The following is a 72,089-nucleotide window of genomic DNA, read 5'->3' on the forward strand; positions in this document are numbered from 1 at the left end:
GGGAAAAGTCAAATGATCGTCTCAATAGATGATGAAAAAGCATTTGACAAAATTCAGCATCCTTTTTTGATAAAAACACTTCAAAATGTAGGAATTGAAGGAAACTTCCTCAGTATGATAAAGGGCATATATGAAAAACCCACAGTCACCATGGTACTCAATGGTGAGAGAGTGAAAGCCTTCCCTCTAAGATCAGGGACAAGACAAGGATGCCTGCTGTCACCACTGTTCTTCAACATTGTGCTAGAAGTGCTAGCCAGAGCAATCTGACAAGACAAAGAAATAAAAGACATCCAAATCAGAAAAGAAGAAGTAAAACTGTCATTATTTGCAGATGATATGATCTTATGTCTGGAAAACCATGAGAAATCTATGACACAGCTACTTGAGCTAATAAATTTAGCAAAGTAGTAGGATACAAGATTAATGCACATAAGTCAGTAATGTTCCTATGTGCTAGAAATACCCTAACTGAAGAGGCACTGAAGAAAAAGATACCATTCTCAATAGCAACTAAAAAATCAAGTATCTAGCAGTAAACTTAACCAAGGATGTAAAAGACCTATAGATAGAAAACTACATAACTTTTCTAAAATAAATAGAAGGGAACCTAAAAAGGCATAAAAATATTCCATGTTCATGAATAGAAAAGCTAAATGTCATTTAGATGTCAATTCTACCCAAACTCATCTACAGATTCAGCGCAATTCCTATAGAAATTCCAACAATGTACTTGGCAGAATTGGAAAAGCTAGTTATCAAATTTATTTGGAAGGGTAAGATGCCTCAAATTGCTAAAAACATTCTAAACAAGGAAAACAAAGCAGGAGGACTTACACTCCCTGACTTTGAAGCTTATTATAAAACCACAGTAGTCAAAACAGCATAGTATGGCACAAAGATAGACATATTGATCAATGGAATTGAACTGAGAATTTGGAAATAGATCCCCAGATCTATGGTCAATTGGTCTTTGATAAGTCCCTCAAAACAACTGAATTGGGACATAACAGTTTTATTTAACAAATGGGGCTTGGAAAATTGGATATCCATATTCAGAAGAATGAAAGAGGACCCCTACCTCATACCCTACACAAAAATTAACTCAAAATGAATTCAGGACCTCAATATAAGAGACAGTACCATAAAACTCCTAGAAGATAATGTAGGGAAATGTTTTCAAGACCTTGTATTAGGAGTTCATGTCTTAGCCCTTACACCTAAAGCACAAGCAACAAAAGAAAAAATAGATGAATGGGAACTCCTCTAACTTAAAGCCTTCGTACTAGAAGGAATTTGTTAAAAATTTGAAGAGGGAGCCACCTCAATGGGAAAAAATATTTAAAAACCATGTATCTGACAAAAGACTAATATCTTGCATTCATAAAGAAATCCTACAACTCAATGACAATAGTACAGACAGCCTAGTTACAAAATGGGCAAGAGATATGAAAAGACAATTCTCTGAAGAGGAAATGCAAGTAGCCAAAAAACACATGAAAAAATGTTCAGCTTCATTAGCTATTAGGGAGATTCAATGAGATATCATCTCACACTAATTAGAATGGCTGCCATTAAACAGGTAACTACAAATGCTGGAGAGGATGTGGAGAAATTGGAACTCTTATTCATTGTTGTTGGGACTATATAATGGAAGACAGTCTGGCAGCTCCTTAGAAAACTAGATATGGAGTTACCCTCCAGTCCAGCAATCATATTTCTCATTATACACCCAGAATATCTGAAAGCAGTGACACAAACAGATGCCTGCATGCCAATGTTCAACAAACAGATACCCACATGCCAATGTTCATAGCAGCAATATTAACAATTATCAAGAGATGAAAACAACTCAAATGTCCTTCAATAGATGAGTGGATAAACAAAATGTGGTATATAAACATGATTGAATACTACATGGCAGTAATAAGGAACAATGTTGTGAAACATATGACAACATGGATGAACCTTAAAGACATAATGCTGAATAAAATAAGCCAGGGACAAAACGAGAAATATTGTATGTTACCACTAATGTGAACACTGTGAAAAGTGTAAAATAAATGGTTTATGTTGTAGAATTTAGAGGACCTAGTGATAGCAAATAGTGAAGGGGGAATGATTATCTAAGAACAGATAAGTTATGGAGGGTAAATTTAATGTTATGGGAGTGTTCAGGAATGACTATGGTTTGTTAATTTCTGTGGGGTACAGTAGGAACAACTTCACAGAAATGTAGTTAGTTTGGGTTATTTGTTTTCTTATTCTTATGTTTGGTTGTAGCTGTTTATTTTCTTGGAGTAGGGTAGGAACATGTTGGAAGCAATGTAGTTACTTTAGGTTAATTGTTTTTTCTTCTTATTCATTTGTTTTGGTTTTGTTTGAACTGTATTTTTTTGTTGTTTTTTTAATTTTTTGATAAAGTTAGAAAAACAGTAAATGAGTGTGAAAAAAGTAAATGAACAATGATGGGAGGAGAGGAATGGAATGTTTTGGGTGTTCATTTTTATTCTAATTTTTATTTTATTTTTTGGAGCAACAAAAATGTTTAAAGATTGATTGTGGTGATCAATGCTCAACTATGAACAACTGATTGTACACTTTGAAGGATTGTATGTTATATGAATATATCTCAATAAAATTGCCTCCAATATATTTGTGAATTTTCCAGCACTCCACCTGTTTTGATTTCATTCCATTATGATCTGAGAAAGTGTTTTGTATAATTTCAGACTTTTTTAATTAATTGAGATCTGCTTTGTGACCCAATATGTGGTCTTTCCTGGTGAATGATTCATAAGCACTTGCAAAGAATGTAAATCCTGTATTGTAGGGTACAATGTTCTGTAAATGTTTGTTAAGTCTAGATCATTTATCATGCTTTCAAGGTGTCTGTTTCCCTATTGGTCCTCCACCTAGATGTTCTATCCATTGATGAGACTGGTGTATTGAAGTCTCCAACTATTATTGTAGGGGTGTCTATTTCCCCTTCAGTGATGCCAGTGTTTGCTTCATTTATTTTGGGGCTATTTTGGGGCTATTTCATTATCTTGGGGCACTCTAGCTAGATGCATAAATATTTATGATTGTTATTTTTTCTTGATGATTGTCCCTTTTATTAATACATAGTGTCCTTCTTTGTCTCATTTTACTGTTCTACATTTAAAGTCTAAGTTGTCTAAAATAAGTATAGATACCCCCACTTTTTCTGATTATTGTTGGCATGGAATAGATTTTTCCAACATTTCATTTTCAATCTATTTTTGTCCCTGGGTCTGAAATGAGTCTCTTGCAGACAGCATATAGTTGAATCCTGTTTTTTATTTTTAAATCCATTCTGCCAGTCTGTGTCTTTTTATTGGGGAGTTTAATGCATTAATATTTAATGTTATTACTGTAAAGGCAGTACTTTCTTCAACCATTTTGTCCTTTGTATTTTATATGTCATATCTTATTTTTTCTTTTTACCCTTTTGGTTACCCTTACTGATAATCTTCCTTTCTACACTCTCCTCCAAACCACTTACTCCTGTCTTTTCCTATCTGCCTATAGCACTCCCTTTCATATTTCTTGTAGAGCATGTCTCTTGTTCATGAACTCTTTCTGTGTTTATCTGTAAATATTTTAAATTCCCCCTCATTTTTGAAGGAGAGTTTTGTCAGATATAGAATTCTTGGCTGGCAGTTTTTCTCTTTTGGTATCTTAAATGTATCATACCCTGCCTTCTCACCTCCGTGGTTCTGCTGAGAAATCCACACTTAATCTTATTGAGCTTCCCTTATATGCGATGGATGACTTTTCACTTGCTACTTTCAGAATGCTCTCTTTGTCTTTGGCATTTCAGTAGTTGTCTTTGGCATTTCAGTAGTTGGTCTATTTAGATCTATTATGTTTGGGTTACATTGCGATTCTTGGATTTGTAATTTGATGTCTTTCACAAGAGTTGGGAGATTTTTGGTGTTTGTTTCCTTCATTATTCTTTCTTCCCTTTTATCCTTTGCTTCTCCTTCTGGGATACCCATAACACATATATTAGTGACCTTCATGTTGTTGTTCAATTCTCTAAGGCCCTGCTCAAATTTTTATATTCTTTTCCTTATTTGTTATTTTGTGGGTAAGATTTCAGATGTCTTGTCCTCTGTTTCACTAATTCTTTCTTCCACCTCTCCAAATCTGCTGTTGTATGTCTCCAGTGTATTTTCATCACTTATATTGTGCCTTTAATTTCAAGAAGTTCTGTTTTTTGTTTGTTTCTTTGTTTATTTTTCTTGTTTGTTTTTTGTTTTTTGTTTTTGCAAGCTTCCAAGTACTTCTTTATGGTCACCCAGAGTCTTCTTAATACCCTTCATCTCTTTTGTCACATTTTCCTTCAACTCACTGATTTTTAAAGTTTGTTTGAATATCCTTAGTTAGCTGTTTCAACTCCTGTATCTTGTTGGAACTTTTAGTTTGTTCCTTTGACTGGGCCATATCTTTGTCATTCAAAGACTGACTTATGATTTTTTGCAGGCATCTAGGCATCTGACTTTCTTGATTAGTTTATTCTGAAGGTTTTTTTCTCTCTTATGTAGTGTTTTCTTCTTGATTTGCTTTGTGCTCTGTTTTTTGACATTTGATTCAACTTATTCTAGACCTCTAGTACAGCTTCTGTTTAGCTGATCAGAATTTTTTTGGCTCTTATTTTTCTGATTCTTTCCCTGCATAGATGGAATGATTTTTGAAATTGCCCTTTTTTGTGCTATTGTTTCAGCCCAAGGAAAAATCTTTCTCTTCCCTCTTCCTCCTCAGGGAACATTGATCTGCTAGGTTATTGTTTTGGTTTGGTTTTTGCCTCTATATATTTTTTAACACTTGTTTTGTTACTTCTAGAAACTTTTACCTGGAGGACTGTTTCTCAAAGGAGGGTACCCAGAGAGGAACTACCCCAGTCAGTATTTTACCAGAAAAACTATACAAAACTACACCATGAAGGGGGCATTACGCAGTATCAAGTCTCTCTGGGGATGAGACCAGCAGGCTCATTCTGTGTTTTCCTGTCTTGCCCACCAGATGGTGCTCTTCAGCTCACTGGTCTCCACAGGCCTAGTGTGTTGCTGTGCCTTTAATTATCAGCTGGTCCTGCCCTTTCTGGGGCATGCAGGAGAAAGCTATTTGAAGCTGTTGCTGTTTTCCCAGCCCTTGGGGTCTGAGTTCCGTAAATAACAGCCATAGCCTGTGCTGGGCCTTTCTCCCCTCTTTTCTTTGAGGAGGAGCTGCTCTTCAGCCCCCTGTCCCCTGAAGTCTGGAAAAGTTACAATGACTCTCAAACAGTGTCACTTCTGCCCCTGCCAGAGAGTGTTTTAGACTATGCTGGGCTCTGCTTTTTTGTAGGTTGAAATTGTTGCTTATATCCCAGCCCCTAGGAACTAAATTCTCCAAATGACAGACACCATTTGCACTGGGCCCTGTCCTGCCCCCCATTCTTGAGGAAGAGCCACCCTTTTGGGAACTATCTCCACCACCTGATTAGTTACTTTGTCTCTCTGTCCACCTTGCTTCTGCCTCTGCATGGAGCAGAGCTGAAAACAGAGACTGCTGGCTGCTTTCTTTAATTGGCTGCTTAAAAAGAGTAGCTGTTCTCAAATCTGGACTCCAGCCCCCCAGGTTCACCAATCAACAGCCAGAATAGGTGCCTAGCTCTATGTGCCCCTCTACTTGGGGCATAGCCCTATTTCCAGCACTCTAGCTCAGCCAACTCCAGAAGCCTCTGTTTTTTTCCATAAGCCCTGCTTCCTCCTTACTGGGAATGGGGTTAAAACAGAACTGGTTTCTTTCTTAATTTCATTGTAAATTTATCTGTGCTCAGAGCTGGTATTCAGCAGTCTGAATTCATTAATCAAATTCACAATTGGTGCCTGGTTGAGCTCCCCTTCCTTGCTACTAAGAGAAAGGGCTTCTGTTTCCCACCAGGGACTGACTCTGAGTCAGCCTGCCAGTGTGGGGAGGGGCACCAGCATCCACAGCATGGAAGGATTTACTTATAGTTCTTTGTTGTGATTTATCAGTCTCACATTTCCACTAGTTCCTGTCTAGTGTACGATGTGTGTCTGGAATCCAAAGTTCCCCAAACAGTTGTTTCAGGTAGTTGCTGGCTATTTACTAGCTGCCCTTGAGGATAGACTAAACCTTACAACTCACTAAGCAGCTATCTTCCTTGACAAGTTAGTTTTAAAACTGTTTAAAAATGAAAGGGCTCAAAACATCCTAGACCTTCCTAAAAATAATTTGTCCTACCAAATATCAACACTTATTATTGTTCTCAAAAGGTTAAACATAGAATTACCATATGACCCAGCAATTCCACTTATAGGTATATACCCCAAAGAATTGAAAACAGGAACTCAAACAGATTCTTGTACACAATGTTCATAGCAGCATTATTCACAATAGACAATAGGTGGAAACAACCCAAGTGTCCATTAACAGATGAACAGATAAACAAATTGTGGTAAATATATAAAATGGAATATTTTTCATCCATATAAATGGATGAAGTTCTGATACATGCTACAACATGGGTGAACCTTGAAATTCTTTATTGACTAAAATACACCAGACACAAAAGGAAAAATATTGTATGATTCCAGTTACATGCAATATCTAGATTAAGCAAATTCTTAGACACATAAAGTAGATTACAGGTTACAAGAGGCAATGGAGAGAGGGGAATGAGTAGTTTTTGCTTAATAGGTACAGGGTTTCTGTTTGTGGTCATGAAAATGACTTGATAATGGTTGGCAATAGTAGTATAACATTGTAAATGCAATCGATGCCACTGAATGGTACACTTAAAAATGGTTAAAATGGGAAATATTGTTATCTATATAATACCATGATAAAAATATATAAATATATAAATACAAAGTAATTAACAGTGTAGGATTGGTCCAGAAAAAGACCAATGCATATACAAAAGTTTGATCTATTACATAAGTGGCATTGTACATCAATGAATAAAAGAAGGACTATTCAATAAATGATGCTGAAACATCTGAGTATCCATATGAGAAAAAAATGAAATTGAATCATGTCCTCCACAATGCCCAACAGTCAATTTCAGGTGGAACAAAAACTTAAATCAGAAAGTTTTTCTTTAAATTTTTAGAACACGATTTTGGTTAATATCTTTCTGACACCAACTTACAAAAGGTATTTTTTAAACAATTCAGAGAAGGCTTTTGTTAGTACAAAAGTAGAAATTGTGAAACTATTGACTACATTGAAGATAAAAGTTTTTAACACTGCATAAAGTAAAAGACAAGCCACAAGCTAGAGAAGATATTTGCAATAAAATTGACAAAGGGTTAATATCCAAAATATATGCAAAACTCTATTTCTTTCAATCCAAACAACTCAACAGAATAAAGGGCTAAAAGTAGGCATTTCACAGAAAAGTTAGCACATATGACAAGAAACATATGAAAATGTGTTCAGCCTCATTAGCAATAATGAAATTATGTACTCCAGATTTATAAAACATTAAGTAGTTTTGGCAGTACCATGTGTTGACAAGGACATGGAGCAACAGAATCTCTTACACATGGCTGGCAGCAGTGAACATTGGTACAATTGCTTTCAAAACATTTTGGCATTTTTTTTTGTAAAGTTGAATATTTCCATAACCTTCAACACAGCAAATCTGCCCCTAGGTATATATCCCAGGAAAAGTTTCCCACATGCACAGGAATGCTCACAACAGAATTCTTGTTCATAGGAAAAAATATAGAAACAACTAAGATGCACAGACATGTGAATAAGAAAATATATTACAACATATTCTCCCAATAGAATAGTGTGACTTGAAACATAATGTTGAGTGAAAAAGAAAAGTCCAGAAGAATATATATGTCTGATGCCATTTTCATAAAATAAGAAACAAGCAAAACTAAACAATATATTGTTTATTTGTATGTAGATACAAATTTATCAGGAATGTTTTAATTCTTGGGTTGGGTAACAAGTTCATGAATTACCATTCAATTATTATGGGTTCCAGCATATGTATGTTATATATCATATATTCTTTTGTATGTATCAAATATTGTAAAGGAAAATAAACAAAAATTGTTTTCATGAAAGGAATCAGCCCTGAGGAGCCATCTCACCTTTGGCCTACCTTCTTTTCTGCCTTCACTGTGGGTACTTTCACCCTCCAAAAAAGATTTCCTAGCAAGTTCCCCAATATCAAAACCTCAAAACCACAACCACCTGTGTCGGTCCCCTACCCAAGCACAGCAGAAAATGTAACTTTATAGTAAAAATAGCATTATGTTTATGTTTCTAATTGAAATGACCTCCAGGGAAACTTAGTACTGGAGGGTGAATGACAGTTGAAAAAATAAAGTTTATTACCAAATGGAGTTTAAAGAAAGGGTAAGAGTAAGCAGCTGAGAATCCAGTCAATGAACTACATCTATTAGTAAGTTCCAGAATACTGTAGACATTCAAGTGAGGTTTCTCAGGGCAGAGGTGTACTGGGAAACAGAATTAAATGTTCTTCATTTGAGAGTCTTTCCTCTTGTGATAATTATGTAAAATCCCATTAATCTCTAGAATGCATATGAAGCATTTCCTTCCTTATACAATCCCCCAAAAATTATTCTAAAGAAAGATAAATAGAAATAGGAAAAATAAGAAGAAAATCCTGATTTATTTTATAGTCTATATGCCTGATGCAAGAGGGAATCTTAGGATGGCTGAGCTGGAGGTCCTTAAGGATGTATTTGTGGACATCAGGAAATGGAAGCACAGAGAACTCCATGGGAGGGAGGCATGGCCCTGCCCCCAGGATCTGGTTTCCTGACTCCCCATCCAGTGGGATTTCCACTGGATCCCTCATCCTCTTCTCCCAGAGCCAAGTTACAATGCTCACAGCTCCTCCTATAGGGCTTTCCCAGACTTCCTACTCAGAACTGAAACGCAGATGGATTTTTATCTCCTGCAGTGCATGGTCAACTCCCTCCATTCCCAGTTTGCCCTTTTCTCCTCCTTGGGATCAAACAGGAGGAAGAAACACTGCCAGACAAAGAATGCCAGTAATCCCACATCCTATAACAGTCCCCAGAGGTGGGCAACCTCCTGCAAACAGGAGTCACAGGGAAGAATAGGATTCTTGAGGAATCCAGCAGAATTTCCAGATGCCAGGGTGTCTCGCTATTACACACAATTGCTGAGTACCTAAACTTTGAACCTTAACTACAATAGTAAAATTTCCCTAACAAGTACAGATAACACACGTTTATGTGCATACACCCATGGGTCCACACACAGGCTCTTTTACACCTGTCTTCACCCTCATCAACAGATCTGCATTCATGCATGCATGTGCAAAACATCACACCACCATTACTTCTGTTTAAAATACTGTACGAGGACAGTAGTAGAAAGAGAACCATACTAGCCATCAGAAGTCCATGTCAGTGACTTTATGTAAGTAATTTTGATTATCTCACTCTCCATTTATCTTTAGAACTGAATGACCATACCTGTCCCCACATTCTTATGAAGAGTTTTATAAGGAGTTAATTTACTCAACACAGATTAAGCTGATGTAGGAAAACTTCTGAGAAAAATGCTGTGATTTCAAGGGACCAATTGCTATTTTATTGTTCTTGTTCTCATAGCCAAGAACAACATTTGCATTTGTGTCTGTTACATGTAGATGGAACCAAACAGCTTTCTCATCACCACCCTCACCCATCTCTGCTCATAGTCCTCCTGACAAATGCACCACCTCATGAGTTTTTTGTACAGATGAAAGAAGTTGGTAAAATTAAAACACTTACAACAGTGTCTGGTTTATTGGAAGAATTCAGTAGGAGTCATCTTTTGGCACACAGTAAAATATAAGCACAATGAGAGCAAAGATTTTTGTCTGTTTTGGGTTTTTTTTTCCTAACTTACCTTCAACCCCAGGAACAGTAACTGCTAAATGCTCAATGAACATTTATGGAGTGAATGAATGAATCTTATAGTCAACCAGGGCTTTGGGAGAAACTGCAGAGACAGAAGAGGGAATAGGAAGAGAAAAAGGAACAGAAGACATTTAAGAAAACCAGAGGTAGCAGCTGCTACTGAAAAACAAACATTGATATAAGACTTTATATATTCTGATAGGTCCTCACACAGCCTTTTGAACAAATATTGTTACTGTCTCCACTTGTAAATGTGGAAATTGAAGCCCAGTGAGGTGAAATATCCCATGAATGGTAAAGCCAGATGTTTAACCCAGTTCTTCTAATTCCATCCTGCACAAACCTGGCTCCCTCCAACAGCTAAACAGAGGAAAGCAAATGGGGGTGAAATGTGGTCCCTGCCCTGCTGGAGAGAGAGGAATTGACACTGCTGGAAGATAGCCGACAACTTGCTCTCCTGGGCTCTGCCCCTCATCAGGGAAGGTCACCATCAATCCTTAGTGCTTCAAGAGAGTCTGGTCAGTTCTGCTCAGCATCCACTCACTAGCTCTTTGCTGAGGGTCCTGAGGTGGGAGAACACCTGAGAGCAGACTTAGGACACCTGGGTTCCAGTCCCCACCCTGGTTGGAACTCACTGTGTGACTTTGGGTGAATTGCTTAGCCTCTTCACATTTATTTACTCATCTGCCTTCTGGGAGCATGAAGTGAAGGGATATGACCTAAATTGCTTTCAATATCATTTCAAAGAAGGAATTTCATCAAGCTCCATGTTGGTCACCATAAAAATATCCTCTCATTTAATCTAGTGAATTATCCATTGCATGGAAGAGACACCTGAACTCCAAAGAGATTCCCTCATTCACATGTTCTCACAGGTCTCCTGAAAGAGAGAGCAAGTGTGACAGATGTTGAATGTCACTCTAAGAGCCTCCCTGACTATAATCTCTTTAAGGACAAATATTACATCTTACTTTTATTTATATTCCCAGGACCACATGTACTACAAAACTCAAGACATTTTAATGAATAAAGGATTGAATGAACATGTGGGATGGTTATTAGAAAAGAGTTGGAGGACAGTTTTCATTATACACAACAAACTGGAGACATAAAACCTACCAGATGCTAAAAGATGGAAAGTCTCACAGGTTCCTGGCTCAACTGAGACTCCCTGCAGTATCATTTCTCCTCTGAGTGCCTCCTGACCCTGAACAGTCTCCTCATGGCATTTTTCACCTAACTGTTCCTCAGCATGTAGATCAGAGGGCTCAGCAAGGGCAGCATCACAATGTTGAAGAGGATGACAAGTTTGTCAGCAGCCAGGGTGGTGGAGGGATGGATATACAGATATACATGAACATGGGAGGCACAAGGACCAAAAAGACAGTGCTGATGTGTGAGCCACATGTAGACAGAGCCTTGCACCAGCCCTCAGATGACTGGCTTCTCAGGTTCAGTAGGATGACCATGTAGGAGATGATGAGGATGAGGAAGGAGACCAAAGAGATCATGCCACTGTTGGCCACCACAATGAGTCCCACCACACAGATGTCCACAGAGGCCAGCTTCAGCAGGGGGTGGATGTCACAGAAGAAGCTGTCCATCTCATTGGGCCGACAAAAGGGCAGCTGGACCATAAAGAGTGTCTGCAGGATGGAATGCAGGAACCCAGCCACCCAGGAAGCTTCCACCAGTAGAGCACATTTCCACCGATCCATGATGGTTGCATAGTGCAGGGGACTGCAGATGGCCACATAGTGATCATAGGCCATGGCATGAGGAGGAAGATCTCTGTGCCACCAAAGAAGTGTGCAAAAAAGAGCTGGGCCATGCAGCCATTGAATGAGATGGTCTTTTTCTCCACCAAAGTGTCAGCGATCATCTTGGGTGTGGTAGCAGATGGATAGCCCACATCTGCAAAAGACAGATGGCTGAGGAAGAAATACATGGGTGCACTCAGGGTCTTGCTGGCATTGATGGTGAAGATGACCAGAAGTTTCCCCAGGACAGTGAGCACATGGAAGAGGGAAAAGAGCACAAAGCATGCATTCTGCATCTCCTGGCTCCAGAAAACGTCAAACAAAACAAACTCAGTTACGTTGTTCTTGGTGCCCATGGATTCTCTGCCTGGAATACTAAGGAAGTGGTTGGCTCTGCAAGAATGCACATTATATGATATAAAAAAGATCCCCAAATCCAGGGAGTCAAACACACTGTACTCAGGTCCCAGCTGTGCCATATATTAACTGTGAACTTTGACAAATCAATGAACTTTTCAGGATTTCAGTTTCTAAATTAAAAAATGAACTTTAACTTCCTCTGTGTTCCCATCACACCTGGTATACCAGGTACATTTCATCATGATGCTTATGACATTGTTCTGTAATTATTTACATGTCTACTCTCCCCACTATGCTGTGGTTGCTTGAAGGCAGGGCCCCTGATTTCTAGTGCTGAGCTAATGCTAGTTCAATGTCTGGTACACAGTATGCATTCAGTAAACATTTGTAGGATAAAGAATGAATGAAAACCTGTCCTGTCTACCTCAACATGTTCAAAACTGAACTTCAGTCTTCCTCCAAAACATATTCTTCTGGCAGGCTTCTATATCAGCTGACGGCATCTCTGACCTTAGGTTGCTCAGCCTAAAAATCTTGGAGTCATCCTTCATTCCTTTCTTGCACATCTCTTTCTTGCATATCTAATCCACTATGTAATCCTTTTGCCTTTATCTTCAAAATGGATCCAGAACCTAAACTATTGCTCACCCCTCCACAGCTACCACCTGAGTCACAGTCACCTCTCACTTGCTTCCTAACTACTCTCCCTAATTCACCTTTACTACATACCCCACCCTCAGTCTCTTCTCATCACAGCAGCCAGAGTGCTCTTTCCAAGCTCCTCAAGAGTTCCCCAATCCATTCAGTGTGAAAATCAGAGTCCTCACCATGACATCTGGGCCCCACATTATCTGGTCCCCATTGACTCTCTAACCTCATCTTTTCCCATCCCCCCTCCCTTGTTTACTGTGTCACAAGCATGCTGGCCCTTTGAATATTCATCAAACACCTGAAGCACCCCGTAATGTTCATCTTTGCACCCCTTGTTCCTTCTACCTGAAATATTCTTCCCCTGGATATCTATTGGTTAATTCCCTCACCTCCCTAAAATTTTGTGCAAATATCATTTCCTCAATGAGTCTATTTTGACTACCCTATTTAAAACTGCAAACTCTCAGCACACCCTCAGTGCCCCTTACCCTGCTCTGGTTTCTCTCCTTTCCATAGCACAGATCACCTTTGGGAATATTATATAATTAACTTATTTATTACATTTATATGTTATTCTCTTTCTGCCACACTAGAATACCAGCTACATGAGGCAGTAATCATTCTTGTTTTGTGCTCTGAGACATCCCAAAAGCACAGAACACTGCCAGGTACATAGTTATGCTTAATTATTTCTTCAATAAATGGATGAATGAATGATAGTTATGGAGGGTCAAAAATCATGACAACTAAATATGTATAGGACTTTAGAATTGCACGTAATCTCATTACATTGAGCTATTATTCACTGAGCACCTAATATGTGCCAGATACTGGCTAAACTCCTTGCATGTAGTAGCTCAAATCCATAGGACTGTCTTGGGAAATTCACATTGTTTATTCCCACATTTGACATTGGCAAGACCTAAAACTCACAGAGTGATGTGCTCAAGGTCAAACTGTCAGGACTACCACCCATAACTCTTTCTGTTATACCACAGCCAAAATATAGTCTGTAGAAAGCATTTTGTTATCAAGAAGAGTGAGGGTATATGCAAATGGTTGCCCTGAACCATGTATAAAGTCAGAACACACAGACCTGAGCCAGACCCCAGAAAATAATGAAAGTATGCTGAAAAAATGATCAAATAAATGAATAAACAGATGTCCCAGATGCTCAGTAACTTTGTGAATAAATTAATGTAGGATAAATAATTTCTATTAAACTTAACAAAGACTGTTTAACTGCCCCTTATTTGCCCCAAACAATGTCAAATGCCTTCCTCAATAAGACTGCTTTGAGGATAAAAATGTAGAAAAAAACATGAGATATTGACATTAGGAAGTTAGGCAGCAGGCCTTCTCTTCTGGATACACTGACCAATAAACTTGGAAAGCTATGGTAAGTTCTACTGAGTACATCAGCAATAACTGGAGGATGGAGGGTTATGAATGGTTAGTCATGAAGAACAGGTTGGTAGAAAAGAGAGCAAAAGAAATGAATCCCCTAGGGCTGTGTTTGAGCAATTCTTGTTTCACAATCATTTTGGTATTGTGGTTGAAAAAAAAAATCAAATAACATTTGTTAATAAAACAGGAACAAGAAGTAAAGGGGATCCTGCATCTTATGGGTTATAAGGGTTCAGATAAACTCCAGGCCTTGCAACTCCAGGAAAATTAGTATTTGGAAAGGGTTCACAGAAGACAGAGGGGAAGAATAAAAATGCCTGGGGCATAGACCCATGAGGATGGCACAAAGGGTTTACACACAGAGAAGCCAAGTTAAGGTGTAGCTGAAAGTCAGGAGAACAATAAGCAGTGGCAGTGGCAGAGGCAGGAACAAGGAAATAATTGTCATCTCCTGGGACATTTTCCCAGGCTTATTATACATTTTCCCTCCCCCAGAAAGTCCCAGCAGAAAATCTATCATTTTAGAGAGAAATTCTCCTTCTATAGCCTCTTAAGATATGTGGATTCTGAAAAATGGCCTATGAGATGGTTTCTGTGCAGGATAGAGAGCTGGGATAGTCCTAGATGTAGTGACCAGTCCCTGCCATTAAAGGAGAGATGCTATAACCCAAAACAATACAATCATTTTGTATACCCCCAAAAGACTCTGGTAACAGGTAAGTGACTTAAACATCATTTCATGAAATAGAAATCTTACCACATTTTGTTTTTGTTTGGTCTTACAATACCTGCAAAACACACACACTGTTTTTATCTTATCCTCTATAATGCTCCAAAAAGAACCAACACAGACATTCTGATGGAGGAACAAATCGGTGTGGTTGTACAACTAGCCAGATTGCACGGGACTGAATCCCAGCTCTGCCACTCCCTAGATGAATGATCCTGGGCAAGTTACTTGACCTTTTGGAAATTCAATTACCTCACATGTAAAATGAAGATATAGTAGTACATATCCCCTAAGGTGGCCATTATGAGGCTCCCTTGTAAGTGGAAATCATTTTGTTATCTAGAAACTGTGAGTTATAAGCACATATTTTCCCTGGGCATGTATGATGTCAGAAACAAAGAGTTCACAAACATTACAAATCTTTAAGATAACTATTTACATACCCACTTTACAGATAAGGAAAAGGAAGCTCAAAAAGTTTAACATTTAATTGACTTGCTCAAGATCATAGACAGTGAGCACCATAACGGGAATTAAAATCAAATCCATCTGATTCCAAAACCAATGCTCTTTTTAGCTACATCCCAAACCCCACCCCATTGTCACCAGTGCAACACTTACTTAAAAACTTCAGAGTGATTAAAATTGAATGTGATTTTGCCCTAAGGAGGCAACATGATGCTGTGAGAAGGACACTGGTCTGGGAGCCAAAGGGCCAAGTCTACTTTCAACTCAGTCACTAGCAGCTGAGTGAGCTCCAGTAATTTCCTCTCTCTCTTTAATGCTCAATTTCATCTCTAAAACATTAGCATTGGACTAAGTGCTGTGATTCTAGATGGAAAAGTAGAAATACATGAAACTAATCATTTGATAATTATACTATTTGCTGAATTAAAAGAAATCAGAAAACAAGTTAAGTGGCTTTAAATCTTTACTAATTCCTTTGCTACTTTGCCTAAGAATTTGCTGAGCTGTCAAGGTTCATGTTGCCTTACACCGAATTTGATCTCTCACTGGGAAAAAAGCAGATATAAAGGACACTGAGGAAGTTAGAGAGCAGTAAAATTATCTTGGTTGATAACATAGCGAGTAATACTCATATATTCATGTAATTTTTCAGAAAACCTGCCATGCAAGGCATTGTTTTTAATGCTGAAGTAGAAAGATAAATACATAAAATAGTCTTTAACCTTCTGAGACTAGAATAGTACAGCATATGATTTGGAAGCAATTCTCAAGTGGCTCTTCTACTTTAATTTTGAAATGTTTGGTTAGATGGAAGCCTCCTCAATTATAAAATTGCTTGTCTATTTTTATTTACTGTCATCTTAAAAGGATTTCATACACAATCCAAATCTTACCAAGGTATACTGCCTTCCTGGTTTGATTCCTATCCATCTCTTAAATCTCAGTTTGTTTTATTCTGCCCCTTTCTATTCCTTCTCCAGACAAACTGATCTTTCAGCATCTTGAACTTGCCAAACCCTTTTCAAAGTCAGTAGTTCCATGCATAACAATACTTCCCACGGTAGCAGCATCACATCCTTTCAATCTCATTTTAATATCATCTTTATAAGCAGTTTTCTCTGCCTACCTTATCTAAATGTATAATTCTTCTTTCTTCCATAGTACTCCATTTTCTTTATACAACTTATCACACTGTAATTACTTTTTAAAGTCATTCCCTTATTTATTTCTTGACTCCATTACAAGAATATATAGGTCAGTGCAGGCAGGATCTTCATGCAATTATTTTTTCTGTTTTATTAATTATTGTATTCTTAGCTCATAGCATAATACCTGGCAGAATATAGGTTCTCAATAAAAAATTATTTAATCATGAATATTTGGAGAAATTATTAGTTATTACTTCTAAGTTGGAGTTAAATTTTAATATCTAATCACAATTAAAGGCAAAAATAATTGACTATTAAATAAAAAGGAAGAAAAGTATGCTATGGGAAAATGGGAAAAGAAGTGACAAATTCATCTTATTGCAACAAATGCATGGCTGATGTTTTATTTTCTACAGCTAATAGTCATAATTTTCTGAAGCTATTTTTTCACCATAGTTCTAGCCCCAATTATGTGATTGTTCTAGCATCTTCTTTATATATTGATGTTCTTTAAAAATTGCATGGAAAATCCCTGAGGATGAAAGTAAGCTTAAAGGAGTCTTGGACATACTCCAATTGCAGAAAACACAAAATTAAATGTTGTAGTTAGCGGAGATAAAAGGCCCAATGTTCTTTGTCTGTATAGGGTATAAAACATTATCCTTTTAAAAACTGATATAACTAGTTCATGTGATACTTCATTAGGCTTAAAATATAAAATAAAGAAGGCATAATAAAACCCCTGAACTATAAAGCATGACTACTTTGTGCTATACCAAAACCCTCAAAATTTCAAGTACAAATTTGGCCAATTCAACATGATAGAAATAAATGGGTAAAAAATCTGACTTGCTATTTTTCTTTCTCAAAGGTTTCAGAAAAGAAGTTACTTGAAAAAAATTCCCTCATAAATGTCTACTTCTATCATTTTAAGTAGATATATAATTTGTCTTTTTAATAAATTATCCTAACAAAGAGAAAACATTTTTCTGTTTGCATCATGGAATTCCTTTCAAATAAGTTGATAGTTCAAATAATAATATTCTGGAGTATTCAAAAGTAACTGTGAAAAAAATGGATAGACATAGATACATGCAATCATATCTATCCTCAAGGAAAAATGAAGATTTTTGCCTTCTGTAGTCATGTTGGATCAGAGAAGGAATTTCCAGGTCCTTATGCGTGAATTAAAAAGTCATCCTTCAGATTGTGAACAAGGTTTCAAAAGGTAAGATTTAACAGTTCATAGTGGAAACTACAATTTAGGATTATGTTAATTTTCTTATTATATAAGAATTTGTATCACGTGAGTTTATAAGAATTGAAAAGTTAAGAAACCTTCTGCCTGACACACTGTAGCTTTGAAGTCAAACAAAATTATATACCCTCTAGTTCTGTCACTTAAAAATAAATGATCTTGAACAAAATAACTAACCATTCTGAACTTTAGTTATTTCAACTATAAAATGGGAATAATAATATTTGTCACAGTAAGGATTAAGTGTATATATAATGTCATTATAGATGTAGCAACTGATACATGTTAGATCCCAGAAAGAAAAGAACTGACATGTAGAAGGAGTTTCTAACCCAGAGGCCCCACAGGTTATCTCACAGAAAATAGGCACCCCATAAACTAAAGAATGAAGGCTGTTTAAGGCTGTCCCTGACACAGTGGTGCCCCAACCCCAAAAGGCGGGTAAAAGCAAGATCAGATATTTCTGTAGGACAAACAACTGAAAAGGCCTGCTCTCTCTAGATAGATAATGTAGCTGCTTTTCTGAGAAGAATAATGGGCTAGAATCCTAACAACCTATCAGCCTAGAGGTTGACCCAATTGAGGCACAAGATGCACTCAGCAGGCACCCTTCTCCCCCAACACCCTTCCCTCCCCACGTGGGTTTTTCCTTTAAAAATGCTGCTCTCAGATAGAGGGCCAGAGCCATTTTTCCTTTCCTTCTTTTCTGATGGCTCCCACCTGCTTTCTTCTGCTTTCTTCCTCTAATAAAACTTAAACTCTCTACTTAAACCATGACTCGCTGCATTTGTGTGGATTCTTGAATGGCTCCGAATGTAACATTTGGTGCTGAAGACCTGGGATGGAGGTTTGACTGAGGTTTAAGTTTCCTGGCCCCTCAAGACAATGGGGCAGCCTCCCAGTCAACTCCGTTCCCTGAACTACACAGCCATTCAGGTTTCCATGCATTCAGCGGCTTGAGTCCAACTCAGACCACCTTGATGCGATGCCGGCTTACCCTCATGGCTCTCAAACATCTGCAACTAGTTCAGCCCTAGGTAGGTGACATCTTTCTGCCCAGATCCCACCTCAGGAGTTTTGTTCGATGTCCTGTGGACATCCTGGCCCACCTGAGTGAGGGTGGCACCTCGGTTCGCTTTCTCGCGATGCCCGGCTTCGTAAGTCTAGGGAACCTGAGTGCTCAGTCAAAACTCTCCGACACTCCGTGAATGTCTTTCCCCTTGCAGCAGTCAAAGTAACCCAGGGGACACCTTGGGTGAAAGACTGCACGCATTTCCTGACTCCCAATGGCAAACCGGGGATGCCTGCTTTGTTGTTGCGACCGGGTCGTATGGGTCTGGGCCATTAGTCTCACTTGAGCAACATTTTGGGTGGTCTCTGTAAGCATCTAAAGGAGCAGGGAACTGTGGGTCTCCCCATGAGTGATCTCCATAAGCCTCTGATGAGTGTAGCCCCAATTCATGTCAGCCTCATCCAGGGAAATTGTAAGCCTCTAAATGAGCATGAAACCTTGAATATCTCTCATGGGTGATCTCTGTAAGCCTCTGATGAGCAAAAATTCCCTAACAAATCAGAAGCCTGTCAAATTTCTTAGATAATCATAAGTAATATGCAGTCACTTTTCAATAGCTCCAAAGCTAAACTTTCTCCACCCCTCAGATGTTTAAACTTCAATTAAAAGGGGAAGTAGAACCAATACGATTTGGCTGTGGTATCCTTTAGAGCAACGAAAACACTGGCCAGAAAATGGCACTTTTAATTAGCAAATTCTCACTAAACTTAATAATTTTATTTGACACAACAACAAGTGGTCTGTAGTTTTTAGTCTTAAGCTTTCTAAACTGTTTGGTCCCAGCTATTCTCGGGCCACTCTGTCATCTCCTACCAAATCCTCCTCCTTCACAAAAAAATTCTTCTAAGTCTTCTGCTTTCCTCTCTACAAAAGTTAACCCTAAAAAGCTTTTAAGCAGCTTCTCTTCTTTAACCCTGCAAACCATCCCCCTTGTAACTCTTCTCTAACCCCTTCCACTCCCCTCCCCTCACCGTTAACCCCTTCCCACACTTCTCATCCCATCACCGCCACCCCTCCTTATCTCACCCCACCTGCGTGCAGCCCACTGGCTGCCTGTGCACCCCTCCCCCATCTCCCTCTCCAGCCCACCTCTCCTGGGCAGGAGAGTGCAGCACAAACCTAAAGCGTGCACACCTGGTGTAACTGGAGAATAAATGAATAAGGCAAGATCTTCTCAATTACTGTCTGCTGCTGTTTTACTATCAACAAACCTACCCCATCCCTAACAATGTTTAGCCTCTGATTTACAAACACTAAATTTACATCCCAGTGAGCTGCTTCAATGTGTGAATGATCTCCTACTGTGCAGCTGCCCTAGCCTTATGGCATTCCCCTTAACTTCCTCCAACAAAAAGGATATAAAGTTTCCAAGAATAAAAAAACAATTTTCTAAGCCACAAGCCACTTACTTAAAAATGTCCCTCTCCCCTAACAAAAAGAAAACTTATTTCTCTATTTAATGAGAGATCAGGCAAGCCTAACTATTTAAAACCATGTTTTCAAATGTCCTAATCCATGTCTTGTGAGCTGTGGAGCTCCCCTCAGCTACCCAGAATTTTTTCCTAGAGTACTGGGACTTGGAAGTCCGGGCGGAGGTGCCTGCTACAGGCGGGCACTGAATGCATCTGAATTGAGGTAGCTTTACATTTGGGACTTTCCCTGTGCTTGGTAAGTGTGTAATTTTTTTCTTTATTATACTCTGCTTTCTTTTGTTTCAATTAGTCTATTGTGCAGTAATGCTAATTAAGTTAATCCAAGGGTCTGCATGCATACTCAGTGGGCTTAAGCCCCACTAACTGTAACCCCAGATTTCTAGTTCTCTTTTATATGTTGTGCAGTTTGCACAGTTTGCATTTGTTTAAAAAACCAGTAACATTTAAACAGCTCCTACTCCTATGTTCTGTCTTTGTAATTTCTTTTGCTGTTGTTCAGCCATGGGTAACTCTCAAAACATGCCAGTTACATCTTTCTTAAAAACTATTCTTAATAATTAGTCTAAATTTACAAAATATCATTAAAATTGTTAATAAGCTATAGCTGCAGCCAGCTAGCCTTTATGTGTGGTATGGCTAGCTATAGCAAACTGCCTCAAAAAAAAAAAAAAAAAAAAAAGAAATATGTAAGTTAAAAAGAAAAGTTACAGTTTAAAAAATATATATGAAACTTCCATCTCTGCTTTAATATCACTACTTCCAAAGCAATTAAAAATTATAGTAATAATGTAAATGTGCTAGCCTATCAGTTTTTAAAATTAAGAAGTCAAAAAGACCTCATCAAAAGGGTCCTTACAAAAACCTAAAATTGCTAACAGAACATCAAAAGTAACTAATACAATTTAAAAATCAGCAAAAGGGCAAATTATCAAACCAGTGTCATGAAATAATATCTCTACTAAGAAATCTGATAATGAGAACTTTAACTCCCTCCCTCTACAAAGAATGTTTTATTTTGAATATTTAGTGTCATTCTAACAAGTTTAATTTTGGTGGTAATAGCATATTGTATAGAAGGTATAAAAAATGTTTTTCTAACTAAGGGAAAAAGGCAAGTAGCTTTGTCCTAAATGACTGATTGTTTAGGAATGTAAAAGAAACCCTGGAAGGATAGGAATGTGGGATAAAGCTTAGATAAATACAGAAAGTTGTAAAAGTTTTGTAGAGTGGAAAATTTATTTCTGTAATCAAGGTTAAAGGATAGGTACAAAAAGCTGTAAAAAGTTTGTGAAAACAATTATTTCTGTAATCAAAGTTAAAAATGGTAAAAACTAGTAATAACACTGCTTAAAAACAAAACCTCAAAACTTAAAGAAAAAAGTGGTTTTATAACACAAAATAGCATTAAATATTTTAACCACCACCCAAAGCAGTAATTAATATTCAATATTGTTGGGTATATGCCTAATAATTCACAAAAAATAAAACATTCCTCACTGTACTGCAAGCTTCTCATGTTAAAATCTCTTGCTGTTTTTATTAAGAAAAGCTTTCCTTAAATTATTAAGATGTTATTTCTTAATAAAAGGTTGTAAAAGTGTTTTTCTAAGTAATCAGTGTAGGATGCAAAAGTCTCTTTTATCAAAATAACTTCTTGCACTTTATATTAACATTATTATGTTTATTTAAATTCTTATATTAGGCACTCTTTACTTTTAAATTATTGTCTGTCCCTATACTCTTATTTAAATGGGAGGTTACTTAATGACTCATTTTATATTAAATAAAACTTTGTAAATGTATAAAATTATTATTTGTTTTCTAAGCTATCCATGCCTCAAATAAATATATCCAAGAAAATACTTTGCTCAGTAATTAATTAAATTAGAAAAACATCTCCTTGTAATCACAAAGCAAAAGCTTTAACCCATATCCTCTTAATATGTCCCAAACCTACCAAGGAAGCTGCCTTAAAGCACATAAAAAGGTGGGCATAAAAGGCAGCCATAAAATGGCAAATAACAAAATCCTCTCAAATACTCTAATTTAATAGTTGTTATACAACATTACAAAGCTTATTTGTAACTGCACCCTTGTTCAGTAATATAGTAATCAACGTATTCATAAAGCCAATGTTATAAACTTTAACAGAACTAAGAAAACAAAATACTTTCATGAATTTCAAAATTCATGCAAAGTTAAATCATTGTGTGCATTTTTTTAAGAAAAACAATGTAACACTTTTACATTCCATTAATCCTTGCCAATAATTGTTTATTACTATTTCAAAATGCATTAACCAAAGTGTTTTAATTATTTAGCAATATTCTAACAAGTTTAAACCTATATTTTTTAGTAAAATGTTACAAAATGTTTTCCTCAATAATGTAAAAGGCAAAATGATTAAATTCATGTAATATGTTATAAGTTGCAGAAGAAACATTTAGACAATGTTATTCTTTTGGTTAATGATGTGCATAACATCAAACAACAATGTAGTACTGCTAATTATAATTTCAGTTATTTTTAAAGTGCTATCTGTCACAAAAACAGCCAAATTTCCTTGTAGTTTACATTGTTTTACTCTAATGCTTCTTTGAAAGTGCTTGCAGTTAGCTACAACTCAAAGCTTCATCTTCAACAACAAGAAAACACTTTTGAAAAGAAGCAAGGCAAGTATATAAATTATGTTCTACCCATTATCTAACATAACCCTAGTAAAAATGTAAAAAAAAATTAGACCTCTATTTTAATGAAAGTGCTTGCATGTTTAACCCAAGCTCCTAGTACTGTGCCTGCATCCTCTCTCCCCATCAGAGTTATTGGTAAGACCCATTTCTGTGGTACCTAAAGCTATAAGGGTGTCAACCACATCACATGGACGTGCTCCAGAAGTAAATGGGCACATGCTGTTACTGCAAACACCTTTTACTACAGACACCTTTGCCTCTGCCTGCCAGAAAACTCAGTTACTTAAGCTTTTAGGTGAACATCACATCCAGACTAGCTCTGCTGCATGGTGCCAGAGGGTGCTTTGAAACAGCCAATGAAACCCTGAAGCCCACCGTCCTGCTTCCGAGAGGACCAACAATGCTGTGCTAAAACTGTACAAAGAAGATACCTCCCAGAGCTGCAATTGCCAGTGTGATGTGGTTGAAACCTAAAAACATAATTAACACTAAGGCCTGCTCTTATGAGGGGACAGCATGGATGGTATTATAAACTTAACACCCAATGCAGCTCAGAAAAAATCTTAAACATTCATTAGTATTCAGTGCTACACATATATACCAAATAAATATAACAATGTCTGTTCAATATTAAATCACATGCAAAATAATAATAATGTTAAAATTATAGTAAACTAAATGCATTTTCTAAGTGGTTAATGAATTTACCATGAAATAGAAAATGGCCCTTATTACCATAGTTTGTGTTCTGCTTGTCACTTGTTTGTCTTAATTATTGCCTATATTATATGTATAAGTTTATGTCCAAAGCATCTTCCAGAGTAATATAAGAACCTATTAACACTTGCTCAGCAAAAAGCAATTACAAGAAAAACCTCCACCCACTTCACCCTTTATAGAAGATGCTTACAAAATACAGTTCCTTAAAAATAAGAAAATGCCTCATAAAAAGGAGAAATTTAATTGCTGAGTAAGTCTAAGTAAGTAAGAAATATTCAATAAAACCTTCTCTCAAATTTTCATTCTTTTCTATGCAATATTCAATAAAACTTTCTAAATTTTTCTTTCATTCTTCTCCATACCTCTACAAGCTATTCTACTCCCTCTTATTGGGCCATTAATTATCATTATATTAATTTTTCTTTTTGCTCCTTGTCTCTTACAATGTCTAATTAAATTTATCAATAGGTCAATAGCAGCCGTAACGCACCAACAAAATTCCGAAAACATACTTCTACTGCAACAGAAAATTGAAAACCTGCTCCTGCCGCAACAGAAGCCTCACTACCAACCAGTTCCATCAGAAAATACTTAAGCATCAATTTAATAATGCTAAAGCTTAGTTTGAGACAACTATCCCCAACTATGCCCCCATACAGCTGGAAGTAGCCAAAGAAAGAACAAAGCCCCAGTCCCCTGCAAAGGTTGCCTCAAGCTAAGTTAAAGCCTTAACCCTAGTACAACCGAAAACCCCTGCCAATTTTATTAAAAGCAAGAAGCAGGAATATTAGATCCCAGAAAGAAAGGAACTGACATGTAGAAGGAGTTTCTAACCCAGAGGCCCCACAGGTTATCTCACAGAAAACAGGCACCCCATAAATTAAAGAATGAAGGCTGTTTAAGGCTGTCCCTGACACAGTGGTGCCCCAACCCCAAAAGGCAGGTAAAAGCAAGATCAGTTATTTCTGTAGGACAAACAACTGAAAAGGCCTGCTCTCTCTAGATAGATAATGTAGCTGCTTTTCTGAGAAGAATAATGGGCTAGAATCCTAACAACCTATCAGTCTAGAGGTAGACAGACCCCCACCCAATTGAGGCACAAGATGCACTCAGCAGGCACTCTTCTCCCCCAACACCCTTTCCTCCCCATGTGGGTTTTTCCTTTAAAAATGCTGCTCTCAGATAGAGGGCCAGAGCCATTTTTCCTTTCTTTCTTTGCTGATGGCTCCCACCTGCTTTCTTCTGCTTTCTTCCTCTAATAAACCTTAAACTCTCTACTTAAACCATGACTCACTGCGTTTGTGTGGATTCTTGAACGGCTCTGAACCTAACAATACATAGTTTTGCATAACATATGATGGGTGTTCTTGCAAGTCTATTACTTCCTTTCATTATTATTATTTTTTGGCTATTTAAATGGAACTAATGGAATGAAAGATTTGTTTTGTTTTTTTTTTTACCATGTGGTTCTACATTTCAGATGGATATAACATTATTTTAATGCTAGTTTGCAGAACATGAAATTCAGATACTTTATAACAAAACATAGGTTGATTTGTCATGTTGTACTGAGCAATGTCCTACATATACTTTCAAGCATTTTAGCTTAGTAGATGCTCACAAAAATTCAGTAAGTTGATATCTCAATCTCATTTTACTAATGTGCAAAGTATGACTCAGAGTGGTGACTAGCACTTATTTAAGGCCTCAAAGATTTATAAAAATATGATTATAATGTTTCAGATCTATTTTATTATGACATTTTCTTAAATACATTTCCTAAATTATGAGTTCTATACAGATTGAGTAAGATAAAACAGAGTCTATATATGTACTAATAACATGGTTTATGAAAAAAAAAATCGATAGAAAAAGACTTTGGATTTCATGGCATATTGATTAAGGCTATTGGGGGAATGAAACATTTGTAAGCAGATGTAAAAGTCAACTACCTAGGTGTAGACTTCCTCAAGGAAAGTTCAGTTTCATTGACAGATAAGAGGAAGAAAAGACTAGAGAGTTTTTGGTCAGAATTAATGAAATGATCATGAATGCACAAAACAAATTCTCAAATGAAGCAATTAGCCATCTTGACTCTAGATATGTGTCCATCTAGAAAAGTTGGAGTACAAAATGGTGAAAAGGGGACTCCTCTATCAATCACCAGCATTTCTGTCTTCTGATGATATGGCCCCTGGAATAGCCATTGAGCCTAAATTAGTTTGATGACTACCTTATTTGAAAGGCTTGACACAGAGTAGGTGTTCTATAGATATTGCCAATTGAATGAATAAATTAAAAATTTAGCTCATGATACACCTTTTCCCAATATTTATGATTATTTTAAAAGTAAACTGCTTCTGATTTCTGAAATTAGCATCTATAAAAGAATAGATGGAACTAAGGAGATAGAAAAACATAATAATAAAATAATAGCATAAAGTTGGTGTAGAATTAATTCAAAGAATGGTAAAAATAAGTTTAAGGGTGTAGCCTGGAATCAAACCATTAAAAGTATTATAGGCCAAGGTAGGAAGATGGGATTTTATTTAGTTTGTGATGGAAATCCATGGTAGGGTTTTTGAGCAGGGGAGTAGAATCATCTGAAGCAGATTGCAAAGGATCATTTGGTTACTGCAGAAGAATGGATTATTAAAAGGGAAGAATGAAAGGAGAGAGACCAGGCAGGAGGCTACTGCAGTGGATCAAGGTTAGGTATCAGGGAGCTAGTGAATATGATCCAAATTACAATAAATTAAAGGTAGAGTCAGCAGGATTTACTAAAGGTATTGATAAAAGAATGGAATAAAAGAATGCATTTCATAGTCTGAACAATAATAGGGCAGTGGTTTCATTTAATAAGAGGAATATCTAGGAAGAAATATGTTTAATGCAGAAAATTAAAAATATTGGTTTTATAAATACTAATTTGACATCCAATCAGTGATATCCATTAGGTCATTGCATATATAATCTTCAAAATTAGAGGAGATACAGGGGATGTAGTCACAAAATCGTGATGCTTCAGTAGTATTAGTCAGGAAAAGAGGTAGATCCAAGTAAGAAAATAAAGAATTTTCAGTGAGTTGGGATGAAAACCAGGACAGTGACCTTATGACTACAGCCTTACATTCATTATTAGTTCTACCCACATGTATATGTAAATTACTTTACGTGGATCCTCAAGTTTACATTATAGTGGCTTTATACATAGAACACCTTTTCATGGAATTCCCTTCTTAACCTCTGTTGTTCTAGCATTTAAAACACACCTAAAACAATCTTCCTCTAGAAAGCCTTCCCTGATTCTAATGTGATTTAGATGTTCATACACCATGCACGCTTATCATCAGGTTAATATATTTACAGTGGTATATTATATTGGTCTGTATTGGTGTAATCCTATTAATGTATATCAAATGGCAGAATAGGGAATTATGCCTTAATCAACTTTGTAATCACAATGTCCATTTTAGTTTTGACAAAAATAGATGCTCAATATACATTATTAAATTAAATGAATAAAAAGAAAGACTATAATTATAATACATTTTAAAATATATTCTTTGTTTTATAGATAAACTACTTCTAACATCTGAAATCAATACCATGAGAGAATACATGGAACCAGTGAACAATGTGACTTACTTGATCCTCATGGGCCTCACACAGAATCCAAAGGAACAGAAAATACTTCCTATTATATTCTTGCTCTTCTACATTAAGACCGTGGTGGGCAACTTGCTGATTGTTCTGACTGTAACTGTCAGTAAATCCCTGGGCTCACCTATGTACTTCCTTCTTGCTGGCTTATCATTTATAGATGTCATGTATGCCTCAGTCATTTCACCCCATTTGATTTCAGGCTTGATCTTAGGACAAAAGATCATATCCTTCCAAGCTTGTATGATCCAGCTCTTTATGGAGCACTTGGTGGATCAGAAGTCTTTCTTCTGTTGGTCATGGCATATGACCACTATGTGGCCATCTGTAAGCCCTTGCATTATCTGATCATCATGAGGCACTGGGTGTGTGTTGCGCTGCTAATAGGGTCCTGGATTGGAGGTTTGCTACACTCAGTAATTCAACTTAGCTCTCTTTATGGGCTCCCATTCTGTGGTGCCAATGTAATTGATCACTTTCTTTGTGACATGTACCCGTTATTGAAACTTGTTTGTTCTGACACCTATGTCATTGGCCTCCTAATAGCACTCAATGGAAGGCTGATCTGCAGTATTGTATTTCTGCTCTTACTCATCTCTTATGGTGTCATTTTGCACTCCCTAAAGAACCTTAGTCAAGAAGGGAAGAGGAAAGCCCTCTCCACCTGTGGTTCACACATCACTGTGGTTGTCTTCTTTGTTCCCTGTATTTTTATGTATGCAAGACTTGCTAGAAACTTCCCTATTGACAAATCATTGAGTGTGTTTTATACAGTCATAACCCCCATGCTAAACCCTTTAATCTATACTCTGAGAAATTCAGAGATGACAAACGCTATGAAGATGCTCCGGAGAAGAAAAGTCATTTCAGGTAGTAAATGAGTGCATTGTCCTCCATGAGGAAAATCATTTGGCTTTAATAAACTTCTCCTTGGGACCCAGAATTCACCTTAAATCCAATGCACCTTTTCTTTTCCTTCAAGTAAGAATTCAATATATGGGTGGGCTATTGATAGAAGCTTCTATACTAGAATGTAAGCTCAGTAGTGTCTTTTTGTCATTCCACTTAGAGAGGTACAATGAATGTATTGTAGGGAGCTAAATTTATACCTAATGACTTACTGACCTAAAATCTTATAATAACACTGATTTTAACCAATTTCTGCATTCTCTTTAATAATTTTTCTCAGTGTTAGCTTTGTTTTGAGTTAAATTCTTATTTATATTCATTATTTTATTACACTAGTTAAAATATTTAAAACTATGTAAACTGTCCTCTTTATTTAATTTCAGTTGCATAACATATGATTTTTTAAGTAGGTAATACTCCTACTTTTAAAATTGAGACTTCAAAAATAATAAATAGTAAACCTGGAAACCACACAAACTGGCATTAAATGAGAAGTAAATCTTTTCACCATCCCACAACAGAGTCTCTTAAGGCTCATACAGAGAGACAATCACTTCCCTCTGTTTTTTTTTTTTTAATTAAATTCAGTTTTATTGAAATGCATTCACATACCATACAATCATCCATGGTATACAATCCACTGTCCACAGAATGATAACATAGTTATGCGTTTATCACCACAATCTATCTCTGAACATTTTCCTTACATCAGAAAGAACCAGCATAAGAATGAAAAGTAAAAGTGAAAAAAGAACACCCAAATCATCCCCTCATCCCACCCCATTTGTCCTTTAGTTTTTATCCCCATTTTTCTACTCATCCATACACTAGATAAAGGGGGTGTGATCCACAAGGTCTTCACAATCACACTGTCACCCCTTGTAATCTACATTATTAAATAATTGTCTTCAGGAGCCCAGACTGCTGGGTTGGAGTTTGGTAGTTTCAGGTATTTACTTCTAGCTATTCCAATACATTAAAACCTAAGAGGTATTATCTATATAGTGCATAAGAATGTCCACCAGAGTGACCTCTCGACTCCATTTGAAATCTCTCAGCCACTGAAACTATTTCATCTCATTTTGCATCCCCCTTTTGGTCAAGAAGATACTCTCAGTCCCACAATGCCAGGTCCACATTCATCCCCGGGAGTCATATTCTGCATTGCCAGGGAGATTTACACCCCTGGGAGTCAGGTCCTACGTAAGGGGGAGGGCGTCGAGTTCACCTGTTGAGATGGCTCAGTTAGAGAGAGAGAGGGCCACATCGGAGCAACAAAGAGGTACTCAGGGGGAGACTTAGGCACAATTACATGTAAGTTTAGACTCTCCTTTGTGGTAACGAGCTTCATAAGGGCAAAAAGTTTCTTCAAGTAATAATCTTAACAAATACAATCATATTTACACATATGTATTGGCATTTTTTCTGCACATGTAAACATTTACATTTAACTGTTCAACATCTTGAAGATATTTCTACACTAGTTCATGTATATGTAATTAATTCTCAGTTATCCTTTTACTGCATAAACAACTCACAGATTTACTAAAATTAAGGTTTCCTTTTCTTAATGTTGTTTCTAGCTTTTTTCTACGAGATATATTTCTGTAATAAAGATATGTATTTTTGAAAATATACAAGTATGAGTCCCATGAAATGGAATTTTGCATCAAATTTTAAATGAATTTAAAATGCTGATTTTATAAGTTATTGCAAAAATGCCATTCTTGAGGTTGTACCAACCACACTCCTGCCAGTCTGTGAAAAACCTGTTTGTTTCCATGGTTAACAAACAGCATTTGATAAACATTTATGGTTTTTGACAATATATTAGTTATTAAAATTGTATTTAATTTATATTCTTTAATTGAAATTGTTTAGAATGATTTGAGTGCCTTTTTATATGTTTAAAATTATTTGTATTTTTTATGTTTGCCTATTGGTAAATTTTACCTATTTCCTTCATTGTCACTAAATTCCATACTAATTTTTGTGAGTTCATTATATACTAAGTAAATTATTCTTTTTTCTCTTATAAATATAATTATTATATTACTAGCTTTTTCCTTTTCAACTTTTTAAGCTATACATAAATTCTTTGGCCATGTAGAATTTTATGTATTTTTACATAACAGACTAATCAATATTATATTTAGTTATTATATCTTCCTTAGAAAGATTGTCCTTGATTCTCTTTCGTCAAATATTCTTTCCACATTATTTTTTAGCATTTGATTTTTTTCAAATGTTTTCTGCTGATATATTTTACATGTAAATTTTGGATCCATCGTGAATTTGTCTTAATTGAAGGAATCTGATTTGGGTTGAATTTTTGTTGCTTCTCAGAACGGCCATTGTTTTATAGTTGCATAATTATCTTTCCCTGGTCTCTAGGTTTCTAATCTGTTCCATTTATCTTTTTTATTTTTTAATGTTCCATTTAACACACAATATAATTGCATCTGCTCTATAATTCACTTTTATATCTGATAATCCTAGTAATCATTCATTTCTATTCTTTTTCAGAATTAAGCCTATCCTTATGTTTCAAGTTAAAATTTAAAATAAGCTAGTGTAGTGACAGTACGAAGTTCAGTTTGTGTTTCCAATGAGATTTTATTTGGGAAGATTAATTTATGAAGATTTTATTTGTTTAGAGAATTGAGAATTCCTGTCCACTAACAGAATTTATCTTTGATTTGGCCAAGTTTTCCTTTATTCACTTTAGTAGTCCTTTACATTTTCTTCCTATCTTACTTATCCTTTCTATATGGTTGCTATTCTTCATCATGACCACTAAAATGCCAGGTGATACACTTGCTATAAAAAAGTCACCTCTTTCAGGCAGTGTATGACTCAGGACTTTGACCAGCACTTTTTGGGGGCAGCTGAGATTATCCTCACATGGATGCACTACGGCCACTATGTAGCCACCTGCCATCTTGCTCTACACAGCCATGATGAGATGACGGTGTGTGTCCTCCTCATAGGGGACACCTGGACTGGAGGCTTTGCTTATGCCAACACTGAGATCCTTTTCACCAATGTCCTAGACCACTCCATGTGTGACTTGAACCCTTTGTTGAAACTCGCCTCCAGGGACACCCACACCTTTGATATCTGTTGCTACTAACAGTGGGTCCATTTGTCTGTTAAAATTACTGGTCTTGATGGTCTCCTCTGTGGTCACCCTATAAACTTTGAATTCCCATGTCTCTGAAGGGAGGTTCAAAGACCCATCCACCTATATCTCTCACATCACTGTGATCATCTTATCCTTTATGCCTGGCATGTTTGTGTATCTGGGCCCAGTGACCACCTTTCCTATGATAAAGCCATGGCTGTGCTTTATCCCATGATAACCCCCATGTTAAACCCCTTAATGGGCAATCTCAGAAATGCTGTTGTAGGAAATGCTATGAGGCAGTTTGAGGCCAAAGTTTCCTTTGAGTGGGAAATAATCACAACCATATAAAATGACTTTTTCCTTTTATTGTTAAGAAAAAAGAAGATAATTTCTCTTAAGTAGTGAATACTATATGGCAAAACTAGTTAGGTGGCATGTAAGCCTTCAGAGAAAGGACTCAAGCAGGAAATTACTTATCTTTATTAAAATATCCGATTTAGATTAATTTATTGCCCTTTTGGTTGTCAAACTTTAATGCAATGTCAGAATCAGTTAAAGTTCTTGTTAAAATTCCAATTCCAAGAAACAGCTCTAGAAATTATAGATCATTAGGACTGTTTTTGGAATTATATATCTGCATTTCAGATATCTAACCGAACAAGTTTCACAGATGTTTCTGAAGTAGGCAATCTTGGCACGTAATGTGAGCAATAGTGCTATAGAAGATATTCACATCTCCAGCCTATTAATGAAGTCATTTTATTAAGGCCTTTTCTGGGAAGTACCCTTCAAAGAAGAAGCCATGAGAACAATGAAAGTCTCTAATCTTTATAAATAAAACAATGCAAGCACACTAGCTTTACAATAAGACAAAAATAAAATAACATGGGAAAGTAAAAAGAAAATGGATTTTTATTCTTCTATCCTCTCTTTCTGTTCTTTCTAATCTTCTGCCATATTTATCTAATTATTTCTTTAACTGTTTCTGTCTCTAAATGAAAAGTCTATCATTTATTCTTACAGCATTATTTGGTCTATAATTCATTTTCATTATTATGTTAACTGGTAACTCACATTGGGAGTCCTGTTTTTACAATTTTGATGTCTGGATGACATAATATGTATTATTTCATATATGTACTTTTTGGAGGAAGCAGTGATAGGATTTAGTATACTATAATGGTAAAAAGCATAGTATTTGCTTAAGACAGCCCTGAGTTCAAATCTTAGCTTTGTCATTTATAGTGTCAGCTTTGGCAAAAACCTATTTTTTTAAGTTTCATTTAATGGGGAATGATAGAAGTATTATCAGGATCAAATCATATAATCCTTGGAAAGTCAGTACCACTAAATGTTCACTAAAGGTCAGTTACTATAAACATCCCTTATTCCTGGAACTTCTGAAATTGTAATAAAGCTACTTAACTGGCCCTTAGTTTTAATGTAATGTTTTTGTTTTTTTAATTAACTTTATTTATCAAAAAATAAAAAAAAATTTAAAAAATCCAGATAAAATAAAACAAAGGAACAGGAGAAACAAATATCCTGAAATAACTTAATTGCTTCCAATATGCTCCTAATGTTGTTTTTAAACTTGAGAAGGGATGAGTCATAATTTCTCTATTAGTACTTTCAAGAACACTCTGAAAGTGGACTGGCCTTGTATAAGTTCTTGAGGACTAGAATAGTCTGCTCCTCTGCAATTCCTGAACTTTTCTCCCCTGGTTTTCAGATCTCCATTGACCTTCTGTCTCCAAGACCTTGGGCTGATCCAATTTCAGCTCTGATTTTTCTCCTAACAAGTCCTATTAGAAGGGCCAAATAATTATTTTACTGTGAACCTGAGATCAACAAGCAGACTATCCATATGTGAACAGATTTAAAGGGTAATGTTTGTTCAGAGTACATAGTGCTGTGCAGTGGTTATGAGCAGACACTAAGGTCAGATTTCTCAGGTCTGAATGTGACCTGGGCAACTTTTTCAGTTTTGTTCATCTGTTAAATGATAATAATATTTCTCATCACATATATTTGTTAGGCTAATTAAGTAGGCTGATATATATGTTAAGGGCTTATAAAACTTTCTGACACAGTAAATATTAGGTAGATTTTTTTTATTGAAAAAATATGGACAGGTACTGACCCTTTCTAGCTGAGGCAGATATGGGCTGTTATCTCTTCTAGAAAGCTCAGGGGCCTCATTCTGAGTTGGGCTCTGTAGAAGTTGTCTCCTGATAATTGTTTCCATAGGTGAAAGGAGTAACTTTTTATATGAACAATCCTATGTAATACAACTTTTTCTGTGAAATTCAGGTAGGAACATTTTGGACCTTTAGGGACATTATTCTGCTTCTGGAGTTCCTGTATGCAGCAGAGTTTAAGAAAATGTGGAAGGATTTGGAGACTCTGCAATCAACACTCTAGGGTTGAATCCTTCTCACCAGTTCATGTAACACTGCATGAATTCCACAATCGTTCAGTCTTATTCCAATCCTGGTTCATTTATGCAATGAAATGGTGGTACAAACCTCATAGGGCTGTATTAAGCATTAGATGAGCTAATGTATAGAAAACATTCAGGAGAGTGCCTGGTATTCAGTACGTGCCTCACAATTGTCATAAATTTGTTGCCTCTCTCACTTCTCCATCAACATCCCATTTATGTCACACTTTTTAGAAATGCTATGATTTATATTTATTATTCAGTTGTATATAAATGTTAGATTAGTTTGCCATCAGGAAGTTTCAGAATCCTGAAAGCAAACTTAACAAATTAATGCAAAATGGATGAGATTAAAATCTAAAGAATTCACCTTAAAATGTGAATGCCACACCCAAATCACAATGAACTTATGAAAGGCTCTAACATCCAATGCATTTTTTATGACAAATAAGAGAACTACAGCATGATAATAATAATTTGTAGTTAAAGATATCATTTATTTACTACAACTTGGAAAACACTATGAAGGCATTGTTTTATGAAGAGTTTTGAAGTAAATACTGTTGTTTCTATTTTCCAGAAGAATGAATTAAAGCTTGGAAAATATAAATAACTTAACCAAGGTCACAAGTTAGTGTATGCCTGAGGTGGAAATTGACCTTAGTATTTGGATTTAGAACTCGCATGCTTAAGCACTATGGTATTTTTCCTATTAACTGCATATAATGGAGGAAAGAACGCTTTCTAGTAGAGAAAGACACACAGTAAATAAATAAACATATTAAAAAAACAGCATAGATTCAGAGTGAAAAGTGCTAAAAGATGTGGAACAAGTGATATAATAGTGACTCAGACATAGGGGACCCTTTAGAATACGTGTTCATAGAAGACTGCAAAGCACAAACACACAGTATTTATGAGCCCATGTTCAGGGATGAGACGCATTGAGCTGAAACAACATGAGTGAAACTATTAGAGGGTGGTTTGTGGTGCAGGGGAGGGAAATTTTATTTGACCTGGATGAGTATCATTATCCACTTTCCTCTGTTATGACTTGAAGATCATCAAACAACTTAATCTATATTCATATTAATTCAGCACACATAAATTCAGGATGAAAGGAATTAAACTCACACAACCATCTTCACCCAGCAGACTTTGTCCTTTGTGGCAGTTGCTCTTTTTGATGGCATTTAAATTCTCCTTTGCAGCTAGCAGCATTGATCTCAGCTTTGCCTCTTCATGGCTTGCTTTTATTTTAATTTTTACATTTTTTTCATGTAAAATCTCTTGCATTGACTTGAGGCAGCTGAAATAAGATGACTGTTAGAAGGAAAGCTGTTTGGCTAAATTTACACTAAATTATAATTGTCCTTTTCATGGCCTGTGAGGCTCTGCACAAACAGATTTCTTTGACCTCATCCAGTACTACTCTTTTGCTTATTCACTGTGCTCCAGTTACAATAGCTTCTTCTTGCCTTTGGGCCTTTGTTCTAGCTCTTCTTGCTTCCCAAAATGCTCCTCCTAGTCTAAATCACATTTATTGACTTATCATCACTCAGTCTCCAGCTCAAATGCACCATTCTTAGAGCAGACTTCCTTAAACACCCATTTTAAAGCCATTCTCTGTTTCCTTGAGTTGCTCTCTATCCTATCACTCATTGCATCTTCTCTACAGAATTTTTACAATCAGATTTATTTGCTTATTAGTAACAGCCAGAGTGCAAACCCCATCCAAGTAGAAGCAGGGCCTTTTTTGTTCATTGCTGCATCTGCAGCACCTAAAACAAAGCTTGGAACAGAGTAAATTAAATGCTTTATAAACACTCACTGAATAAATGGTCATTATCTCCATTTAACCCTTATAGGAGTAATTGCATTTGTTAACGGATCCTTGTTAACTGCAAATGCTTTTGCAATTGATGATATTCCAATCTTGGTGATACCTTGAAATGTAGAATTTTAGGTTTGCTTGTTATATCAGCGAGGTTCTTAGCTAAGGATGAAAAATCATCTGTATTAGTTTAACTGGAAGGTATTTATTATATGGAATTAAGTAGTGTAAATGATCTTTGGAAGGACCACAGTCAGAGTCAAAGTGCAGCCACCAAGAGCCACATGCAGAGGCTCACCTGTAACAGGCCTCGCCTGCTAAGGGACCTGCTGCCACTGTTGACACCAATACAGCTGTTGACTGTATTCCAGGTTCTCCAGGGAAACAAAATCAATAGGAGGTGATGGAAGCTTGAATTCTATAGAGCAGGCTGCAAGCTGGGAAATCACATGAAGATTTTTGGTGAATTCCCGAAGAGAAACTTGCTGGCTGAAGTAGAGATGGGAATTCTCTCTTTGACTGCTGAAATCATCACTTCTTTTAAGGCCTTCAGTTGATTGGATGAGACTCCTCTCATTGTTGAAGTCAGTCTCCTCACTTGACTATAAATGTAATCAACCATAGATGTTGATGATTTCAATCCACAAAGTATCCTCACAGTAATCAAGCCAGTGCTTACTTGTTATTAAACCACTAGACACCATAACCTGGTAAAGTTGACCTATGAATTTGATTATTACAGTTGACCCCTTGTAAACTTGACATCCATACATATCTCCTTACACCATACTTAATCTCTAAATAAGAACAATAACAGACATAATTTCAACTAACAATACTCAACTGCCCTGCATATGACTAGAAACACATTAACTCTTTCCCCAGAAAAGGGGGCAAGTCCTACGGTAATATCCACTCTGAAACTTGATATCCTGTAATTTAAATAATATGTCATAAAATTAATACAACTATGTTATATGATAGGGAATAAGATAAGGAAGAAAATAAAGATATTTTCTTTATGTATATATATAAAAATATTAATAACAAAAAAGGAAAAGTATTCATAAATATTACAGTTCTTGTTTCTGTAACTGGTCATGTGGCTGTAGCTCTTATTTATAACTACCTTTTTCCAGTACCCATTCATTACATGGCATTTGTTTTGGCAGCTAGGAAACTAAAACAGTGGCCAAATCAGAAAGCTGCTACCACTTTCCCTGACTTCAGAACCACCCTGGTTCTGTTGAGCCCTCACCAGCACCCAGCCTGATATAATGAATTTCCAACTCAAAGATTTGCACTGATACACATGGTAGGCAGAATACGGAGGAATGGGAAATGTAGTTCCTTGAATTTTATGTTTGGGAAGTGAATTCAAAGCATGGGAAATTAATTAAATGTGCAGGGCATGTTCAAAAGATTTGGGGGGGGGGTTGTTGCCCACCACCACATTTACTGTAGTTCATGCATAAGAGCTCATAATGCTTTTTTTAATCCTACAGGTAGTTTCTACAAAACTTAAGGGTGCTCTTGTCAGTGTTGGTCCTACATATAGGATAAAAAGCAGACATAAATGATGGCAAGAAAATGAGACAGCAGGAAAATTATCTCAGTTGATACAATACAGTTAAATTTACAATATTTAAATTTTGCTGAAAAATTGCTATGACAGTGTTATTAGTGCTGAAATAAAAACAGATTTGACAGTCTTTTACATTTTGCCACTAGAATAGTATCACATATAATTCGGTAGCAATTCTCAAGAAGCACTTCTCCCTTAATTTTGAGATATTTGGTGAGATGGAGGACTTCCTTAGTTAAAAAAACAAAACAAAAAAAATGCTTGTCTAACTTTATTTACTACCACTTTGAAAAAACTTAAATAAAATCCAAATTTCTTACCAAGTTCTGTTCTGCTGTACAGTATAGCATGATACATGTTTGCAGCCTCTGCTTGTTCTATTCTCTCTCTTTCCTATTTCCCTCCAGGCACACTGATCTTTCTGCATTTTGATCTTTTCAAAGTTGGAATCTTCAACATATACACCACTTATGGTAGTGACATGTCATCCTTTGTATCTCAGCTTAAATATCACCTTTTAAAATTTGCCTTATCTAACTATTCCATCCACAGTAGCATTTTCCCTCTTATTTTCTGTCACAGTTGTGTTTTTGTCTTAATAGCAATTATCACAGACTATAATTGCTTTATGAAGTTATTCCCTTGTTTGTTGCTTGATTCTATTAAAAGAATATAAGGTAAATGTAGGCATTTTCTTTTTCCTTATTTTCTTTTTCTCTTATTTTTAACTATTGTGTACCCATCTCATAGCATAGCACCTGACACAAAAAAGTGCTCAATATATGGTTTTAAGAAAATCAATAATTTAATAAAGAATGACTTATTATTACATCTAAATTGGAGATAAAATTATAACATAACTAACCATATTTCAAGGCATAATAAATTAAGTATTAAATAAAAAGAAAGTAAAACTTGTTATAACAAAGTGAGTAAATAAATGATAAATTTATCTTCATTGGAACAAAGTGACTAGAGTGTTATATTATTTTTGCCTAGAAATTATCTTATGATGGTTCTGGAATGAGTTTTATTTTTTCCTCCATGTTACAGCTTCTTGACCATTATTATGTGATTGCACTCACATCTTTATATACAGATGCTCTATTAAAATTTTGTGGAAAATCCAAGTGAATATAATTAAGCAATTAGCAATCTTGGATGCACTCCAATTGTAGGACTCCATAGTAAATGATGTGGTTAGAAGGGATAAAATGCCCAGTGATGCTTCCCCTATTCGTGAGTCGACACTCTTCCCTTAAGAATTTAGGTAACTATTTCAGGAGTTGCTGAACTAAACTTAAAGCATGATATTAAAAAAGGCACTGAATAACCTTTCGTATTCTCAAGTACAACTAGTTTGATAATAACAACAGAATAGAATGAGATAGGCAAGAAACTGGAATGGTAATTTTTTTTTTAAGTTACCAGAAAATAAGTTAGTAGAAATTCTTTTTTTTTCTCTTTAGGCTGTATCTTCTTATGTAGATATGGTATATTATTGCATTTTGATCAATTATCCTAACAATGGAATATTTTGTTTTTCTGTTTGCATCATACAATTTCTTTTTAATAGTTCTACAATGCAGTTCATAATTTTATGAAATATTCAGAAGAGTCTGTGGAGAAAATTGACAGGCATAGCCATATGAAATCACATCTATCTCCAAGAAAGAATGCAACTTTTTGTCTTCTGTGGTTATTCTGGACTGAAAGAGGGATTTCCAGATATTAATATGTGAATTTAAAAATCCTCTTTCACATTGTGTAGAAAGCTCCAGAAGGTGAGTTTTTAACCCTTAATACCAGAAATCAGACTGTGCAATTGTGTGAATATTTATTTTATAGGCAGTTATAACACTTGAACTGTCAATACAGGTACTTCAAATTCACTCAAACTTAGATTCTAATTCCAGTTCTATCCCTTAATAAATGTGTGATTGGGGGAAAATGACAAAATATTCTGAGCCTTAGTTTCTTCAGCTAAAATGCAGATAATGATATTTATAGTGTAAGGATAAATTGTGAAATATTCAATGTGATACATTAAATATATCACAATAAATGTGTATAATACATGTATGATCTGGACCATAGTTTTGCATGACAAATGGCAGATGTCCTTAAAAAGTTAGCATTTTTTTTTCCTTTCATTAGATTTTATGGTGTGTCTATTTTAAATGGAATCAATGGAATGAAAAATTTGTTTTCTCACCAGGTTGTTCTGCATTTCAGAGAAACATTAATTTATACATGCTGATATGTAGCAATTGGACCTTCAGATATAATAAAACAAAGATTGATCACCTGTTTTTGTCCAAGCACTGTGCTATTTATATTTTCAAATATTTCAGCTCAGTAAATACTCACCAACACTCGGTAGGTAGTTATCTTATTTTATAGATTTGCAAAATTATTACTCAGCATGGTGAGTACCACTTATTTCAGATCTGGCAGCTAGATTTGGAAAATAATATAATAATAGTGGTTTAGGAAAGTGTTTTCTTATAACATGATTTATATATATGAGAAATAATACATTATATATTTCCTAAAACATGAGTGTGATAGGCACTTTGAATAGAATAAAACTATCTGTTTTTCCTGCTTGTTAATATCTTGTGTAAGTAAAGACACAGTACAATATGACTTTTTGGTTTTTCTGATGTGTAAACTAAGGCTATTGAGTTAGCAGAGAGACATATATAAACAGATACAATAGGCAACTAGCTGAATGGGGATTTCCTCAAGGAAAGTTCAGTGTCATTGCTAAATAAGAAGAAAAAGAGAGAAATGTTGCTGGTTGGGTTTATATGGTACTTGTCATGAGAAGATAGGAGAAATTCTTAGATGTCATCAGTCATCTCTTAATTCAAGAGGAATATTTTCATCTGGAAAAATAGTAGATTTTTCATGAAAAACTGATTCCTCAATCAATACCAACATTTCTGTCCTCTGATGATAGGGCCTCTGGTGTAGACCCTGAGCATAAATGAGTTAGTGGATCCTCTGTGATCACTGGAATCTGCCTTATTGAAAAAGCTGGACACAATACAAGTATTCTATAATCATGTAGCCATTGAATGGATAAATAAGAGATTAAGCTTACAATATACCTTTTCCCACTATTTATCATTATTTTACAGGTAAATAGTTTCATATCATTGAAAAGAACATCTATAAAAGCATAGTGGAACTAAGAAGATGGAAAAGCATTTTTTTTTATTTGAGATATAGCATACAGTCTCTTGCAAAATGAGAATTTTAAGAATTTGTAGCAGTAACTTGGATATAAATTCTCTGGGGTCCTGCAGGCCAAGTTACATAGAGGGAGTGTGTAGGAATCCTCTGTAAGAGTCTTGAGTAAGTAGGTGGAATTATCTAAATCAGATTTCGAAGCAGTCATTTGAGCTGCTGCAGGAGAAGGGATAGTTGGAGGCAGAAATAAAACTGGAAATACTGACAGGAGGTGAATTGCAGTAAGCCAAGGAGATACCAGAGAGATAGTGAGAATAACCAAGACTATGGTATATTTTGGAGGTAGACTCAAAGGGTTTATAAAGGTTCAATAAGTAATGTAAGAGGAATAAAAGAGTGAAAGATATTGTGAGATATTTGATCTGAACAATAACATGGAAAGTGGAACCATTTAATGAGATGAATAGGTTTGGTCTGGATTATTAATAATTTAGTTTTATCAACACTAATTTGATACCCATTAGCTAGTTGCATACATAATTTTGAGAATTATGGGAGAGACAGGAAATGAGATACAAATATTATGGCTTTCAGTATCTATAGTTCAGCAAAAGGAGGAAATTCCAACCAACGATCCTAAAAAGGAAGTTTCAGGGTAGTGGCAGGAAATTAGGGCAGTGAACTTTGATCTACAGCCTTCCTTTGAATTTTTATATCCACTTAATGCATAAATTAACCTAAATGAGTTCTTATGTAGTAAATTTTGTGGCTTTATAAATGGTGCACCTTTGCATGGAATTCCTATCCCACCCTGTCTTTTTCTAGTGAATTCTCACCTTACTTTTAAACTCAGTGAATGCATTGCTTCCTCTGGGAAGCTTAATTGACCCAAGTTCAATTTATGTTCTCAAAGTGTACACCCTAAGCATCATGTGAATGTCTTTAAAATAGCATTATTTAAATTAGTTTGTATTATTCTGACCCCATAATTATAAATCAAATCACTGAGGGTAACCTCATAACCCCAATGCAGATGATGACAGGTTTACACAAATAGATGCTCCAAATACATTTTGACTGAATGAATAAATAAAAAAGACTAGGTTTATAACTCACTAAAATTTTTCACTGTTTTATAGGTAAACTGTCTGTAACCTGAATTCAGCATCTATGAAATAATAGATGGAACCAAGGAATAATGTGACTTACTTTGTCCTCCTGGGCCTCACACAGAATCCAAAGGAAGAGAAAGTACTTTCAGTTATGTTCTCACTGTCTTACATTTTGACTGTGGGGGGCAATTTGCTGATTGTTGTGACAGTAACTGTCAGTAAGTCCCTGGGCTCACCTATGTACTTCTTTCTTGCTGGCTTATCATTTATGGATGTCATGTATGCCTCAGTCATTTCCCACTATTTGATTTCAGGATTGCTCTTTGGACAAAAGACCATAACCTTCCAAGCTTGTATGATGCAGCTTTTCATGGAGCACTTCTTTGGTGGATCAGAGGTCTTTCTTCTGCTGGTCATGGCATATGACCGCTATGTGGCCATCTGTAAACCCTTGCATTATCAGATCATCATGAGTCACTGGGTGTGTGTCGTGCTGCTAATAGTGCCCTGGATTGGGGGTTTTCTGCACTCAGTAATTCAACTTAGCTCTCTTTATGGGCTCCCATTCTGTGGTCCCAATGTCATTGATCACTTTTCCTGTGACATGTATCCGTTATTGAAACTTGTTTGTTCTGACACCTATGTCATTGGCCTCCTAGTAGCACTCAATGGAGGGCTGATCTGCAGTATTGTATTTCTGCTCTTACTCATCTCTTATGGTGTCATTTTGCACTCCCTAAAGAACCTTAGTCAAGAAGGGAAGAGGAAAGCCCTCTCCACCTGTGGTTCACACATCACTGTGGTTGTCTTCTTCTTTGTTCCCTGTATTTTTATGTATGCAAGACCTGCTAGAAACTTCCCTATTGACAAATCAGTGAGTGTGTTTTATACAGTCTTAACCCCTATGCTAAACCCTTTAATCTATACTCTGAGAAATTCAGAGATGACAAATGCTATGAAGCAGCTCTGGAGAAGAAAATTCATATAGGTAGTAAATAGGTGTGTCGTCCTCACTGAAAACACTTATTTGGCTTTAGGGGACATCTCATTGGAGCCCAGAAGTCACTTAAATCTGATACATCCTTTGCTTTTCTTCAAAGCATTTATCATAATGATAATTAAAGAATTTACTGTATGTTTGGGCTATTGATGACTAGAATGAAAACTCTATAATATCTAGTTTATCACTGTACCTAGAAAGTTGTAATGTATATAGAGTGGTGAGACAGTAACTAATATGTAATGAGTAATGAATGAAATTTTAATGAGTTACATGGTGTTTAATTTCTGCATTATCTATGTTAATTTTATTTTCAGTCTTAGCTTTTTTTTTGGTTAAAATCTTGTCAATTATGTTCATTCTTTTTATTATAGTATTTAACATTTAATGCAATGCAGACTTTCATCTTTATTCAATTTCAGTTGCATTACGTACAATTTTTTAGTATGCAATGCATCTATTTTTTAAATAAAACAAATTGAAAGCACAATAACAATAAGTATGAAAAGGAATGCCACACAAAATGGCATAAAGTAAAATGCAAATTTCCTACCCATCCTTAACCAAATCTTCCCGTTCACCTACTCAGGGGTGGTCACTGTCTGTGTCCTTAAGAATCTTCAAAGATACTTTTTGGAAATAAAAGCATAGTACATACATATGCATGTATATGTCTCTGTGTGTAAAATTTTGCATTTTATTACTTAACTCTTGATGATATTTCTATACTGATTTGATTGACCAGGTTAGGTAGGCATTAAGGTACATTCAGCCTCATACATGCATTTAGTGAGGAACCTTACAAAGTTGAGGAACCAGGATGAAATTCTAGCCAAGTTGAATTTTGACCCAACTGAGAATAAATTGATCAAATTAAGACATACCTTCTTGGATCAAAATATAAACCGTCATGTTGTGCCTACTCATGAAAATAATCATTGAGTGTGTTTCAAAATAGAAGATCATTATGGCTCCCATTGACATAGATTCAGGCTTTGATGAACCAACATTCAGCTCAATCCAGAACTACTGAACTATAATTACTTGTCTTTTCAAGAATTGTCATGTCAGTTTAGCTCTTTGTCTCCATGACTCTAACAGCCACAATAAGGACATCATCTCTTGGGGATAGGGTTGGATACGGGAGCCTGGGGTTGGTTATCACTTCATTTGGAACAAATATTGTTTCCATTACCTGTATATTTCTTGAGATGAGACAAATTATTTTCCACTTTAAGATTTTTTCACATTACTGGCACTTCATAATAGTTTGCTCTCTGTTAATTTTCTTGGCAAAACCAAAATATTTTTCCTCTAGGAAATGTTGCAGGGGAGTAAACTGGCCAGGAGAGTTTACTCCATTGGGATTTGTTCCAAATACTACAGTAAACTAATATATAGAGTGAGCCAAGAGATTTCTGAAAACTCAAATTTCTGCCCAGACTGGATTTTATCTTTAATGGTTATCTAGCCTTCTAGGTGTCTTCTTATTTTATTTTCTCTTGCATACAAATCTTTTGTTGCTTGTAGGAATTTATGGAAGTTGCCAAGTTTCTAGGATGAGGTTGAGGAGATATGGTAACAGGCTTTTAATTAGGGAAGAAGCAGCCATAGGTGTATTCTGTTTGAATGACTGAATGGCTGAAGAGGTCCGCTCTCTCTTGCAGGAAAGCACTAGCCTTTGCTTTTCCAGGAACTTAAATTCCAAAATTTGCCTTGTTAGGTACAAGCTTAATGGATAGAGACATGATTGTTTTTCTAAATTTGCAAAGAAAACTACTTTCTGGTTTTTTTCATCATAATTGACTGAGAAGACACAAATTCAAATAACTAACATCAATGTTTTTAAATTGGCTTATGTAGCCAAATATTGAGCTTGGTTAACTTCTACTAATTAGGTCGTGCAAGCATGTCATCTTTGTTTTTCTTTGAACCCATTTTCCAAGCAGATGATAATGTTCAATGATCTTTACACAGTAAATTACTGTTTTCTTTAATATCTTTATATTCTAAGCATTCACTTTAGATATTTCTACACTTCATAATTATCTGAAAGACTGAGATGGTGGGAAATCTGTGTGGAAATATGGGAAATATAGCCTCTTGAAACTATTTCTAGATTCACTAATCAGCCATACATTGTCATGTGTTCAATGGTCACAGATATATAGATACATGATGTCTCTAATTACCCTCAGTGAAACAAGAACTTATTTTTCAGGACCAAGCACAAGACCCAAGAGGTGAGTTCTTGAAAAAACTAGCAATGGATACTCATTGAAAAATCACATGATACATTGAAATATAGCCAGTATCTTACATATATTTCCATTGGAGGAAGTAGGAATTGGGAAAATTAAGCTAGCAAAACACAGAAATTAACCAGAATACATAAAATCTACTTGGATTTAGCATTACAGCCTGAGAGATGTTTTTCTGTTCATTTGCCAAATCACAAAAGAAAAATGTTTTGCATTGCCAATAAGTCAATAGATTAAAAATCTGGGATCATATCCTATTTTACATGATATGTTAACAAAGACTTAAAATTAGTTTAGATATATTTGAATTAGGGAATCAAATTGTATAGAATATAAAGTGTCTTAGGGCACAAAGGAACAAATTCCTGTTTTGTTCTGGAAGCTTGATATGAACTTCTATGTGTAACTCTTTTAAAATCATCACAGCAACCATCTTACTATGTATACCTAAAGAAACTAGCAAACAGGGCAGTATCTTGCCTACTGAAACTAAGAGGGATTTATAAAACTGTAACTATGATGCACTGTAAGGGGTATTTTTGTTACTATGGGATTTGGATTTATTTTATTTTAAAAGTTATGTTCTTAAGAAATGGTATTGAATTATTTTTTTCTTGAGAAATATTAATTAAATAGTTTAAGTTGAAAGCCTAGTAATATTACTTTTCAACTTTTAAAGTATCAAAATTTTGGTGATAGAAACTGTATAGAATAGTTTAGATTCAAATTTTTTACAGGTAATTAATTTAACTGACCAGTAGAGAATTTATTCTTGTAAAATGAGACACTGATGATTAATAAAAGGAAGGGCACTAGATCTTGAAGGAAGTAAGGAGCTAAAAAAGAAAAATAATTGGCTACAGACTACTTTATACTCTTACATTCCTCAGCAGGAGTGCCTTTTTCTGTCTATAGTTTCAACAGTGGCAGAGTTCCTGAATAAGCTGGAGGCACCATGTGAATGAGACATACAGAGTGTTCGTTATGGCTGGATTCTAAAGAAAGCTCAAAATTCTCATTCACATATCGTCCCCCACTGCCAAATCTGTGTTAATTGTACAGCTTTTCTAAATTTGAGGTTTAGTAATTCTGTGATTTTCATGAACAGGAAATAATCCTAAAGTTTGGGTTTGCATCCATATTTCTATCATTCCATGTGTTTAAAGCTTGTCCTTAACTATCAGATCCAAGGACTGAGGGATCAATATTTTCTTCTTTTAAATTTCCTTTTCCTCTATTTCCTTCCTTTTCTAGGAGGTTCCCTGCTTTATTTACTGTGGTTCCCAAAGAAGCTTCCTGGGTAAGCCCAGGAATTCTCAGGTGGATGGGCTTCTAACACTCCCTCACTAAAGGAATTTTTTCTTACGAAATTTCTTCTTAAATAATACTAGCCTTGCTTAATTACATTAATATTCTTGTTACTTACAGATATTCATTTCTTTAATAAAATTTCTGTTTCCTGATTTGATTCTTCCTTTCTTTCATTTTCTACTCTTTAGGTTTCCCTCTGATGCATGGGACCAATTTTTTTTCTGATTTTCTGTTTGATTCTAGTCAGCACACATCCCATCACAGATAAAGATTACTACTCATATACAATAAAATAGATAATCCCTAAGACATGCACTCTTATCTTATGTTCAAAAAGGGATTCTTGATTTATAGGAATAATATTATTTTTATCCTGGACTATGCCTATAATTCTTACCAAATTGAGAGAGAGCCACATGATTTGTTCTGATTCACTGTCCATAGTGAAGTATTCTAGAAAAATAGTATTAGCAGTCACTTATTGAGTTTACCATGTGCCAGGCAGTGTTCTAGGCACTTTGCATGGCATAACACAACAACTCTAACAATTAGGAACTATTAGACTTCCTATTTTACAAATTATGAAACTGCGGCACAGAGAGGTTTATTAATTTGCCCAAGGTCACATAGTAAGTGATGAAGTCAGGATTCCAACAGAGGCAGCGTCCACATTATTTACCACAGTACTATGTCCTGTGTGTGGATGTCTTGGGTCTCAGAAAGGTACACAAGCAATGAGAAATTGGCAATCATTATTTGGTCACTGTAATTATCACATCTCACTTCCCACTGGCTAGGCAGTGGTAAGCTTGGAAATTGTATGATAATAAATATAATGAAATTAGAAAAAGTTAGCATGAAAGAATAAAGTGATGCTGCACTGATAGTAGGGATAGTTGGACTGGAAAGGATTCTGAGATTGTCTAATTCAATCTCTTTATTTTCCAATGAATAAAATGAGAAAGACTTGTAATTAAATTTTAAAAATTGTTTAAACTCATGCCTTCTTACACTAAGCTTAAACATTTTCCTGTATGTGGGTATTTTTTGGGAATATAGTCACTGAAGATCTATTTTGAGCAGTCTCAGAGCCTAAGAAGCATTATTAAATGAAACTATGTCCCATTTTCCCTAGGTCCCATTTTCCCCTATCTCTCTTTTTAGTGTCTATTTCCTCCCCCACCTCACTACTTAGATCACCGCAAGTGTTTTGAAAAAAAAAAAAAAATACTGGCTGCTATTGTACTAGTTGGTGATAGTTATGAGTCACCTAAGTTCAGTTTGACATAATTGCTGAAAATCTCAATAGTGTTTGTGAGTGTGTTAAGATTTGTGGAAAAAGCAAAGATGAAATTGAGAGAATTATAGTTCCTTAAGAACTCAACAGTCAGACAAATATAAGTATTTGCTACTGGGAACAATGTACTAAATAATTTTGTAGTTACTTTGTACATTTCAAAGTCCAGCCTCTTGAAATTTAATAAGATACTTATGAAAATTGAATGATCTTTGAGACTTGAAGGTCTGAATCTCTAATAGTGGAATGTCATAGAATTGAGCAAGATTTCTGGAAGAAGCATTCTTTTATTGCAAAGGAGCTCATCACAAATACTACCAACTTGAAAGGCTGACGCTGTGCCAATTCATTTGTATAGAGTTTGTCTCCAATCCAGAGAATAAGTTTCTTCATAGCAGGAACCCTTTCCTTTTTCACCATTTATGACTTCTATGCCTAGAGATGGAATCTTTTAAATAAGGGTTTATTAAATATATGGGCATCTTTTGGGCTTAGGACTACTTTCTATATAGAAGATCTACTAAGACTTCAAGTTAGAATCTCTTATTTGTAGGCCCAAGCAAGTCATTTCAAGTGAAAATAGAATTGTCAAGTGAAACTGTTATTAGGCTCTTTGGAAAGTGAGCTAAATAAATATTTATGAAATGATTATTTGTGTAAGCCACTCTAGAACATACAGTGAAGATTTGTTCATGACATAATAAATGAATTCGTAGTTGTGTTCACAATTTCATTTCAGAGCCTGTTCCCCTAAGCTCTCCTTTCTGAAACAGGCCTTATAGAAGAGTAAATGGGACCCACTAACAATGAAACAGAATTTGTCCTTCCGGGCCTTACTCAGAATCCTGAGGGGCAAAAAGCACTATTTGTCATGTCTCTACTCATCTACATTGTGACTGTGGTTGGCAATCTGCTCATTGTGGTGACTGTCACTGCCAGCCCCTCTCTGGGCTCACCCACGTACTTCTTCCTTGCCTATCTTTCACTCATGCATGCTGCTTATTCCACTGCAATTTCCCCCAAAATGATTTCAGACTTACTCTGTGGCAAAAAGACTATTTCCTTCTCAGCTTGTATGGGCCAGCTCTTCATAGAACACTTCTTTGGGGGTGCTGAGGTCTTCCTACTGGTGTTTGCCTCTCTTTTTGTACAGCCTCCCGTTCTGCTGTTCCAACATCATTGATCCCTTCATCTGTGACATGTACCCATTATTGGAACTTGCCTGCACTGACACCTCCTTTATAGGCCTCACCATGGTCGCCAATGGTGGAGCAATCTGCATGGTCACCTTTATCCTTCTACTCATCTCCTATGGGGTCATCCTAAACACCCTAAAAACTCACGGTCAGGAAGAGAGGCACAAAGCCTTGTCTACCTGCAGCTCCCACATCATAGTGGTTGTCCTTTATTTTGTCCCATGTATTTATTTTCATATGTTAGTCCTGTTTCCAACTTTCTCATTGATAAATCCGTGTGTTTTTTTATGGTTATCATTCCTATGTTGAATCCTTTAATTTACAACTTGAGAAATTCTGAGATGAAAAATGGTATGGGAAAACTCTGTTGTAAAAATTTAACTATGGGTAGAATAAGACTGTGTCACCCACACTGAATGAGTTTGTTGCTAATGCTATAAAGACAAGCAGACAGTAAATTCTCACACTCGGTGATTTAGTCAATTCAGTGGGATTTCTGAGGATGCTTCTTTATAGGAGTAAATTATCCTTTGAGGTTAGAATCAATCTAAAAGAGAAACTCTGGAGGCTGAATAAAAGGCACAGTTATTTATCTTATTTTAAGTAAAAATATAACTAAGCTCACAACACAACTTTATTTTAATCAGTTTATACTGAAATGGGACTTAGAATAAAGTATGTTTTTCCCTTTTTAAAAGGTTAAAACAAGCTACTTTTGGAAATTTAATGTCATCTCAATTGAGAAAGCAATTTGGCTAACAGAACAAATTTCTGACGCCAAGACTTTTTTTTTTTTTAGCTTTAATGTTCTTTATGAGTATAGCAGCTTTCTTTAGTTGCATTCTGCATTTTGGGTTTAAGATTACCTCTGTTCATCAGCTCAGTGTCTATGCATTTGCATTTCAGGATATTTGGTTGGGAAATGATATTGTGCTTGGTGAAAGACATGATCAGTGAGCATTTTTTTTTAAAATGGGCTCATTTTGAGGATGAAAACATTCTCTGAGTCTTTATTAGAGGCAAGAAAATAATTTACTTTGGATTTGAAAACCATATTAACCCATGATGTAATCAGTAGCTATTTGCATTTTTGACATCCTTAAAAGAATAGGTAGAGCTGCGTTGTCTCCATGATGCTGAAAATGCAGACAAAGAAATGTGATATTTTGCATAAGCAGTGTGTTCCCTTGGAGTTGTATTAAACTCAGGTAGTTTTTACTTATTGATATAGTAATGATTTGATTAATTAAGAATTATATTTTTCAATTTTATTTTTAAATATTTTTTTCTCAGAGTCTTGGAACATCCTCAAGCCATGAGATTGAAAGAATATTTTCAGTGTAATCTGGAATACCACCTTTACTTGGCAAGAGTTTACTTTTCTAACAAAATTTAGAGCTTTTCTTATTTTAAAATATTATTATTTAATTTTCAAACATGTTTAATAATATCTGTAATTTATTTATATATTTTGTAGCTTCTTACCTACAGTTTTATCAATATCACTGAAACTTCCTGAGGGCTTCTCCCTGATTCATTCCTCTGCCTCTACCCTGAGGTAATCCCAATCCTGAAATTTTTGTTAATCATAGTTAAAAATAGTTTAACTAAATATTCATGTATCATTAAACTATGTTGTTTAGATTTTCTTATTCCTTGCCTTTATTAAAATATTATGTACTACTTAGTTTTCTGCATCTTATTTTTATCACTCAGTGTTAACTTTCTGTGATTTGATCATGTTACTGCATATCGCCTAGGCCAGTCATTTCCCCTGCTGTATATTCCATTGTGTGAATATATCACAGCCTATGTATCTGTTATGTAATCAGTGATCATTGAGTTATTTCAAGGTTTTGCTTTTGCACACACAACTGTGCTGGACATCCTGAAAGAAATTATTGTGTTACGTAGGGTGCTTACATGTTCACTTTTACAGATGGTTGCATTTTTTTCCTGAAGTGGTATTATCATTTATACACTTAAAAGCAGTATATAACTGTTCCATTACTCTATAACCTTACCAAAACTTCTTTTCAGATTTTTGATATTTTTGCTAATCTGATGGATATAAGAAAATGTGATTTCATTGTTGTTTTAATTTGCATTCCTTATTACTACTGAAGTTGACTATGTTTTTGTGTTTAAAGCACATTCATAATTTTCCCCCTTCTACAAAACATATATTTATGTTTTTTGGCAATTTTTTTGCTGGATTGTTTTTTCTATTATTTTTAATTTGTTGGAGATTTTTAGGTATCCTTGTAATAATTCTTTTTTTAAATTATAAGTATTGTAGCTATCTTTTCCCAGTTTGAGGTTTTTCTAATTACACTTTTTTTTTATTGTGGACTTTAACATACATACTTAACAGTGACAACTTTCAAAGTATGATTCATCAAGTAGTTAGAGAGCAAATTTCAAAGAGTATCTTGGGCCATAGTTCCACAACTTTAGCCATTTCCATTACTGCAAAATATAACATACATACAGAAAGCTGTCATCTCTCCATGTACAACTCAACAAGCAATCATGTAGGTAATTCTAAACATTGTTATGGGTTACAGTTCCACAGTTTCAGTTCTTTCTTTATTATGCAATATATGGTATATACAGAAAAGTGAAGACTTTTGAAGCACAATTCAACAAACAGCTTCAGAGCACATTTCAAAGAATATTATAGGTTACAGTTCCACCATGTCACTTAACTCCTTCCAAGCATTCCAACACCCTAGCATCTACATGTATATATATATATATATATTTATATAAAGTTTCAGTATTCATAGACCTTCGTTAAATCTTATCTTGTTTGTTGCTACCCCTTCATCTCACTTAATCTCTTCCTCCACCTTAAAGGTTGTCTAGGTAGTGAGCACCATAACTTCCTCATATTGAAAGGAGATGTTGACCATATGGGGAATGGAGCTGCATCTGATTGTTGTGCTTAAGGGGGCTTTTGCCTCTGGGTTCTATGACCCATATGGCATAGGAACATTCCAGTGGACTTAAGTTTCTGAGAGAGAAAACCCAGTGAGCAAATCTCCCATAGAATCTCAGGTAAGGTCCCAGATATTTTGGGGCTATGTTTGGCAAGAGTATGGCCTACTGTGGCCATTTGGGATATCTAGCCAGAGCTTGCATAAGAGAAACCTCCAGGATAGCCTCTCGACTCTATCTGGGATCTCTCTGCCACTGTAACCTCAGCTTGTTGCCTTTTTTTCCCACTTTTGGTCAAGTAGGCATTTTCAATCCCTTGCTGCCAGGGCCAGACTCATTCCTGGGAGTCGTGTCCCATGTTGCTAGGGATATTAAATCCCCTGGGAGTCATGTCCCTCATTGGGGGAGGTTAATTAATTTATTTGTGGAGTTGGGCGTAGAAAGAGAAAGATCACATCTGAGCAACAAAAGAGGTTCCCTGAAGGTGCCTCTAAGGCATAATTATCAGAAGGTTCAGCCTCCCATTTGCAACCCTAAGTTTCATAAGCGCAAGCCTCAAGTCAAGGGCCTGATTTATTAAGTAGTAGATTCCTGATTTCACTTATTATATATTCTATCCCAAGATAAACAATTTCTTACATTATCTTCACTTGGTTGTACAAAGTGAAGAATATTGTTTTCTCAATATTTCATTTTTTTTTTATTTTTAATTTTCAATTGTCAATCCACTGACAATTGATTTTTGTGTTCCCTTTGAGGTAAATATCTTACTCCATTTTTTTCAGTGTAGATAACTAGTTGTCTAAGAATTATTTATTGAATAGTATATTCTTTCCCAGTGGTGCATAGATTTCTCTAACTGTGTGTTCATTTCCATACATTTATAATAAGTGTTTCATGTTTGATATAAGACCTCCCAACATTGTTCCTTTTTTTTTTTTTTTAAGTGACCTGGTTCTCTTGGTTCTTTGTATGAATTTTAGATTCTTCTTTAAAAAAAAGTAGGTATTTTTATTGGAGTAGCATTGATGTTATCTATCAATTTGAGAAAAATTGGCATCATTATTACATTGACTCTTCCTCCCCATGGATATGACATATGTCTCCATTTGTTTAGGCTTTCTTTAATGCTCTTAAATTTCTAAATAATTTCATAAAATATTTGTTCATATCTTTTTACAGATTTTTTCCTGGACATTTAATTTTTTGTTGCTCTTACACACAGCCTAACTGAACATGTATTTTATCAATATTTATAAGTTTTGCATTATGTTGACAAATTATAGCTCACTTTAAGTCAACAATTTGTGTTCATTTTCTTAATAGTGAAGTATTTTGCCATTTGTACTTTTATGAGTAGCTTTTTCACATATTTTACTTACTTTATTGTCATGTTCAAAATCTTTTTATTGATTTAAAAAAGATTTTATATAATACAAAATAAAAATTTTCCTTAGATAGTAATTTGTAATGTGGAAGGGTATGATTTTATTTCAATGATGCCTAATTGCCAGTCCTGTTCATTAATGTTTCTTCTTTTCCTACTTCAAGATTATATGATAATTCACAAATACTTTATTCTAATTAATTTATATATATTTCAATATATTTAAAGCTTTGATTATACAGATACACATGTATGTGTGTGTGAGGTTTTAGAAATAGATACAGAGAAAATGTCTGATTGTATGTGTGCATGTGTGTAAAGGATGTAATTCTATTTTTTCCAAGTGTCTTCTATTGCCCTAAAACCAATTTATTTTCACACATTTATTGAAAAATCTATCCTACTTCCCTAATTCAATATGCCATGTTTACTATATTTGATACCCAAATATTTGTATATCTATCTCTAGACTCTCTTCCTTTGATTATTCCTGGGACAATAACCCATTATATAAGTTCCTTTATAGTAGATTTTGCTGCCTGGGAAAAAGCCTACCATTCACTATTCTTATTAAAACATTTTCTGTTTCAAACAATCATTTCCACATTAGTATTAGAATAATTTTAGAAGATTGTAGAATCTACTAGGAATTTGACTGGAAATGTAAAAAATGTATAATTAAGTTGGGAAAGAATTGACATCTTGACCATATTGAACTGTTCTATCTGTTGACTTGAGAGGTCTATTTATTTAGGTCTTTGAGATTCTTCAATAATTATTTCATTTTGTTTTGTTTTGTTTCCATCTTATAAGTCTTTCACATTTTTCTTTGAGTTTATTCCATACATTTTGTAGTCTGGTTACATTAATGAGATGACCTAAGTAAATAATCATTCTTACTCTCAAACCATCCATTTCCTGTTCCCTTTACTTTTTGCAGTTCCTTAACTAGTCAGTGTATTTCATTCAGTTAAGTGCTGCAAATCTTCATTCCCACATGATTAAAATCAATAATATTTATTTTTATTAGTTTGCTTCACTTTCTCATTGTCCTCTACTAAGCAGAGGATTAGTAGGAGGTTTCAAACTTGGTTTCCCATGCTTTCATTAATATGATGCAGTCCAATTTCCCTTTATTATTTAGGATAAAATATTCAATTCAATTCTGCCTATTTCATCAGCATGGGGTACCCCAAATAATCATTGGACAGTATGTATATATATTTAATTTCAAAGAACAATGACAGTATTCACTGGTAGAAGAATTCCTTCTGTGAACACTAGGGCTTCTACCCATACTAAGCTCCAACTTTTGAAGACACAAAGTAAGAATATTTTAAGTAGGTTATTATATGTATAAAGTGTTATACTGAAAAGGATCACTCTAACCTCAACATTTGGTTCACATTTTCTCCATTCTGGATATGGGATAGATGGTTCTGGATTAATCATAGCTCTTGCTTTAAGCATATACCACATCTTGTAGGACAGAAAACCAAGGTTGTTTTGTGCTGTCTCTTATTTTCCAGGCAGCACTGTCATAGAGCCAGCCCATCATTGTATCATGTAAGATGCTTCTGAATAATGGGAAAAGTGGTTAGAGCAGAGAAATTAACGACTATGAGCCCACTGCTTTGCTGTAAAGTGCGTTTCCTGATCAGTGGAAACATTGGGTGGCATTTTATGGAAATGAATAAAAGGTGTTTTGTGGATTTGTGTATAGTGTTGCTATAAACAGAAAATATATCTATTCCTAGGAAGGCAAATCACTGCTTCTTTTACAATTGACTGTGTCTAATATAATTAAAATGGCACCAGATATCTGATTTGTCCCTTGAAGACTGATGGTTTATTGGGTTCTTTGCATAGACTTTATTACAGTTGAACATTCTGTTGCAGAGATTGCCAGATCAGTCTTGGTGAGGAGAAATCTATATTACTGAGTCTCTGAACAATAGTCAACTGACATTAGAGTCATTTTGTACATTGTTCCATTTAGTAAGCTTTAAGTTGCTTGGAAAGAACTTGATCGATATTCAAATATGGGCCATCTTCTCAAATTTATCACTGATTTTCTTCTCATTGATGTAGTGTGGGAATTTATATTGAACACAAATATATTTACATATTGTATCCATTTAGAGAGGTCCATGACTGCCTTATCTCTCATTCCATGTTGTCATCAATCTTTGCATTTTCTTCTTTCCAAGAAGAAGAGCCAAGCCATGAATGGAGTATATCTATACTTTAGACATCTCTTCTTTGCAAAGTTCAAAACCAGATATACTTTCTGAAATAATGCTCATGTGTGATATTTCTCTTCACTGTTCCTTTTCAGGACCACCCTTGGGTGTGATTACAATGTAACAGTGATCTTTTGCCTGAAGTCAGAATGTCATGTAAAATCATCCACATAAGACATGCTTGCAACTTTTTTTTTAAAAAATTGCTAACTAATCTTATGCTATGCCTCATGAGCCCCTAGATATGAATGAAAGAGAGGTGATGAAGCAGAATGAGCATTAGTATGGGAATTTGAATCACATCTTCAAGCAAATTACTTACACCTTCTGCACCTCCTCAAATCTAGTGCTATATTAACTTCCACTTACATTTCCACTTAAAAACAGAATGCAGCTATACACATATATTTTTATTATTTTTTGGGTAAAGTAACACCTACTTAATAATGGATATTTTGGTTCTCATAGTCACTAGTTGTCTCATTGTCTAAATCAGATTTTATCAAGGCCTGATAACAATTAAAATTTTCCTAGATAAAAAAAAATTAAGGAAAATCATTGCTGGTAGACTTGACCTATAAGAGATACTAAAAGATGTACTTCAGGCTGTAAAGAAGGGACACCAGTCAGAACCTTGAATCCACATGATGAAATAAAAAGCACTGGTAAAGGTAACTACATAAGTAATATATATATGTACACACACACACACACACACACACACACACACATACATATGTATCTATATGAATTTTCTTATCTGGTGTAAAGACAATGGCTTAAAACAATAAGTATAAATCTCTGTTGATGGCCTTATAATTTACAAAGATGTAATTTATATGTTAATAATAGCACAAAGGAATGGAGAGGGAAAGAAGCTATATAAAAGCAAATGTTTTTACTTAGATATAATTTACATACCAAAAAATTCAACATTCTGAAATAGATAATTCAGTGTTTTTTTTAGTCTGCTCATGAAGACCATCCCTATGATCTAATTCCAGAGGATTTTTTTCACCCTCAAAAGAAACTCAGTACCTATTACCAGTCACTCCTTATTTTCCCCTCCCACCAACCCTTGACAACCACTAACCTACTCTCTTTCTCTATGGAATTGCTTATTTGGGTAATTTCATATAAATGCAATTATACAATGTGTGTCATTTGACTCTGACTTGTTCCATTTAGTATAATCTTTTCAAGGTTCATTTATGTTATAATATGCATCAGTACTTCATTCATTTTTATGGATGAATAATGTTACATTATATGGATATGCCATTTTTGAAGCCACTCATAAGTTAGTAGTTATTTGGGTTCTCTCCATTTTTAACTATTATGAATAATGTTGTAATGAACTTTTATTGCAGATTTTTTGCATACATATATGATCATTTCTCTTGGGTATATACCTAGTAGTCCAATTGCTGGGTAAGATGGAAACTTTGTTTAACATTTTGAGGAATTGACAAATTACTTTCTGAAATGACTGCACCATTTTACAATCCACCCAGCAATATATGAAGGTTCCAATTCCTCCACATCCTCAAGCACACTCATTAGTTTTAGTCTTTCAAATTTTAGCCATCCTAGTGGTTGTGAAGAGCTATCTCATTTTGATTTGAATTTCACTAATGACTAATGTTGAGCATCTTTTCAGGAGCTTATTGTTCATCTGTATATTTTCTTTAGAGGAATGCTCATTTGAACCCTTGACTCACTTCACATCTGGGTTGTTTGTCTTTTTATTTTTGAGTTGGAAAACTTCTTATATATTCTGGATCCAAATCGCTTATCAGGAATATAGTTTGCAAAATATTTTCTCCCATTTTGTGGGTGATTTTTACTTTTTGATGGTGTTCTTTGTAGTGTAACAGTTTTTAATTATGAAGAAGCTCATTTCTTCTAGTTTTCCTTTTGTCATGTGTGCTTTTGTTATCATATATAAGAAACCATGCCTAATTGAAGGTCACAAAAGTTTTACTCCTCTATTTTATTCTAAGTGTTTCATAGGTTTAATTCTTGCATTAAAGTTTTCATTCCATTTGAAGTAATTTTTGTATATGATATGATGTAGGGATTCAACTTCATTCTTAAATATGTGGATATCCAATTTTTCCAGTATTTCTTGTTGAAAAGTCTATTTTCCCCCAATTGGCTTTTCTTGACACCCTTGTCAAATATGAATTAATGAAATACAAGGGTATATTTCCAGACCCTGAAGTATATTCCATTGATCTATTTGTTGGGGCCTATGCCAGTATACAACTGTCTTATTGTCATTTTAGTAAGTTTTGAAAATAGGATGTTCTTTTAAAGATTATTTTGGCCATTCTGGGTCCCTTGAATTAAACATCATGACTCTTACTTGGGTGTATCTTAAGACCAGAGACATGTTATTGCATAGATAGAGAGAATTATCAAATTCAATAATATCCATACAGCACTAATACCATGTCTGTATTAATGTTTATCAACAATTCATATAATGTTTTAAATAGGGTTTTTTGTTTTGTTTTGTTTTGTTTTTTCTGGCCCAATATTAAATCCAGAATCATGCATTGTATTTATTTTATTTTAACCTGGATCAGTTCTTCAAGCCTTCTTTGACTTTTCTTACCTTAACAGATTGCAGAGTACCACCCATAGGCTTTGCTGAATTTACCTCAATACAAATTTGATAGTTCTATTCTGATTAGTTTTACTGGAATTTTATGGGTCCCATTTTCTGTTTTCTTTTTTTACAGGCATGCTACATTGTGACTCTTCTTTGCCAGCATCTAATTACTGCACCTAGTTGGAGTAAGAGTATGGTATTCCAACACATTTGCTTTGATTTTGGACATCTTGGAGGCTATCCAGACTTTAGAGCTTCCTGTGATATTGACTGTGGCCTTTGTTGCAATTGCATTTCATTTGAGTGTTTCTCTGTGTCCAATCCTGATTCTATTACTTTCTTGCAGGTATTATTCACTAAGGCACATACCAGCAACCCACCTAGAGGCAAATCTCTGTATCAGAAACTACTTCCTCAGAAAACCAACCACAAATTTTTATTATAGTGTTATTTTGATTCTTGCTTCTTTTGTAGGGAATCATCTGTTGAATTGTATGGGTCCCATTTTCTGTTTTCATTTTTTTTCTTACTGTAACTTTGCATGGGATTATGTTAATTTTTGTTTCTGTTCATTTTGAGTCTTGCAGTGAGGTTTCTATACATATAAGGTGAAAGTTAAGAGTTTTGGGTGTATTACAATATTTTGAGTCCATGAATATACTCTTTTTTTAAGCAGAGTATTTTTTTTTCTAATGGGGAAAGAGAGATTGATGTATCTTTATCTTTTGTCATTATTCTTTGTTTTATCAGGATCTTAAATACCTCCTTTTATTTACTTCTTTTTTTGTTACCACCAAATCTCCCAAAAGCACTTTCCCTTTTATATTCAACTTCACCTCCCCCAGAAATAATGCCGTGTTTTCATGCCATCTTAGTTCCTACATACTTTCAAATTCTTGTACTCAACTGTCTGATTTACTAAATCTCAGTCCAACTTTCCTTTGTAGTGATTTTAAAATTAGTGTGACTTACTCTTTGATGGGTGATTCTGGCTATATTCTATCTTCCTGGAGCTCTTAGTTTCCCTCCTCTCTTCATAATCTCTTCAGGCTTCCTTCACTTGCCCTTCAGGCTAGTACTATAAGCCCCAGAGATATCTGCTGGAATTTGGTTGGGTTTTTTTCCTCTAGTTAGAGGTAATTTTAAGTACATAGCATTCTTAGTTATGGTGAATTTATTAATTATATGTGATTTTATATGCTATTGTGTTGCATGGCTTTTGGATGATGTGTAAAGAGATTCAGATTTAGGGAGTAGCCATTTTATAAAGATATATATAAGTATCATATAATTCTGGATATAGATTTTATATGTTTTTTTCTCATATTACTTTGTAATATTCTCTTTCAAATTATAAGGCCTTATTCCTATTTATGTATTTCTTTTAAGAAAAAAATCCTTTCTTTTTGACAAACCTTCTGAGTTGGAATTTGGTATATGAATATTATCTGTGTTGGACTGAAACTTTTGGAAGTTGTTTAGCAGTGATCTCATGCCAGACTCACCTATTAAGTATTTTTGTCATGCACAAAGCCTTAAGTTTTTTTTTCACTTCTGTACCCTCTTAGATTTGAGTATTTCAAAAATATGCTGATTAAATGATAATAAGACATTCTTATTCATGCAACGTTATATCTTTGCTCTTAACAACTCTTTGATATCAGATTGCTTCTTTTGCATATAATTCTTCTATAGTGATTGGCCAGGGGAAGAATTTGAAAATGTAGAATTCACTTGAAGTATCTGTGGAAGTTCTCAGTTCTCTGGGGGATGATTCCTCAGTGAATTTAATTAAGAACACATATTCTTGGGAACAAACAGTTTGAAAAATTAAGTGAAGGGTTTTCTTCTTCATTGCTGATGAAGTGCCCTGTCATATCTTCCTTACCTGGGAGAAGATTTCTTCTTGGATATTATGTTACTGTCAAGATGTAGAATAAAAGCCACTTATTACTAGAAGTGAACCATATTATAACAGTCATAAGAAAGCTTTAAAAAGTAACCAAAAAAATGTTCATTTATTTTATTATCTCACACTATTGACTAAAAATGCTATTAATGTTTGTTATATTGATTTGGTAAGTTAAAATGTAATAATGAAATTTTAGGTGTGTTTAATTCTTGATAAGTTTTCTCAAAAATGAACAGTTTACAAATTTGGAGATTCATCAATCATATTAACAGTATATTCTTGGAATCAGCTCTGGATAATTCTATAATCCAAATGGTTATGAGTTTTTGAAAGTTGGATAAGATGGTTATGTTTTCTGCAGGCAGAGAGAGATATAACTGTGTATGACAAAGCATTTCCAACTCCAGTGACTAAGTGGTCCTGATATTTTCTCTATACTTATAGCTGGATCACTGTGGTGGCAATCTTCATTTATCTTCCTCAAAATAAGCTGTCATCTTTCATGACCAAAGATAGAATTGAAGATGCCTATATTTGGAAAAAGTGACTGAAGGGGAAAAAGAAAGCCCACATAACATATTCACAAAAACTTTTCACTACTTTGATGATAGGCAAAATAGATTTGGAATGAAAATATATATCTTTCCTAAAAGGCAAGTTTTATCATTTGCTATCAAATATTTATGCCAGAAGTTCCAAGAATAAGATAATACATGCATTTTCTCTATTTTATAAAACATTATTGTGATAAATGCAGTGAAAATGGTTTTCTTTTTATTAGAGTTGTTTAAATACATACCAAATAGAGAAAAAGAATAGCATAACATATAATAATATAATGTCATAACATAACATTATAAAATGACATATATATTCTCTTCAATCTAGCACTTTGATATAAGTAAATTAATAGCCTCTTATTGCAAATGTGGAAGCTGGGATTCAGACAACTTTAACTACTTGATAAACTCATGAACCTATGCTTATACCTTTTTAGAAAGGGGATCTTAGTGTCTGTAGAACTAGAAATAAATTTTGTTACATGTGAGATCTGGGCGAATTACCTGGGCATTTTCTTGTTTTCATGGTCTTAAAATTATTGTGGATATAGTACTACAAGATGGTGGCATAGGGAGGTGTTGAATTTAGTTAGTCCTTTAGAGCAATTAGTAAATAAACAGGAACAAGTTGTAAATAGTCTGAAACAATGGTTTTGGGGATATCTGTGAATGGGCATATATCAAACCAAGCCTAGAATGTATCGAATGGCTGAGAAAACAGCTTAGAACTGTAAGTAAAGCTCCCCAAGCTGCAGAGCTGGGAGCCTTCCCCCACTGACACAGCAGGCTGAGGTGGAACATATCCCTGTGGAAAGAAGAAGCAGTCTCCTAAGAGCAAGGGAAGGTAACTTAACCAAGCTCCAACTGTGGTTTTGATTAACAAACTTGGACTACTGAATACAAGCTATGAGCACAGAGAAACTCAGAGCAAGCAGGAATGGAACCCTGAGGGCATTCCTGGAAGAGAGGAAGCAGGACTGATGAAAAACTGTGATAATAAATAAAAACAGAGGCCTTTGGAGAAGGCTGAGCTCAGAATACTGGAAAACAGCTGTGTTCCAAGAAAAGAGATGCAGAACCAGGTACCAACTCTGGTCAACCAGTGAAACTGGGGGGATGGTGACTAGCTCTGTAAAGGAGATCTTTCTTTTTCCTTTTTTCTTTCATTCCAAGTAACTCGTTAGAGAAAGATTCAGGCATTTTCAATTGTCAGAACTGACCAAGGCAATTGTGGAGTTAAGAGAGTCAGAGTGACAAAGGAAGAAGCCAAGTGTATGAGATAATTCCCTAAAAGGTGTATCTTCCCTAAGAAATGGGGAGGGTGGGGCCCAGCTCAAGTGGTGGCCCTCCCTCAGAGAATTCAGACCTCAGGCCATGTGGGTTAAAAAAACATAAGAGAAACAAATTCAGCTTGGCTTATGGCAGCCCCCCAACCCTGGCAGGGACAGGGTCTGCTGAGAATTAAAGGCTCTGCATTTCTTTATGCCAGTGGGGAGCTGCAAGATAGCAAGTGCCACCTGCTGGGCAGGATAGGAAAAGCACAGAGCCTAGAGGCCTCACAGGAAAGTCTGACAACCTGCTGGGTCTCATCCTCAGGAAAACTCAATACCTGGGCCATTCTGGCCTGGGAAAATCTGATTGGGGTAATCAAAGAAACCAGAAGCATAGACAACAACAACAACAACAAAAATGAATCACACTAGGAAACATGAAGAAATGGTCCAGTCAAAGGAACATACACTTCAAATGAGATAAAAAAGTTGAAATAACTAATTAAAGATGTTCAAACAAATCTTCTAAATCAAATCAATGAGCTGAATAAAATGTGGCAAAAGAGGTTAAGGATATAAAGAGGACACTGGGTGGCCATAAAGAAGAATTCATAAATCTGAAAGAACAAATGGCAGAACTTATGGGAATGAAAGGCACAATAGAAGAGATGAAAAACACAGTGGAGACACGAAATAGCAGATTTGAAGTCAGAAGAAAGGATTTATGAACTGGAGGACAGGGCATCTGAAATCCTACACACAAAAGAACACATGTGGAAAAGAATGGAAAAATATGAGCAGTGTCTCAGGGAATTAAGTTGAACACATGAAGTCCATGAACATATGTGGCATGGGTGTCCCAGAAGAAGAAGAGAAGGGAAAAATGGCAGAGACAATAATGGAGGAAACAACCACATAAAATTTCCCATCTCTTATGAAAGATATAAAATTACAGATCCAAGAAGCACAGCAAACCCCAAACAGAATAGATCCAAATAGACCTACTCCAAGAGACTTAATAATCAGATTATCAAATATCAAAGACAAAGATGGAATTCTAAAAGCAGCAAGTGAAAAGCAAAACAAGGAAGTTTGATAAGACTATATGTGGATTTCTTTTATTTAAGATACTGAAAAAGATAAACCGTCAACCAAGAATTCTACATTTGTTAACACTGTCCTTCAAAAATGGGGGAGAGTTTAAAATATTTTCAGACAAACAGAAACTGAGAGAGTTTGTGAACAAGCTACCTGCTCTATGTAAGAAATACTATAGGGATCACTACAGGAAGATATGAAAAGATAGGAGAGAGAGGTCCGGAAAAGAGTGTAGAAATGAAGACTATCAGTAAGGGTAAAAAGAAAGAGAGAAAAAATTAAAATGAAATAAGATATGACATAAAATCCAAAAGACAAAATGGTAGATAGTAGACATCACTTTGAGTGAAATTAGCCTGAAAGAAAAGGACAAAGAGTGTATGGTCTCACTAATATAAATTAACATTATTGAGCAAACCTTGAAAGTTAAATTTGAGAACACAGGTTATCAGGAGATAGAAAGAGAGTAGATAACAGGCATCTGATGCTGAAGGAGTATAGAATGTTCAATAGGATTGATTGTATAGACCCAGAAATGGGTAGCACAATACTGTGTGATGGTAGCACAATACTGTAAGTACTCTGAACAAAGATGAGTGTGAGTATGGGTTAAAGAGGAAGGTTATGGGCATGTATACTAACAGAAGAAAGATAGAGGATAAAGACTGGGACTGTATCAGTTAGTGAAACCAAGAGTGGTCAGTGATGGCAATTAAGTGCACTAATATAAAAATGTTTTTACTTGAGGGTGAACAAATGAATATCAACATTTCAATGTGTTGAAAACTGGATGGTATAGCAGGAAAATACAATAAATGTAAACTAGAGTCTACAGTTAACAGTAACATTGTAATATGCTGCCATTAATTATAACAAAGGTAATATACCAAAGCTAAATGTCTATAAGAAGGGTATATACAGGGGTGGTATTGGATTCTTGGTGTTGTATGACCTTTTCATTTTATTGTATTGTATGTTATTTTATTTTATTTCATTTTATTTTAATTTATTTTATTTTATTTTATTTTTTCTTCTATCCTTTTTAATTCTTTTTTTTTTCTCTTCTGTCTCTTTCATTGAATAAGAAATGGAAATGTCCTCATATAGATTGTGGTGGTAAATGCGTAACTATGTGAGTATACTGAGAATCAATGATTGTTTACTTAGGATTGATTGTATCATGTGCTAATAAAACTGATAAAAATATACAGAGGGTTCCAAATGCTGGAGAAAATGTGGAATAAGGGATGTACCTATTCACCGTTGGTGGGGAATTAGAATGGTGCAGCCCATCTGAAGGGCAGTGTGGTGGTTCCACAGGAAGCTAAGTATGGGGTTACCATAGTCCTGCAACCCTGTTATTGGTTGTATACTTGGAGGAACTAAGAGTGGGAACATGAGGGGACATTTGCACACTGGTGTTTTTAGCAGCAGTATTCACAATTTGCAATGGATGGAGGTGGCCTAAGGGTATATCTACTGATAAAGCAATGGTGAACTGTTCTGTATACATACGATGGAATATTGAGTGGTCACAAGAAGGAACGTAGTTGTGAGGTGTGTAACTAGGTTAATGGTCATTGAGGATATTATATTGAGTGAAATAAGCCAGAAATGAAAGGAAAATCATTATCACACCCCACTCATATGGACTAACAATAATGTGTAAACTCTGAGAACTGCATCTGGGAGCATGGGTTATCAGGGTAAGGCTTATGTAAAGGTTCCTAGATTGTAAGCTGTTAGAGATGTCACATCTATTCATGAATTGTAACAGTTATTTATAAATTCTGAGGTACTGAACTGTTTGCATGTGACCTGGTTGGTCCCTGGAGCTTTGGGTGTCTGTTTGGTGCCTGGAACTTGGAGCCAGAGTTCAACAGCTCTGAGTTTTGGCATTGCCCCTGCCATAACTGTTAAAGAGTCTGGAAAGGAGATCAGACTTCGATTGGAGATATGAGCAAAATGGACCTGGTTGAGACTGGGGTAGATCAGACTAAAGGGGATGATCGTAACTTCAGCTTCTGTGTGGGACCAAAGGAAGAGAGGTTTATTTGGTACAAAATCTATATTTTCTGTAGCACACTACAGTAGTACCTCAGTACTCATTTTTAATGGGTTCCAGGAGGTGTGAGGAGTACCAAAAACAATGAGTACAAAACAAATATTTCCCATAAGGAATAATGTAAATAAATTTAATGTGTTCCCAAACCAAAGATAATGCACATATTTAAGGAAATATGTAAAAATATATGGTTGTATATCATTACTTTACATGAGAAATAAACCTAAAAATTAATAACTATTTAGGTTAAATAAAATAAAAACTTCACTTTACCTGTAGTGAGAAGAGTCCATGGCCTAATGTGATGGTGGGAGGAGAGTGGTGAGGAGGAGGTTACATGGAGTGTTGCTTGGAAGGAGCGTCTCCTCCAATGGAACATCAGGCACTTGCACTTCAGGTGTTCTTTTTTTCTGCCATTTTTCAACTTGCACCAAAGGCTCTGACACACTTTGTCATCTTCACTAAAAACTTATCCAATGAATACTGCTCCTGTCTTCTTTTCAGAATTCCTTGAAAATGTGAAATTGTTTGATCATTCAATCAATTCACATTTCTGCTTGTCAGAGCTTTGTCCAAATGGTACTTCACAAAGTTTTCAACATTGCCCATTTTGCACACATTTCCTTTATGAAGGAACTGGGGACATCCTCCCTTATCTCCTCCTCAGCTGATTAAATCACTTCAGCCACCTCTTGTTGCTGCTCCTTCTGTAGTTTCCATAGCTCCTCAGTGCTGTGCTCTTCATGATGTTCTCCACTAACTTCTCAACATAGCCTTTTTTATCATTTCTTTATTCTTATTCATGGTGGAGACTGTAGTTCTAGGCATACTGTATTCCCTAGGAAGATCAGTAATTTGAATACTGCTCTCATATTTGCCTATTATTTTTTTTTTTCCTCAATGGTAGTGCAAAGTAAACTTCTTTTCTGGTCAGCACTATCATTGCTCATTTTCTTAGGTCCCATGATGAGAAAAAGCATGAAAATACACAAAATGACCACAGAAGCTAAGGTAAGACAGCAAGAGAATGTGCACAGGGCAAGAGCTGCTATGTGACTAATACATGACCCTTTGTTTCAGCTGGAAAGGGTAGTGGGAATGAAGCAACAGACACCAACAAGTTCTAGCTTGCTCATTGAGTAACAAACAAACGAATACCAGGACAAAGTGTTTGTCTCAAAATGCATCAATCGCCAAATTTGATGAGTTTCAAAACAGTGGAGTATGAAGATACCACTATATACAATTTAACTTGTATGGTCAGTTTTCTCAAACTCCATAATTACATGACCTTTAATAGGGCTTGAGATCTGGTTGGTTTGTGCAGGTTAGCATGACACCTCAATACCTCCAAGAGTAATTTGGGCAGAGAAAAAAATGAATTTGCAAAGCCCTATGAGGGACTGAGGAAAAATGTGGAAATATTAAACTTCACCACCTGGGGAATTCTTGATATTCTCACAAGCATTGGGGACTACCCATTTAGTAGGCCAGGAGTTCAACCTTGGAGATTGCCCTTATGAAGCTTATTACTGCAAAGGAAAGGCTAAGCCTACTTATAATTGTAGTCATTCCCAGAGACCTTCTGTTGTTGCTCAGATGTGGCCTCTCTAAGCCAACTCAGCAGGTAAACTCACTGCCCTCCCCACTACATGAGACATGACTCCCAGTGGTGTAAGTCTGCCTGGGAATGTGGGATGTGACTTCCAGGGATGAGTCTAGACCCAGAATCATAAGATTGAGAAAGACTTCTAGATGAAAAGGGAGAAGAGAAATGAAACAAAATAAAGCATCAGTGGCTGAGAGATTTCAAATGGAGTCCAGAGGTCATTCTCGAGGTTATTCTTATGCATTATATAGTATCCCTTTTTAGTTTTTAGTATATTAGAATAGCTAGAAGGAAATATCTGAAACTGTTTTGAACTGCAATCCAGTATCCTTGATTCCTGAAGATGATCATATAACTATATAGCTTATGTCGTGTGACCATGTGATTGTGAAAATCTTATGGCTCAACTTCCCTTAACTCAGTGTATGGACAAATGAGTAGAAAAATGAGGACAAAAAGTAAATGAATAATTGGGGGAAGGAGGGGTATAGGACATTGTAGGTGTTCTTTTCTACTTATTTTTATTTTTATTTTTATTTTTAATTTTTTGGAGCAATGAAAATGTTCAAAAATTGATTGTGTTGTAGAATGCACAACTATATGAGGATACTGTAAATAACTACACTTTGTATGATTGTATGGTCTGTTAATATATTTTAATAAATTTGCATTAAAATATATTGTGAATGAAAATGGAAATATCATGTTACGTACCTAGTTGGCCCCTACATTGTTCGATTTATAAAAAGAAGATCTCTAACTTTAAATTTCTTTGTTTTTAAGTTCAGAGTGTTATGTTGCCATCACCATCATCCATGACCAAAACTTTTTTCATCATCCCAAGTAGATTCATTTAGTCTTAATGTTATATTTAAAAAGATGTGATGACATGGAGAAAGGGAGAAAGGCAGCCAAGATTTCCACTCAGTAATGTGAATGGTAAAGGAAAGAACAGAATCCACAGTTGCAGGCAGTAATATCTCATCAATCCATCCATCCCATATTGAATGCTCCTTTGTATAATTAAGGTGGAGAGTGGACTTTAGGAAAATCCATATAAGACTAATTGTAGAGATATAGCATTAGGTTACATGGGAAAACACATAAAAGTAATCAAAAACTCACATTTATTTAGTCATTATTTGAGTACAATTTGCTAAAATCTTTGTTTTCATTATTCTACTTAATCCTGAAAACTACCTTAAATGTTAAATGCTGTTCTAATTCTCTTTGTACAGATGTTGTTGAGAAACTTACCCAAGGTCACGCAATTGGTAAGTGTAGATTCTGAGATTTCAATTCCAAATTAGAATTTAGAAAATGAGCTATCAAAAACTACACTATACAGGAATCCTCACCCATCCCTGAAAACAAAACAAAGCAGAAAACCCAAACTGACAAAGACTCTAAACAAGATAGGCAATCCACTCTCTCTGATGGTTATTCTTCTGTATTTGTCTCAAGAGTCCATTCAATCACATGCAGGTTTAGAGGCAACATTTTTCCTTTACTATGAGGAAGTTGACTCAAAAAATATTTTTTTTTAAAATTCATCCTTTATTTTTTAAATGATTAAGTGTTTGTTAAGATCTCAAAAATTTTTTATGCAATATTTTGGTGCTCATTGCGCAATCATTTAACAAAAAGCTATTTCTTTTATGGGAAACATTGTTTTTACTATAAAGAGAAATAAATAGACATAGGTATGGATTGTGATTATATGTTTTCAAATAATCTGAATTAAAACTCAAATTTGAAAAGTCTGTAATTTCCAAAGCCTTGCTAACTGAAAGTGTTCCCCATTCTTTTACACCTTACTTAGCATATCAGTAGCTTGTTTTTCTACCCTTATATTCTTCAGTTTGGCATACTATTGATGTACTTAATTTATCTTATTTTAATTTTCATTTTGGGACACTTGCCAAGGGATTCACATTTTTCAAGGGTTTCTTAATGATTCACTTGTCCTCATTGAATGTGTTAATAAATTTGAAGAATCTGGTAAATGTTTACATTAGATATATTTATTACTTCATAAAATATAATATTGCTAAAATATAGACTATCATTCACAGAAGCAAATTAATAGTTTCCAATAGTTTGGAGTAATAATTATGCTCTTAAAACTTTGCTAATAATCAAATATTTATGGAGCCTTTATAATGCATAAGGCATATTCATAGATTCTGGAGATAACATTAATAAGATATGTTTGCTATCCAGATAGAGCATAGAGATTTTAGGGAAAGATCCTGCCAAAAACAATTCATAAAGTGTTATAAGTACTCAACAAATCAAGAGGCAGGGACCTTCTAATGGAAATTATCTCCTAATTCTTAGACAGCTCCTACAACTTGTGAGGATCTACTTTCCATTGTAAAGGCAGGTATAGCTTCCTAACTGTGAGTGAGGATATTTAATTATATCTGCACAATTAACTACCAGAAATCCTAAAGATTTGGCTCCCTCTTTTCTATGAGGTATCCTGAAGTTTCAAATCTAATTTTCTCATTTTTCCTTTACCTCAAAGTACAAAGTTTCTGAGAGGTTCTGATGCTGTTACCCTCCATATAACTTCCTGACTGACATCTCAGGAAATCAGAAATTCATCTATCCCAAACTCATTCAGACCCCCAGAACCAAACTGTTTACTTCAATTTATATTTTCTTCCACTTATGATCTTTGCTGATTACTTTAGTCTCCCTATCAACACTTTTACTCTCCCAGTGATGCTTTAGTACAGATTGTCTTGTTTAGAAACACAAAGGATGAGATAATCTCCTGCCATTTACAAATCACCGTCCAAATATGTAGCCACTGAAACTGAGCATATTTAACATAATCCCACTTATGCCACATAATGCCACATAAAATTGGCTCAGGTCATACATTAAAGACCCAACAGTTCATTTACTTTCCTAAATCTAGCAAGTGTTTTGTATTCAGCTACCCAAGAACAGATTCAGATACCCAAGAACTAATAATATGAACAAAATGACTGGTCTTATCTGTTCGTTACTTTAATAATCAAACAACATGTAGCACCTGCTACTTCACTCCAAATAATATAAAATTGTTCTAACAGCAAAAATGTGTTGCTTAGGTGAAAGGGTTCAAAAACCACCTTGGGGAAAAACTGAACACTTTATCTGGTGTGAAGTTCCTTTATTACAATAGGGTTCATAACTGTCATTGCATGCACACCTGAATACAATATCTAAAAATTATGGTCAACGGAAAGGATGACTTGATAAAGAAACAATATTATTGTGAAAAAAAATTTAAATCAGTTAATTATCTACCTAAATGCCTGCTTTTTACAGTACCAAATATCCAGAAACTCTATACTAACTGCAATTTTATCAAATTTCCAAAATCATAGTGTCATTTAGTTAATTTGTAAGTGTTTGACTCATTTTTTTCTCTTGTTATTGTGATCCGTCTTCAGGTAGACTTAAGGATGAATTTGAAAATCAGAGATGAAATGCTGTTAAAGTTCTCTGATGTTCAGTTAAGTAACTTGAAATAATTGGATTGTTGGCAAGTTCTGCTAATAATGGTGAAATACCCCTGAGGTCTCATTAGCCACAGTTAAGAACCTTCACTTCAAACAGGATATGTGGTAGCACTTTAAGGCTCAAGAGAATGACATTATCCACAGGTGCCATTTATAAATCAACAGAGAGACTTATTGTGGTTGAGCTAGTTGGCATTTTAAATCTTACAACTTTACTTCTTATTGGTTTAACTGACAGCTGCCTGGATCCCTGGCATGGAGCTGTGTCAGACAAGTTTATAGGTGAAATTGTGTTTTTTCCTTAGGATATCATATGATTGTAGATAAATCCAAGATTTAAATGGACCTGAAAAATATTATAACCATACCCTCACCCACTGCAGCCCCACCAATCTGAGGTTTAAATCTCTTTAGCATATCAAACATCAAGGAAAGTAGAATCATCATAACCTCACCAATTTACGTAACATTTCAGGGTTTTTAATCTCTTTTTTCCCTATTGATATATATTTAAGTTATAATTATATTATATATTCAAGTTTACATCCTTATTTTTCCTGCTTAATATTATAAGAGAAGAAGTTTCCCACATTATCACACAATATTTAAAAACATGTCTTTCAAATGCTACACACTGTTGGAAACCATGTACTATATTTTTATTTAACTATTTTTCCAATGCTGGACATTCCAATGATTGTATAACTCTCCACAACTATTAATAATTTTGTTGAATGTATTTGTCCATGATGATTTACCCTTTTAGAGACATTTTCCTTTATGGCCTATTCCTAGAATGAATACTATTGTTTCAATGAAAAAAAAGTTATGTCTATTTCTTCATATCTATTTCTAAGTTACTTTTAGAAATAATATCTTATTTGTACTTTTTGAAGACCATGCTCTTTTCAGATTTTGGAGGAAATCAATCCAGAATAAGAGAATTTCAAAGAAGCAGCACTTCATTTTCACATGTGCATGAGATTTTCATCTTAGCTTATTAAAAATAAAACCTTTTAATCTCTTCCTTTTTGGAAGGGAAATAAATATGGCTTGAAGAATAAATTTTATTAGTTTTAAAACATTTTCTCTTTTTTTTTCCCCTTCAGGAAAATTATGTCTCTAAATTGGAATGATTCTTCCATTTGATAAATAATGTGATACCTTTTAACCAGTGATGGATGACAGATGTGATGAGAGGATGGCAAGAGAAAGCATGAGAATGCATATGGCAGGACCTTAAAAAACAGGAAGAGCATTCATCTCATTAATGTTTGAACCATTGCTGTTTTGTAGTAAAATACTGGGAGAGGAATTACTAAAGACTTGTAACAAGGATTTTTTTGTGACTTTTTTTGCAGACAAACACAGAAATTAATATACACAATGAGTGCCTCATAAAAATTTGTTGAATTAGTGAATATGTAAGCAATAGGTAGATTTTATAAATGTGTGTGTGTGTATATGTATATATAGTATTTTATCTATCATCTACGTATATATCATCTATCTTACCTTAACAACTTATTTCTGTTCTCCAGGTTAAACTTGTAGGTTTAAAACTGAAAAATAAAGGTTCCCTTGGCTTGATAGGCCTTCATGGACTGCAGACTTTACAAGAGCTTCTATTTTTTTTTTTTTCATGGTTTAACCCCATTCTATTGAAGCTGCAAAGAGAGTAATGATAGAGTAGGAAGACTGAAGCTCTAGGTTTATGGGCTGGAAAGCATTTATAGTCTTACTCAAGGAGATGTCGAAGTATGGCAATTCACCAAGCATTTATTCATTACCTAATAAGTGCTAGATATCGCTGACACTACTCTAGGCACTCTGCTCTGCACACTGAGGAAACAGACATGAATAACATGTGCTGTGGTCAGGAACCAAGGTGTGTCTCCAACTAATTACAAAGTTCCTTAATCTGCCTCTTATGATATTTTTTCATCAGTGGACAATGTCTTTCTCTCCACAGTTAGAGCTGTGAGTTCAAATGTCATTTCTCCTGGAAGAGGGAATAACCCTTTCCTGTGCAACACTTTGGAGCTTGCAAAATATATTCTGCAGTCACTATTAGTAGGCTCACAGGTGCAGAAGAGGACATGGAAGCTTACAGCACTGTAATGACTTAGGAAAGTCACACAGAGGTGGAATGAGGATGAAGCTCCAGACATCCTCACACATAAAGCCTTGTATTTTCTCAGTAGAATTTACATAAAATTGTGCCCTGTAGAAGATGTTTTATAGGTGACAAATACTAGGTGTCTAAAGATAAGGAAGCAGCAT

At 35.2% G+C, this 72,089-nt stretch overlaps 1 protein-coding gene and 3 pseudogenes across 1 annotated transcript; 3 read left to right on the forward strand and 1 right to left on the reverse strand.

Annotated features, from left to right (window-relative positions):
- Positions 1-11,132: 11,132 nt before the first annotated feature.
- LOC119509018 lies at positions 11,133-12,069 on the reverse strand (annotated as a pseudogene).
- A 15,202-nt stretch (positions 12,070-27,271) lies between these two features.
- LOC119509267 lies at positions 27,272-28,194 on the forward strand (annotated as a pseudogene).
- A 13,397-nt stretch (positions 28,195-41,591) lies between these two features.
- On the forward strand, positions 41,592-42,509 carry LOC119509534 (olfactory receptor 4A47-like). Its single transcript, XM_037803551.1, has one exon. It carries the CDS (start codon positions 41,592-41,594, stop codon positions 42,507-42,509), a length of 918 nt encoding a protein of 305 aa, XP_037659479.1.
- Positions 42,510-48,180: 5,671 nt separating this feature from the next.
- LOC119509621 lies at positions 48,181-49,043 on the forward strand (annotated as a pseudogene).
- The last annotated feature ends 23,046 nt before the right edge of the window (positions 49,044-72,089 follow it).

The sequence above is a fragment of the Choloepus didactylus genome, chromosome 14, assembly GCF_015220235.1.
Source record: "Choloepus didactylus isolate mChoDid1 chromosome 14, mChoDid1.pri, whole genome shotgun sequence".
In the NCBI taxonomy this organism is placed as follows: Eukaryota; Metazoa; Chordata; class Mammalia; order Pilosa; family Megalonychidae; genus Choloepus; species Choloepus didactylus.

Excerpts from the sequence above, each read along its gene's own strand:
- LOC119509534 (XM_037803551.1), top strand. The coding sequence starts at position 41,592 with ATGGAACCAAGGAATAATGTGACTTACTTTGTCCTCCTGGGCCTCACA.